Source organism: Gavia stellata, unplaced genomic scaffold (assembly GCF_030936135.1).
Source record: "Gavia stellata isolate bGavSte3 unplaced genomic scaffold, bGavSte3.hap2 HAP2_SCAFFOLD_34, whole genome shotgun sequence".
Lineage (NCBI taxonomy): Eukaryota > Metazoa > Chordata > Aves > Gaviiformes > Gaviidae > Gavia > Gavia stellata.
Window position 1 is genome coordinate 5410260 of NW_026776320.1, and position 70166 is coordinate 5480425.

At 45.2% G+C, this 70166-nt stretch overlaps 3 protein-coding genes across 6 annotated transcripts in view; 2 read left to right on the forward strand and 1 right to left on the reverse strand.

The window, feature by feature from the left end:
- Positions 1 to 531: 531 nt before the first annotated feature.
- On the forward strand, positions 532 to 11655 carry LOC132320884 (E3 ubiquitin-protein ligase TRIM36-like). Its single transcript, XM_059834514.1, has 9 exons — positions 532 to 758; positions 3248 to 3569; positions 5024 to 5170; positions 6253 to 6348; positions 7289 to 7542; positions 8204 to 8328; positions 8883 to 9176; positions 9479 to 9776; positions 11301 to 11655. The coding sequence occupies exons 1-9, from the start codon at positions 733 to 735 to the stop codon at positions 11653 to 11655; spliced, it is 1917 nt and encodes a 638-aa protein (XP_059690497.1). The 5' UTR covers positions 532 to 732.
- An 11938-nt stretch (positions 11656 to 23593) lies between these two features.
- Positions 23594 to 35510, forward strand: LOC132320882 (E3 ubiquitin-protein ligase TRIM36-like). 4 transcript variants are annotated; one of them, XM_059834508.1, is made up of 10 exons: positions 23594 to 23836; positions 25666 to 25675; positions 27075 to 27400; positions 28854 to 29000; positions 30097 to 30192; positions 31133 to 31386; positions 32048 to 32172; positions 32727 to 33020; positions 33324 to 33621; positions 35156 to 35510. In XM_059834508.1, the coding sequence occupies exons 1-10, from the start codon at positions 23795 to 23797 to the stop codon at positions 35508 to 35510; spliced, it is 1947 nt and encodes a 648-aa protein (XP_059690491.1). In that variant the 5' UTR covers positions 23594 to 23794. The 4 variants fall into 4 exon arrangements, with proteins under 4 accessions (XP_059690491.1, XP_059690494.1, XP_059690492.1 ...); XM_059834509.1 differs by lacking the exon at positions 25666 to 25675 and adding an exon at positions 25621 to 25638 and having other exon boundaries at positions 23603 to 23834; XM_059834510.1 differs by lacking the exon at positions 25666 to 25675 and adding an exon at positions 24087 to 24101 and having other exon boundaries at positions 23603 to 23816; positions 27057 to 27400.
- A 32133-nt stretch (positions 35511 to 67643) lies between these two features.
- Positions 67644 to 70166, reverse strand: part of LOC132320890 (E3 ubiquitin-protein ligase TRIM36-like) — a gene marked incomplete at its 5' end in the record, with an annotated part of 11922 nt that continues 9399 nt past the window's right edge. Inside the window, 3 exons of the mRNA XM_059834523.1 lie at positions 67644 to 67998; positions 69533 to 69830; positions 70134 to 70166. The exon at positions 70134 to 70166 is cut by the window's right edge and continues 261 nt beyond it. Coding sequence (XP_059690506.1) covers positions 67644 to 67998; positions 69533 to 69830; positions 70134 to 70166 — 686 coding nt within the window. The remainder of the gene's footprint in view (positions 67999 to 69532; positions 69831 to 70133) is intronic.

Genomic DNA, 70166 nt, shown 5'->3' on the forward strand with positions numbered 1-70166 from the left:
TTAGCCTAACGAAGTCAAGGCAGTTCCAGTGCTTAAATGTGGATTACACGGCGGGAAAGCCTGTTGTTTAACCAGTCTGACACTTAATTTCTTTTTTCTCCCTCCCCCACCCCCCCCTTCTTGAAAAGCGAGCGAGCGAGCTGAGTTAAACATATGGATTCCTATTGTTAAGAAGTATGGTTGCTTTCGTTTCACTAGGTCCTTGAGTGGAATTAAGACTACTCCCCTCCTCTCCTTTCCTCCCCTGCAAGGCAGACATGACCTAAAGATGAACCGAGTTTGCCTAGTGGCGGTGTTCATTTCAGTTGAAAGGAATGTTGTCAGTGCTTTCATAAATGTTAATTGAGATTTGTTTGCAGCGTTAACCAGCGGAATGCCTCAAACCAGCTAGAATGTGCGATTCTAGAATAGAACGATTATTCTAGAGAGCTGGGCTTTTGTGACATACAGACATACAGCTGTGCAGTAAGTCTTGCTGGCTCACGTTTTCTGCACTTACACTTGGTTTTCCCTCTTTCTGTCATGAAGGTTACCATTAAGGGTATCGAAAGAGAGCTCATCTGCCCAGCATGCAAGGAATTATTTACCCATCCACTGATCCTTCCTTGCCAGCACAATGTCTGTCACAAATGTGTGAAAAAAATACTCTCTGCATTTGAAGACTCTTTCGCTGATGGAGGCTCTGAATCCTCTAATCAGAGTAGCCCTCAAATTCAAAGCTCTTCTTCCAGCATGGACAGGATTAGTAGATCAGGTACGTATCGGAATTTTTGCGTGTTTTCCTTATTTTATGTGTTCGACTGACTTGAGCCGAATTGCGTCTGCATTGGTAAAATGTCTTCCCGGTACTCCTGATGCAGTTAAAGAGATGACTTAGGGATAGTGCGAGTCTTGTTCATTCTGTGGCAAGAACAATGGGAATATTTTTAAGGACAGTGCACTCTATTTCATATATAATAGATCAGTCTTTGTGGCGTCCCGTAAATCTTTGTAACCATTGTATTTGTTTATTCCTGTATTTCAGTTACATTGAGATGCAGTAGCATCATGTTCAATAGCGTCGATGTTGAGGTGTAGATTTCAGCAGTTTTATTGCCTGTCAGTGGTACTGTTGAGGTGGTTCTCTCAGGTTTCGGCCAGCCTAAATTGAGTAGTTCGACTTCCTTCTGAGCCTCTGCAGACTTTGCAAATGATGGTTTTGTCCTACCCAATTCATTACGCTTACAATAAATCATTTTCCATAGACGATGGTTATTGCACGGTTGCAGAATTGGGAGACAGATGACTGTAAGAAGACTGCGCTAACCGCCTCTTCCAGTGTGGTCTGCTCTGGAAGCTTTAAGGAGCACTCCTCATGCTCTTTGTGATGTCACACTAGAAAGATTCTTACAGCTGTTGTGTAATCCACAGATGAGTTGTTCTTTTACACAGATACATCGAAAGTACTTCTTGAAAGAAACCTCATCTTGGCTTTTAGGCTTCCTTCTGACGTAACTGTCCACTTTAAAACCGCAGTCCGCAGTGATCTGGAAGAGTCGCCCACAAGACAAACCCTAAAGCTGTGTCTTGTATTTCGTATGTTACTAACGTTCATCATCCCCTTCCCAGTTTTCAAAGCTCAAATATTTTATTTCACCCACTTCTTTTAAACAACTCTTGAGTTGTTAGTACTGGTACTCTTTCAGGATCAGTTTGATAAGCAAATGCTGTGTTTGCTGTAGCTTGGCAGGTTGAGACTTGCATCATTTGAGGGAATCCCCAAACGAAATAACTAGTTGTCTTCATTACAGTCCTGTTTTCTGGATATGGGGTGCACAGCCCCACAATCACTGTTTAGCTCTGCATACATTTCAGCTGCTTTCTCAGCTCTCTCTACCTGCAGCGTTATGTGAAGTTTGAATGAAGAGAGCCCACTGGTGACTGCCATCTCCCAAATCCAAGTCTAGTCCCTTTTTTCTGATGGGAAGATACTCACTAAATACAGATGGGACCAAATTTCACTTTCTGAAGAAGAACCAATTTCAACACTAAGAATTCAGCTTGAAGTCATACCTCTATTTACAAATTAGTTATACCAACATGCAGTCATCTCAAGGGGATCTTAAAACCATGCTCCAGCTCGAGAGAATGGTTTTTTATTTCTTTGTAAGGGGAGGCTGAGAGGATACATGTTAAGCGTAAGCACTGGCTTAACCTGCTTCAGTAATACATAAAGGACTAATTTTGACAGTTGTGCCCTGTGGGTTCATGAGTGAGACATGGGGATGCACTCTCTGTTTGATAGCCTCAAGAATGTTACCCTGGAAATAGTTTTTGGGTCTGTGTGAGCCATCCCCTGGAACAGGCTCCAAAGAATCCCTAGGCTTGCGACTTGACTTGAGCCTTGGATCACTTTATTTTGGAGAAGAGGGGAAATTTGTGCATAGCTGTTTCGTAGGAGTGCAGCTTCTCTACTGTCCCCTTTTGAAATGAAAAGAGATAAGCTGTACCCTTGTGTAACCATGCAGATCTGTGGTTCCCCAGTTCAAGGTAGAGGAATCTCTCAGACATAACCGTCTCAGCATCCCCTTTGGTGTGCGGGGCTTACTTAGCAGCCCTCCTTTATCAAGGCCGTTCAGCAAGGGCCAAGTCAGCCTCTACGTATTTGGACTGAATGATTTGGCTGAGATTTCGTACTGGTGATATCTAGTTCTCTTGTTTTCCTCTTTAGATTTTTATGATGCCTCTTGGGGTAAGCCAGATAAGTTTGACTCGGCCAAAGCAAACTTCAGGGAGCTCCAAGTTGGCTATATTTGTCTGGGAATAACCAGTCTCACTCTGGGAATAGACATCTTACACTTCAGCGTGTTACGAAGCTGTTGCTCTCTATGTGGGCAGCCAGTTAGCCTAAAACCAACTGGTTTCCGGAAGGTTTTGTGTTTAGTCTTTTGAAAGGCTGCGGCTTGAGTGCATGCAAAACTAGACGAAGAAGATAGGATTGGAATAGCTAAATTAACCTTACCGTAGAATTAAGTTTTAGAGTAGTAGTTTGTAATGCCCCCTGAACTCAGACATTACACTACCTTGTCATGGCAAATGTATTCTCTTTGGCTTGGCAGAGTGCATATGAATTGGTATTGTACTGGTTTGGATGATGTGCTACGATAGTTTGAAATTGGTTCATAAATTCCTGTGCTTCTCCCTTTAAAATCTAAACCTCTTCTGTTTACACTCCTCCTAAATCAGGATTTGGTGTCTACACAGGCAGAAAACGTAATTCACTGACTCCTAGATCGAGTCTGTTTCCTTGTCCGGGTTGCCAGCGGGATACTGATCTCGGAGAACGTGGCATCAATGGCTTATTTCGCAACTTTACTTTGGAAACCATTGTGGAAAGATACAGACAGGCAGCCAGGGCAGCCGTTGCTATTATGTGCGATTTCTGCAAACCTCCACCTCAAGAGTCCACAAAGAGCTGCATGGACTGCAGGGCAAGCTATTGCAACGAATGTTTCAAAATACACCATCCTTGGGGAACTGTGAAAGCCCAACATAAACATGTAGGACCAACCACCAACTTCAGACCCAAGGTAAGTATCCCGTATCTTACAGAATTTGGGTTGCAGCATTTGCATATAGCTTCAGACATATCTGTGCAATGGTAGTTGCTTTTTGGGACCGTTGTTCCTTTTTTGACTATTGCTGTTATTCATTGAGTGAACCATAAGCTTTTGTTCTTGCTGACAGCATGACTGCAGTTTTGAACATGTCTGCCTGCACAGATGATTCTCCTGGAAGTTTCCTTCCCTCCTCGCACCTCCCCCCGAATCCAGCAGTCAATGACAATGGGATAGCTTATTGCATATTCTGCTGAATGACAGTCTTATGTACCAAGGTGCTAGCGAGACTGGTGTCTTTGGGCTTTTCACCATAGACTAAGATAACATTTGGGGCTTGAGAGTTGGTTTCAGAGATGGTTTGCAATTTTAGCTTAGTGTGTCCATATTTATGCTACTCACTTCTATTTTTGAGCCCTTTCCTGTCCTTTCTTGTATGTGTGTGCGTGTGTTAAAAGATGATGCTTTTAAAGCTTGACTGTTGGCACTGATGTCGTGTTCTCCTCCTTGACATGACACTGAAAAGCTTTCTCAAGAGCTTCTCTTTGGTAACATGGAGTAGATGGACCCAAATGTCTTTCAGTGCTCTGGAATGAGGCAAAGCATTTCTTTTTTTTTAAAACACACACGCACACATGTGCACAAGCACACCCACCCACACCCACCCACCCCCTTTTAGACGGTTTTATCTGTTGCTTGAGCTTGGAGTTGAGCAGCACTTTTTTTGCCTCTTCGAGCAGTTACTTCAACGTGTTCAATTTTTGAAAGATTACTTTTAGCAAACACCAGCTTTTTCGCAATGCTGTTTAAGCTGCTACTGGAATTAACGCTCAGCATGAACAACTTGTAATTGGAGTCAGACAGAAAAAATGAAACACTGGAGCCTTTTATCTTTAAAATGACTGTGACTGGGGGTGTGGCTGCATTTCATCTGTTGCTCCAAGAGCAATGGCTATGTGGCTGATCAGAGTCTAGCTTAAATTTAAATCATTACAGTATTATGTCAACTCCTGCCTTAAGACAGTTCGTAGTTGTTTCAAGAGATGCTGGCATGGACACAGTTAAATTTGGCAGCGTGGCTGTGTTATATATTGCATTTACAGCTCTGAACAGGAGTGTAGGGAGCTTGAGGCACGCAAACAACTTCAGGGATTAGCAAAATGGTTGATTGCAGTATGGAGGTTACATGATGTGTACACAGACATCGCTACAGGTTTACTCACTGTGAACCTCGTGAAACTGTGTGTGTTCATCTGCTGGCTTTCACTGGCATAGACAAATATAAAAGGTGGAAGATAAACTGAATATAAAGAATCCACTGATGAAATCAGATGCTGCTGTGGGGTGATTTAGTGTTTTGATGGTTTGTTGGCCACCTCAGTTTTTGGAAGTACACCTGCATTCTCTCTGCTCTCTTTTTTTTTCAGATTGTGATGTGTCCAGAACATGAAATGGAGAGGGTAAACATGTACTGTGAAATCTGCAGAAGGCCTGTTTGTCATCTTTGTAAACTGGGTGGATGTCATGCAAACCATAGAGTAACAACCATGAGCACTGCCTACAAAACCCTTAAGGTAAAAGTAAATATTGTTGGACCTGGCCTTAAGAAGGGGAAAAGTACTGAGCTTCTGGTGTAAGGGCAAACTCCCTGTGGCAGGAAGCCAGGATGTGTGTTTAGAGGACACTGAATTAGTCATGAGGCATGCTGTTGTGCAACATCTGTTAATATCTATATTAGTGTGACATAGCGCACTTCTGAGAAACTGTATTTTCTATGAGACTTGAAACATAACCTCTTAAAAGTCCTTCCACCTTGTTTTAGCCAACTAAAGTATAGCAGTACTGACCAATGCAAAAGGTTTAAGCAGTTTATACTTTACAATCTAGCTTTTTTCAGGTAAGTGTCCTTGTGGCTTCAGAAGCACTCCTGAAAAATTTGCATTGGAAGTATCTGTTGGGACCTTGTATGTTTCTGAAGTTGCATAGCTGTTAATTCGCAGTACAACAGGGAAGACTTGCAAACATTGCTTTGTTGTTAAAGAATGATTGCTTCTACCTCCTCTTCTTCCTTTTCTTCCTCTCTTGCTCACAAGAAAAAAAAAAAGGGGGGGCAGGGGTGGGGGAAGACCAGACCAGCCTGCCTTGTGCTCTTTGGCCTCCTTGCCTGTTTGCAAGGCTTTTCCTGTACAGCTGTTAACTCTTGCAAGTCAGGAAATGCAGAGACACTCCTAAGTTCATGCTTTGAACCACTCATTCTTCTAGCAAATCTTACTACAAATGAGTTAATAACTAACGTGGCTTTTCTGTAAGTTTTAGTAACGTCCTGAAGCCTCATGTTCCTAGCCTAAGAGAAGGTGACACTTGTGGCTGGGGAAGACTGAGCCAGCTGAGGCTGTTACCTCTTGTCCTTAGAGGCTGTTACCTCTTGTCCTTAGAGGCTGTGCCCCCAGTCCTGCCCACATCAGTGGCCTGATGTCCCTGTGCAGTCATTGCGGGTCACTGAGCAATTCTCCGCAGGGTTGCTGCTCATAACTGGTGGCAGGCTGTTGTCCTTGTAACTAGATAAAGCGAGTGCTAGCTGGATGACCTGCCTGTGCTGGTTGTCGGTTTGGGTGGGATACCCTTCTTCTGCTAGCTCGCTGTGTTGTTTTAACAGGAGAAGCTTTCAAAAGATATTGAGTACCTCATCAGTAAGGAGAGCCAGGTGAAAGCTCACATCACACAGCTGGATCTGCTGCTGAAAGAAACAGAGGTAAGAGTGTCTTCCGTGTTGTCTGGGGATAGCCCTTGCAGGGACACAGCAGAGACTCAAACTGTTTTCACTGAAGTGTTTCAAATCCTTTGGCTTTTTTCAGTTAGCCAGTAAAACAATTTCTGAACAGTTTGTGTTAGTCCTGAATCACAAATGGTAAGATCTAATCCTGACAGTGTTGGAAATATGGGCAACATACAGAGGGAAGTTAAGTTTTGGGTGCTGCTGTAAATTTAATTGAAAGAAAGCTTGTTTGATACCTTAATCAAAGAGAGGTGGGTTAGACTTACAGCTCTTGTGTATTAACGGTGCTTCACAATTTACACTGGCTGTTTGCCGCCTTGAGGATGTTGCAATAAAGTCAGAATGAAGAGTAAAATCTCCCTGCAGAAGAGTCAGAGCTGGGAGCTCACGTACAAGCTGAAAAACACAATGGCAGAAATTGCAGGAGCTCCTGGCCCTGCCTGTATCTTGATAAAGATTGTCTCTGTGCTTTGTAGTTCCTTTTATCCAGGGCACTAGTTAGAGGTGACCCTACAGTTCTGAGGGCATATGTGAGAAGCTGGGCTGGACCCCCATCTCAGTGTGGTTGGGGAAGGTGGAGGAGCACCTAGCTCTTGGGCATGAAGACTTCAGAAACTGACCTGTTTTTACAGTGCTTTTCCATGAGCTGTTTAGACACGTGCTATGCGTAACTCAAGACATAATCAGAGGAATACTTTCCTGCTCTTCGTTCTCTGTGTTGATCCAGTAAACGCTTACTAGCTTGGGTGCAGTGCTGATCACATTTTCAGTGCTGATGGGCATAACAAAGCTCATTAGTCTTGTCTGTCAAATGGATGACTAGATTGCTGTGATACCTTGAACAACTTGAGGTATGTTTCTGTACGCAGCCACAGTGCTGTGGAATCTGTCTAAAATGTCTTTTGTTCCCTCCTAGTGCAACAGTGAACGAGCTAAAGAAGAAGCATCTCAGAGCTTTGAGAAATTATCTCATGTCCTAGAAGAGAAGAAGTCCGCAGCTCTTAGGGCAATTGAAACTTCTAAGAATTTAAGGCTGGAAAAATTGCAAACGCAAGCAGAGGAATATCAAGGGCTCCTGGAAAATAATGGCCTTGTAGGATATGCTCAAGAGGTGCTTAAAGAAACTGATCCATCTTGTTTTGTTCAAACAGCAAAACAGCTTCATGACAGGTATCTTAATTATCTTCTGTTTGAAGTACAGATACTGTTCCAGGATGTCTGGTCAGTCATATTCTTTTGACACCTGCTAGCAAAGTACTGAATGCAGTACCTTGTATTGCAAAGGCTCAGAGATGGTCCCAGTACCGTTCAGTAGAAATTGCTACATTACAGTGTGCGTTAAGAAACAGCAGTCAGGAGGGGCTCTGTCCTGTGACAACACGTGGCCTTGTTCAGTAGGACTGCACTGGAAGGGTAGCCCATTCAGCTCACTGACACATTCCTTAGCTCAGAGATTGTATCGGGTATTTGCAAGTTAATCTCACAGGTCTCTTCTGGCTTTAAAGTCTTTGATCTTAATAGCTGTTCTCCATTAGCGCTTCACATCTGTTTTGTTCTTTGAACATAATGCCCCAAATTGTTAAAATGCTCTACCAGCTGAACGATTACCTCTTCATTATCTTTACACTGATACCTTTACACTGCTGTACAAAAGCCCTTAAATTTTGCATTTGAATTCTGTCTAGAGAGACAGAAGTTTCTGGGAGACATCAGTATGTACATGAAAACAGCACTTTTTATAAAGCAAAACCTAGCATTTTTAGTTTAAGGAATGCACACATGTGAATTCCCTTTTCTCTGTTCTGCCATCCCTTTGCTTCTGTGCTTTCAGAATCCAAAAAGCTACTGAATCTCTGAAGAGCTTCAGGCCAGCAGCTGAAACTACTTTTGAAGACTTTGTGGTGGACATAGCTAAGCAAGAAGAGATCCTTGGTGACTTGTCCTTCCATTCCAATGGTAAATTGCGAGAGCATCAGGTCTTTCTCAAGTTACGACTTGAAGGGCTTCTCTGGAAAGAGGCAAAACTTATGCAGGGCTGCAGCTGCAGAACTCAGTCTTGTGACTTGCATTGTCCCTTCTGTCTCTGTGATCCACAAGGCATTACCTGGCAGCAATGCTAGCTTCAGCTTTGAAAAAGAAGCTAAGATGCCGTTGCATTCAGTACCAGTTTACATTGGCTTCCAAAACATTGTAGTTAAGGAATACTAGGTCTTCCTAGAAGCTTTTTGTTAACATGACAGAAAAGAATAGGCTTTTAGATGCTTTTTTAGCTGCCAGCAAAAATAAATAATACAACTTTCGAAGTAAAAACAGAAAGTAAGGGATTTATGTAAGTGCATGAATGGAACCATCCTCATCTGTACTCTTTAACGGATTGAGTCAGATTTCTGCCCCCACCCCCACCCCCCCCAAGTGCTATAGCCACTCAACAAAGGGCTTGTATGGTTAATTCTAAAACAACATATATTTAAATTTGAGGGTTATTTTCTCCTGAATCTCTGGCATTCCAGGTCTAGAAATACCAGAAATCAATGAAGAGCAGAGCAGAATGTACAACAAAGCTCTGATCAGCTGGGAATGCCCTGGGAAGACAGACTCAGCTGATATCTATGTTCTTGAGTATCATAAGCTTAATGGAGAAGAGGAGAGTGCGACGTGGCAGGAGATCAAAGTTTGCAGCAAGAGCAAAGTAATATCTGATCTTGATGATGACAGCTCCTATGCCTTTAGAGTTCGAGGATATAAAGGGTCCATCTGTAGCCCTTGGAGCCGAGAAGTTATTTTGCGTACGCCTCCAGCTCCAGGTATTGGGTTTTCTTATGTCCACAAGGTGTTGAATCTGTGTCTGTCGGTGTTAAGAGCTGTAGGTGGTTTCCAGTAGTTCCCAGACTTCTACTCTACTGTTACCGGTTGCGTAAATGTTTAGAAGCACTGTTAACAAACAGGTTAAGTAGGTGGCATGCTGAGACCGTTTTAGCTTGCATGACGTTCCCTTAGCCTTTAAAAGTGAGAAATTCTGATGCCAGCATGACTGAAAATGTAGTTTATAAGCACAGAAGGCCAAATACTTAACTAAGAGGAAATTTTTTTGGATACTGTTTTTCAGTTTTCAGTTTTCTTTTTGATGACAAATGTGGGTACAACAGTGAACATCTCCTGCTAAACCCAGGAAGAACCTCTGTGGAAAGCAGGGCTGGATTTCCTCTACTGCTGGGATCTGAGCGCATGCAGGTCGGATGCTACACAACCCTGGATTACATCATTGGCGACACCGGGATTGCCAAAGGGAAGCACGTCTGGGCTTTTCGTGTGGAAGCCTATTCATACCTGGTGAAAGTGGGAGTTGTTTCTAGCAACCAGATACAGAAATTGTTCCATAATACCCATGATGTGACCAGCCCAAGGTAAATTGCAGACTCTTGCTCAATACATGTTTTATATAAGGAGATGGCTTTTTAAAAAATAAGTTAAGAGTGAGTCTGGTCGCAATTAGTACACAAGGTGAACCTAACTAGTGGAAAGTATCTTGAAGGATATGCTGTAAGCAGGTTGTCCTGTTCATCCCCTGCTATTAGCAGAAAGGTGTTGTAATTATCCAGAGTCCTATTTTCATTCTTTTTGGGAAAGAAATGAGGTTCCTATAGATGTCAAGATGTGCCAGTTAAAGCAAGAAGGTAAAAAAAAAGCATCACTTGCAAGATTGAAGCAATGTTTAATTGTCAATAGTAAGACTCTGCCTTAATTTCCTTAGCATACTAGGTTTGGCAGCCATTCAGAGGTACAATGTTCACTGTGTGTATCTGTGTATCTTTGCTGTAGCTTGCGTCACGGTGGATTCCAAGTCACTGGCTTATCCCAGGCTATACACTTGCATATGGTACTGGAGTGCTACTGTTCCCAAGCCAAAGTACAGTGGACAAACCAATAAAAAGATTTCAGCTCTGAAGTATGGTTGTAGTAAGCCTGGATGTGTCTAGGAACTGCAGGCTGGGAAGCTATCTCCTGAGGACTCTTAACTTTTTCAGGAATGTAAAAAATGTATCAGCTTCCTCCTGTGTAACATACTGAAAGTGTAAGAACGCCTGTGTCTTGAGCTGCTTAAAGCCAGACGGAGGCTTTTTGCAAAGTGAGAAATTAGATCCTGATTTCCTGATTTCTTTTTCCTTATCCACACAAATACCTGGAAAACTTTGGCTGACACAAATCCAATCTCCCCCCAGACATCCCAAAAATGCAAACCTAGCTAGGGATTGTCGGCACAGAAGAATGTGTGCTTCTCCAGTGTGTCTTCATCTGGTGACAGAAGTAGGGGGCAAAAGCATGTAGACTGAACAAATCTGGCCACAAACTTTCCCCAGTAACCAGCTGGGAAACAGGGGTTCATGGAAACCTCCAGGCAGAGCACTTTAAAAAAAACCAAACCACCAAACCAAAAACTTAAACCACTACTTTTTGTGTTGTGAATTTTAAAGACAACGTAATACAGCAGTGGTGAGGAAAACTCATAGGACAACAGTCATGTTAAATGTATTTACTCGTGTCATTTAACATTATGTAAATGAAGTTAAACATACCTTGTCTGTAATCATTAGTCATAGTCGCTAAATTACTTTTCAAGTTAACTAATTTGCTATACCTGTAGGTTCATTAATGATTACCTAGCATGAGTACATTTAGATACATCCGCTCCTTAGTAAAGCCTTGTCCTCGTTAGCGTTTAGCTGTTATTTATTGTCTGAAGTGGCCCAAGTGAGTGTTCTCCACCTACTAAATGCGTCTTCCCTCCTGGCTTAGGTATATTTTTACCCCACAAGGTTTTGCAGGTGACCATGTGGTGTTTCTTGTCTTACAAAAATGTTTTCTCCAGTTCACATCACTGATCCCCCTTCAGAATTTGACAAAAGCAAATGGTTGGTTTTCTGTTCTAGATACGAGCAAGACAGTGGTCATGACAGTGGGAGTGAAGATGCCTTCTTTGACTCACCACAGCCTTTCACACTGGTCACTTTAGGCATGAAGAAGTTCTTTATCCCCACAACACCTGCTGCCCCCAAGGATCCAGCGAGCAGAATCCTTCCCCTGCCATCGTGCTTGGGCATCTGCCTCGACTGTGACAAAGGCAAGGTGGGGTTCTACGACGCAGGCCGTATGAAATGCCTTTATGAGTGCGAGGTGGACTGCTCTGGCATAATGTACCCAGCATTTGCCTTAATGGGTGGTGCAGCAGTTCATCTTGAGGAACCTGTCACAGCAAAGTACGGGGAGTACCACGACGACATCTAGTGCAGTGATCTCTTCCCATTGCTGTTCTGAGGTGGAAGACGAGAGAGAGCAGAAGAATTCTACCTTAGTTTTCACTCCTGATTAATTACATTCTGTCCACATGTTGCTTACAAGCCTCTGGGTCATGCTTTTTTTAAACAAACGGTTCAGACACGTCCCACACTAGTGGGAAATGTTCTTCCAGGAACTCTCCTGCCTTTCTTGTGATCTATGCAATGCTTTTCTCCACAGACTTTCTTCCCAGGGGGAAGCAGCGAAGAAGTTTGACTAGCAACCAAAATTACTCTTCGGGGGTAGAAATCTACCTTTTGTGTAACGTAAATCCTTACATAGTCAGTTTTGCATTTAATGAAATCAAAGCTGACAGCGTGTGATTGCCATTCTCCTTTCAAGAAATCTGCCTGAATGCCTCTGAGGGGTCAAATGCTTTCCAATTAACCCCTGAGCACCAGGGGTTGGGCCCTTCAGCACGAAAGAACATTTGCAAAAATACAGTATAAAGCAGGGAGAAATCAGAACTGCAGCTGAACGTTTAGGTTTTATTTGGAAAGAGGAGGGTAAACTAGAATCTGATTGCATGTCATATACCTTTAATGTGACTGTAAGCTAAAACTCTAATTCTGACACCTGGTGTCGTGTAGTTGGTGGCATAATGGTAAGTTTCTTGACTCTTCCAGGCTTTTACTATAGGCTATATAAAAATATATAAAGTGCAATTCTACCTTAAACATCAGACTCACTTTAGAGTCCAAAATCAGAAGTGTTTGCATGTGTGAGTAATTGTACCTGGTATTTAGGCAAAAGCATATGAGTTACTGACATCAGTAATAATATGTGAACTTTTAAAAAAACATCAGGTATTTCTTTTAATACTTGTTTCTATAAGTTAATTTTTGGATCTAGTAGCAGCTTGGTTTTTTTAGTAAGAATGTTAAAAATGCACTGATTAAGTTTTGAGACCCGATTTCTGCCTTAAAGGATGTCTCACCTCAAATTTCTGTTCCTCTCCTTTTAAAAACTGTATCACATAGTAGTTTTGCGTAGAATCATAGAACCACAGAATGGTTTGGTTTGGAAGGGACCTGTAAAGATCATCTAGTCCAATCCCCCTGCCATGGGCAGGGACATCTTTTGCTAGATCAGGTTGCTCAAAGCCCTGTCCAACATAACCTTGAACATTTCCAGGGATGGGACAGCCACAGCGTCTCTGGGCAACCTGTTCCAGGGTCTCACCACCCTCACCATTAGAAATTTCTTCCTTCTATCTAATCTAAATCTCCCTCTTTCTGTTTAAGCCCTCTTTATATATTGAAAGGCTGCAATGAAGTCTTCCCTGGAGCCTTCTCCAGGCTGAGCAACCCCAACTCTCTCAGCCTTTCTTCACAGGGAAGGTGTTCCAGCACTCTGACCATTTTTGTGGCCCATTTTACATCTCCCAGTCTGTACTGATACTGGGGATTGCCTGGGCCCGAGTGCAGGACCTTGCACTTGGTCTTGGCGTATCTCACAGAATCACAGAATCACTAAGGTTGGAAAAGACCTGTAAGATCATCAAGTCCAACCATCAACCAACACCACCGTGCCCACTCATGAGGTTCACATGGGCCTGCTCCTCAGGCCTGTCAAGGTCCCTCTGAATGGCATCCCTTCCCTCTAGCGAATGAACTGCTCAGCTTGGTGTCATCTGCAAACTTGCTGAGGGTGCACTCAATCCCACTGTCTGTGTTGTTAATGAAGATACTAAATAATATTGGTGCCAGCACAGACCCTTGAGGGACCCCACTCGTTACTGGTTTCCACTTGGACATTGAGCTATTGACTATAACTCTTTGGACGTGGCCATCCAGCCAATTCCTTATCCATTGAACAGTCCATACATCAAGCCCATCTCTCTCAAATTTAGAGATAAGAACGTTGTGGAGGATCGTATCAAAGGCCTTACAGAAGTCCAGGTATATGACATCTGTAGCTCTTCCCTTGTCCACTCGTGCAGTCACTCCATCACAGAAGGTCACTAGATGAGTCAGGCATGATTTGCCCTTGGTGAACCCATGTTGGCTGTTTCTAATCACCTGCCTGTCTTCCATATGTCTTGACGTATCTTCCAGGAGCATCTGTTAGGTGATCTTACTGAGCATGGAGGTGGACTGCATCTGTTTATAGAAATCTACGTAAAAAAACATTTGGGTACTTGCACTGTTAACTTGTGTTGTGGAAAAATAAGGATATAAAGTGAAGGATGTTTCTTATACATACTTGGTGCTTTCTAATTTGGGGATATGCTTTCTAATTTGGGGATAGTGTTGCATCTTGATGAATGTGTGTGAAGTATGCTTACTAAGTACGTGTATACAGCTGTAGAGCTATGAAACGGGACCTGAAAATCACAATACACTTAAATGAATGTAGGTCATAATGCAAAACCTTTGTGTGCTTTGCTGTCTGAACTGTTGTACTGATCTGACCTGGAGTACACCCCTCCAGTGTCCTCTCTCTTAAGCCCCTGTCCAGTGGCCACTGTCAGAAGAAATTGGCAGAAATGGTAATCGGCAGAAGTTCCATCTGCGACAGAGTGCGCCTGACAGCCCTTTTGGGGCTAGAAAGGCCCGGCAAGAGCAACTTCTTGTCTGGGTCTCACCCGCAAATGTTTCTGCCTTAGTAAGGCTGCGTGGAAGTACATTCCACAGCTTCATTATGCACTTGTGTGAGAAACACTTTGATGACCCAGGCAGCAGCTGTGAAGCAGTGGATATCTTCTGGAACTTCCTGTTGCAGGAGAAATGGCAAATTGTCCCTCGCTAGTTACCATTTAGGTAATTTCTTTTTGTAATAGATGGTTGTCATAGCCTTTCTTTCCTATTATGCCCTCCCCTTCATGTTTCCTCTTGCTGGATGGAAGCCATTCTGTACTGGTGAGCATCCTGCTGCCCCTCTCTCTCCTCTTGCCTTCTGAGACTGACTGAAGGAGCCCTCCATACAGACACTCTGTTGTTGTGAAGGATGACAAAATGCTGGGTTTTCCTTCTTTCCATAGTCCTGAAACCGTATTTGCCTTTTTGGTCAATACCGAGTATTAAGCTGACATTTACCAAGTTTCTTCTGCAGTGTTTTCCACACAATCCTGATGGTGAGTTGTAAACAAGCTGTGCACATACAGGGTTTCCCCACCTGGTGTGTTCTTTTGCATTTGTTAATACTGAGTTTCATCTGCTCGTTTACCTGGTCACTTAGTATTGGCTTAAAGCTATAGATGATAGGGTTGAACTTTCTCATTTGTTGTTCCCAGACCAAATCTCTTTCCACAGACAAATATATAATTTTTGATTCCTCAGCTTCAGAAACCGGTCTAAATTAAGGGTTTATGTCATGGTTAGCATGCCACAGTTCCACATTTGGATTCTTTATAAGCATCTGGACCAATACCACCAGGCTTTGGCCTTTCATTCTTTCATGGAAATACTCATAAACTGAACACTATCTTAGCTATGACGACAGTCTCTCAGACTCATTTATTTTAAAAAGATTAAATTTTACTGGTTTGACAATATAGAAGTAAAAAATTAAAGATTGAGGGTTTTTTTTCTGCTATAGCTTTATCTTACATTACTTTAAGATGTGCTCTGCTATGCAATTACTTATTCTCCTGGACAGAGACTGACGCCACTTTAAACATTTACCTACCTTTTGATATGTCTGTTTGTATCTATCTCATTCTGAGTTTAAAAATTGATTTGGCTTTTGGTGTCACCTGAATACTTAGGATGCATTCATTACAGTACTCTATGGTGCTTAGTCCAGCTTATTAAATAAAAACACACACTGTCAGAGGCACTGACAACACACTGTCAGATTTTTTCCGCTACGATGGAAGTGTCACCTTTCAGAAATACAGTTCAACAGTACTTGCCTGTCCAGATACTTATTTTTCCAGAACAAGTTTCTTCCTACGAAACAGCACTTTACAATGTAGACTAAGCTAAGAATGGTGTGGTATTGTGTGGATCTTTGTGCAATATAGCTGTTTGGTGACTACTGTGTGATTTGCAAAGCTTCATGCAGGTGTGAATCATGTAGACACTTTTTAGATGTCTAAAGCTTGAACAAAAAGGCCTTGTTTAAAAACATTCTGACATTAAAAAGGCAAATTAGGAAAATATGTCAGGAGACAAATTGGCTACTCCATCTAGTGAATTGGCTAAATTACAACGGCCTTTGCAATCTTCCCTATTGGCTTTAGAAACTAACCAGTGGCTGTTGTCAAACATATTACCAAAATGGGAAAAGGTCAATGTGGAAGACCATGAATTTCGTTGTAGATGCACTCGGTGTGGCCCAAGATAACCTATCTTTGGTTCTCAGTTGTATCCAGGCTCAACTGTGGGCGCAATCAGTGGCCGCTTCAATCATAAGAGAGGGTGAAGAAGGCAATCTCCCCACCGAGATTCGGAAAATAATTTGAGATAGTGCCACTGATTTAGAGAAAAAACTCCAGTCCTGGTGGAATTTGGTAAACTTTACCCACGATCCCATCACAAGTACAGCCACAACTTTTGTATTAACTAGACATAATGTTTCAATATATTCCATCTACCCTGTTATTGCATTAGGATTGAATCACAATGGAACCATACTCTATCCATTTGAACATAGAGTATGGGCCCAAGAAGTGGGACAGAAATGGCAAACTGTGGATTTGGATTCTTGTATTGTACGAGAACAACAAGGGTTCATCTGTGAAGGTAATGCAATCAGAGGTCAGGATATCTGTTTAGATACTGAACAAAATCATTTTGAGTCATTTTGAAACTCGCCCTGACGAAAACCCTGAAACACTGCTTATATAGATGTATGGGTAAGGGCTGTGTATGTTTGAGAACAGCTTGTGATTTTATATCCGTAGATGATGTAGTTATACATACTAGGAATCACTCCAATTTTTGTGTTTGCAATTTCACTGAAATCACGGGATGTGATTTTTCTTACTTGGCTCCAGTCACATCTCACCAGCTCTTGCAATCGAATTATACATGAACTCAGGAACTGTTGCCTGCACCCATTGGAATGAATCTCACTTTAGTGAAACAATTGCTACAACAACCAGGATTTAATCAAAATTTTGAAAAAGGTCAAGGGAAACAGACACAGAACTTTAATAACTGTTCATCACAATGTGGAAGAAATACACTGTGTTTTAGAGAGGGTGGAAAAGGTGCGGAACATAAATGGTGGGACACTCTTTTCGGATGGTCACCTACTGCTACAGGCATCCTAAATAAGTTATGCCACCCCATCGTTATTCTCCTGATACTGATTTTGATCAGTCTTGTTTTCTCAGTAATACTACATATCATAAATTGGAGGATGATGAATCGATTAACTCGTTTGGCATCTATACTTGATGCACATAATCAGCTTAACTGATTAAAATGAACGTATTGAAATAATTTTCAAAACTTTCACAGGGGGGAACTTTTGTAAATACTCTGATTTTTAAAAAAAATAATCAAGAATTAATCATATAGAAAGGTTAAATTTGATTAATCAATAAAATAATAAAATACAAATGCATATGTTAGGATTGTTCCGTTAGAAACAATAACCATAGGAACCTCACCAGGGAGTCGCTGTTCCATACTAAGGAACTAACAGTAATGAGATGGAACGATGAAGAACTGAATAGAAAAGTCTGGTTTGAGTCCCGTGACAATGTGACCTGATATGCACCAATGATGCTGCTTGGAAAATTCCTTACCTTTCCCATCTTGATTCAAATATCAAGAATGCCAATCAATAGATATTCATAGAAGTAACCATTGATTATTTTAAGGATGGATATTGATAGAATAGTATAATCCAGAGAGCGATTAATAAAAATTAAATTTTATATATTCTGTATGAAGGTAACGAGGTATGACTTATCTGTGATTTCATCATAAACTAACTGCTGAACAATGTAGCACTGTGAATAGGCAGGATTTGCTTGTCAAGAGAATGATAAGTTGTAGACCTGGTCAGGAAACCGAGGAAAACTTAAGAAGATTCCAAGAATGGAATTTTGCAACCAACCTGAGCAAAGATGGCGTTCAACTAAAGGACACCATGAGGAAGACTATGGACGACCACCAGAGGACCTTAGACGACCACCTGTGTACCTGAAGGCCCATGCCTCACGAGCTTTTACATATATTAACGAGTTCTCGGAAATCGTATGAATATGTTAATTGTTTCCTGGAAATATGATGAATATGTATACTTTGATTGTATATAACTTTTGTAGCAGAGAAACTAGGCACGCACACGTGGTGGAGTGATCCCCTGTGCGTCCAGCGCTGCAATAAAGAAGTGCCTGCTCACCCACATGCAGTGTATACATGAGTTTTTATATTACAGATTTGTAACAAACTGGTATTATTTTTCAGCTCACTATGAAAGGGAGGAAAGATTTTTTGCCACAATACTTCCTTGCAGATAAGGATAAGCTGAATGAAAATATTTGTATTTGCTCAACATGACCTTTTGTTTTGAATCAGAACAACAATAAGCTCTGTTGCTCAGAAATGGGGCTTCTGGGGCTAGAAGCCAAATTCTCATACAGATTCCCCTGGGCTGACCCCACCACTGCTGAGTACAACACGTCACCTCTGGAAGGTGGATGCACTTACACATACAGCAACAGCTCTGCAGAAGCTGGGTTTAAGAGCCCTTACTCCCGCCTTCTCTCTACCCCACGCACCTCCCTCCACCACACTGACACAGCCATTGCAACGCCACACAGGGAACCCGAACGGGGAAGCGACCTGGTGGAAACAAGAACCTGAAAGAAGCTGCACGTTCTTCCTCAGCATGTCACGTACTTGAGACTGCTTCTGAACATAGGCTCAATTATAGCAAAAACATTTCAACTGACAGAAATTGGGTCCTACCACACCAGCTCAGGTAGGTTCCCGAGACTGTCATCGTGGTGGCTGCCGCAATACAAGATGAACACTCATACATGTCGTTAGCCATTGGATTTTCAGGTGCTTCTCCCAGGATCAATAGCATAAAACTCAAAAATTGTTCCAGAGCAAAGGTGCACATATTTTTGAGAAGATTACTTTGATCTAAACCATTTACTGAGCTCACTGCAAATGCAATGCTCAGCGCTCCCACTTATTTGAGTCTGTATCCAAACAAATGCTTTTAAAGTACACAGAAAGATAGGGAAAAATATGGGAGAAGCATTTGTTTGAGGTCTACCCTACGTGAAGTCTAATGTGCAAGGAAGGTAAGACTGTTTTTTTTTTTTTTTTTAAAGACCGGAATACCTCTGCTGCTCCTGAGGCAAAGGAGATTGTCAGAAAACAGCTGCCAAAACACAGTGCAATGACCAGAATAGGAACAGGAGGAACTCAAAATGACAGGAAGCAAAATGTGCAAGACAATCTGAAACGGCGGAAGGTGCCCAAGTTAGTAAGTTCCTCAGAAACTTGTTGTCTAGGTGCAGAAAAACTAAAAAAGACCTATCCTGAAAAAGAGAAGAGCCCTGTACCTAGAGCACAATATTCTATTATTCTGTCTTTAGATATGAATCAAAGGGGTATATTTGTAGAAGATCAAAGAGGAGTACTATCTTGTTCTTGTCTGTTTGCCATTTGCATGAAGGGATACTGGGGTTTGGACACGGAATTTTCCCTGCAAACAAGACCTTGACTGAATTTCTCCGTCCTTCTGGCAGATCCAGGTAGCTGTTTCAGGAACACAGCGGCAGAGGGAGGGGGAAGAGGAAAAGGAGAGGAATGCTTTTTAAGGGTAACCACATCGTAGCTGTCAAGTTTTTAAAAGGTAATGTGCATGGTGACTGCATCAGCTGCCATATGACCCATCCAGCTGTGCCAAATGCGAGGTAATAGGTAAAAAACCTCTCACGCACTCCCCAAATTTGCTCCCAACCTCGACTGTATACCTTTTATGACTCATGATGCCCCAAATATGTCTCAATTTCTGATGATTTTTTGGGGGCAGGATCTTAGAGACACGTTGCTGAGCAAAAGAGTTGCTGCTCATAAGGTATTTTATAAACCCAGTAGAATAGCATGGTGTCGCGGTTTAAGCCCAGCTGGCAACTAAGCACCACACAGCCGCTCACTCACTCCCCCCAGGTGGGGTGGGGGAGAGAACCAGAAGAGTAAAAGTGAGAAAACTCGTGGGCTGAGATAAAAACAGTTTAATAGGTAGAGCAAAAGAACACTGCGCGGAGAAGCAAAGCGAAAGAAGGAATTAATTCACCACTTCCCGTCGGCAGGCAGGTGTTCAGCTATCTGCAGGGAAGCAGGGCTCTATCACGCGTAGCGGTTGCTCGGGAAGACAAACGCCATTACTCCGAATGTCCCCACCTTCCTTCTTCCTCCCCCGGCTTTATATACTGAGCATGATGTCATATGGTATGGAATATCCCTTTGGTCAGTTGGGGTCAGCTGTCCCGGCTGTGTTCCCTCCCAACTTCCCGTCCACCCCCAGCCCACTCGCTGGTGGGGTGGGGTGAGGAGCAGAAAAGGCCTTGGTGCTGTGTGAGCCCTGCTCAGCAGTAACTAAAACATTCCTGCTTTATCAACATTGTTTCCAGCCCAAATCCAAAACACAGCCCCATACAATCCAAAACACAGCCCCATACTAGCTGCTATGAAGAAAGTTAACCCCATCCCAGCCAAAACCAGCACACATGGGAAAGACCCCAACAGTAGTAGGTGATATATTATGCTTCTGAAAAAGTAGTTTTTTCCTCTTGATGATGTTTGAAAAATCCACATATCACTTTTCTCACTGAACGTAGCCGAAGCCAATACTGTCAGAGCAGGAGCGGGGAGTGGGGGAAGGACAGAGACAGAGAGAGAAAGTCTGATCAGTGTGGGCTGGTCCACAACAGAAGAAGGAACCAACTACTAAATAGATCTCCTAATTTCCAGAAGGATTAGGTCTTACTGGAAAAGACCTCACAAATGGGTGAAGCATTGCCACCAAACCAGAATTCTCCTCTTTGATTCACAATGAGCACAGGAGGTTGTGAAGAAAGCAGTGAAACACAGAAAGTGCTGTCGATTGACTTTAAAAACCCTCCCACGAATGGGACAACAACAGTACTTTATAAGCTTGGTCATAGTAATAATTTTTGAAGAGGGTACTGAACAGCATGGGGCAAAAGAAGGATGGGAAAGGACAGTCCAGTTAGGAGACATGTTCTCAGCTGTCTCTCAGACCCCCAGATACGAGGCTAGCAAGACATGCGACAAACACTGAAAGTATCCTGAAAAAGGCAGATTTTAAAAAGCGTACAGAGAAATCTAAGCTACTCATCTCAACACAATTTATGAAACATTCTCATAATCAAGCAATACAGGAAATTCCTTCCACGAACGGGGAAGACAGTCTAAGCTCTCAGTAACTATGGTATTGGCAGATTCACGTCACACCAAGCCAACTCATGCCAAAAAAACCAAACAAATCCAAAACAAAAAACACCACATGAAAAACAAACCAAGACATTCCCAAGCACCCCAGTCTTCCATGTTCCCCTCACTGCACTTCTATGAAACATCTCACAAATCAAAGAAAGTTAGCAGAATAATGCTCTTCATCTAGTACAGAATATTTCTTTAACTTTTTTAACAGTATATGAACATGTCCAAGACTTAAAAGCATTACATTTTGAACTACACAGTGCCTAAAGAGCACAGAAATAAGAAAACTCTCTTTCTAGAGTAATTTCTACACTGCAAAGCTAGGAACCAATTTTTTTAGCAGTGCAGTAAATGTCGAGAATGTATCAGACTGTAAACGATGCCAAATGCCACTGAAAACACTTAGGACACCACTTTCTGTTATTGCTATTCAGTGTATATTCATTCTGTCACATAATTACCATCTGGAGAAGCTGCACGTTCTTCCTCAGCATGTGACGTACTTGAGACTGCTTCTGAACATAGGCTTAATTATAGCAAAAACCTTTCAACTGACAGAAATTGGGTCCTACCACACCAGCTCAGGTAGGTTCCCGAGACTGTCATCGTGATGGCTGCCGCAATACAAGATGAACACTCATACATGTCGTTAGCCATTGGATTTTCAGGTGCTTCTCCCAGGATCAACAGCATAAAACTCAAAAATTGTTCCAGAGCAAAGGTGCACATATTTTTGCAGAAGATTACTTTGATCTAAACCATTTACTGAGCTCACTGCAAATGCAATGCTCAGCGCTCCCACTTATTTGAGTCTGTATCCAAACAAATGCTTTTAAAGTACACAGAAAGATAGGGAAAAATATGGGAGAAGCATTTGTTTGAGGTCTACCCTACGTGAAGTCTAATGTGCAGGGAAGATTTTTTTTTTTTTTTTTTAAAGACCGGAATACCTCTGCTGCTCCTGAGGCAAAGGAGATTGTCAGAAAACAGCTGCCAAAACACAGTGCAATGACCGGAATAGGAACAGGAGGAACTCAAAATGACAGGAAGCAAAATGTGCAAGACAATCTCAAACGGTGGAAGGTACCCAAGTAAGTTCCTCAGAAACTTGTTGTCTAGGTGCAGAAAAACTAAAAAAGACCTATCCTGAAAAAGAGAAGAGCCCTGTACCTAGAGCACAATATTCTGTTATTCTGTCTTTAGATACGAATCAAAGGGGTACATTTGTAGAAGATCAAAGAGGAGTACTATCTTGTTCTTGTCTGTTTGCCATTTGCATGAAGGGATACTGGGGTTTGGACACGGAATTTTCCCTGCAAACAAGACCTTTACTGAATTTCTCCGTCCTTCTGGCAGATCCAGGTAGCTGTTTCAGGAGCACAGATGCAGAGGGAGGGGGAAGAGGAAAAGGAGAGGAATGCTTTTTAAGGGTAACCACATCGTAGCTGTCAAGTTTTTAAAAGGTAATGTGCATGGTGACTGCATAAGCTGCCATATGATCCATCCAGCTGTGCCAAATGCGAGGTAATAAGTAAAAATAGTCTCACTCACTCCCCAGATTTGCTCCCAACCTCGACTGTATACATTTTATGACTCATGATGCCCCAAATATGTCTCAATTTCTGATGATTTTTTGGGGCAGGATCTTACAGACACGTTGCTGCGCAAAAGAGTTGCTGCTCGTAAGGTATTTTATAAACCCAGTAGAACAGCATGGGAAAGACCCCAACAGTAGTAGGTGATATATTATGCTTCTGAAAAAGTAGTCTTTTCCTCTTGATGATGTTTGAAAAATCCATATAACACTTCCCTCAGTGAACATAGCCGAAACCAATACTGTCAGAGCAGGAGCGGAGCGCAGTGCCAGATGGCTGTGGGGTCATTAAATTACTGAAGAGCTGCACAGATCCACGGGCGGCTCTGTGTGCAGGAAATAAATAAACAAACAGATAATGTTCCGGACTGGAACTATTAGCCTAACGAAGTCAAGGCAGTTCCAGTGCTTAAATGTGGATTACACGGCGGGAAAGCCTGTTGTTTAACCAGTCTGACACTTAATTTCTTTTTTCTCCCTCCCCCACCCCCCCTTCTTGAAAAGCGAGCGAGCGAGCTGAGTTAAACATATGGATTCCTATTGTTAAGAAGTATGGTTGCTTTCGTTTCACTAGGTCCTTGAGTGGAATTAAGACTACTCCCCTCCTCTCCTTTCCTCCCCTGCAAGGCAGACATGACCTAAAGATGAACCGAGTTTGCCTAGTGGCGGTGTTCATTTCAGTTGAAAGGAATGTTGTCAGTGCTTTCATAAATGTTAATTGAGATTTGTTTGCAGCGTTAACCAGCGGAATGCCTCAAACCAGCTAGAATGTGCGATTCTAGAATAGAACGATTATTCTAGAGAGCTGGGCTTTTGTGACATACAGACATACAGCTGTGCACTAAGTCTTGCTGGCTCACGTTTTCTGCACTTACACTTGGTTTTCCCTCTTTCTGTCATGAAGGTTACCATTAAGGGTATCGAAAGAGAGCTCATCTGCCCAGCATGCAAGGAATTATTTACCCATCCACTGATCCTTCCTTGCCAGCACAATGTCTGTCACAAATGTGTGAAAGAAATACTCTCTGCATTTGAAGACTCTTTCGCTGATGGAGGCTCTGAATCCTCTAATCAGAGTAGCCCTCAAATTCAAAGCTCTTCTTCCAGCATGGACAGGATTAGTAGATCAGGTACGTATCGGAATTTTTGCGTGTTTTCCTTATTTTATGTGTTCGACTGACTTGAGCCGAATTGCGTCTGCATTGGTAAAATGTCTTCCCGGTACTCCTGATGCAGTTAAAAAGATGACTTAGGGATAGTGCGAGTCTTGTTCATTCTGTGGCAAGAACAATGGGAATATTTTTAAGGACAGTGCACTCTATTTCATATATAATAGATCAGTCTTTGTGGCGTCCTGTAAATCTTTGTAACCATTGTATTTGTTTATTCCTGTATTTCAGTTACATTGAGACGCAGTAGCATCATGTTCAATAGCGTCGATGTTGAGGTGTAGATTTCAGCAGTTTTATTGCCTGTCAGTGGTACTGTTGAGGTGGTTCTCTCAGGTTTCGGCCAGCCTAAATTGAGTAGTTCGACTTCCTTCTGAGCCTCTGCAGACTTTGCAAATGATGGTTTTGTCCTACCCAATTCATTACGCTTACAATAAATCATTTTCCATAGATGATGGTTATTGCACGGTTGCAGAATTGGGAGACAGATGACTGTAAGAAGACTGCGCTAACCGCCTCTTCCAGTGTGGTCTGCTCTGGAAGCTTTAAGGAGCACTCCTCATGCTCTTTGTGATGTCACACTAGAAAGATTCTTACAGCTGTTGTGTAATCCACAGATGAGTTGTTCTTTTACACAGATACATCGAAAGTACTTCTTGAAAGAAACCTCATCTTGGCTTTTAGGCTTCCTTCTGACGTAACTGTCCACTTTAAAACCGCAGTCCGCAGTGATCTGGAAGAGTCGCCCACAAGACAAACCCTAAAGCTGTGTCTTGTATTTTGTATGTTACTAACGTTCATCATCCCCTTCCCAGTTTTCAAAGCTCAAATATTTTATTTCACCCCCTTCTTTTAAACAACTCTTGAGTTGTTAGTACTGGTACTCTTTCAGGATCAGTTTGATAAGCAAATGCTGTGTTTGCTGTAGCTTGGCAGGTTGAGGCCTGCATCATTTGAGGGAATCCCCAAACGAAATAACTAGTTGTCTTCATTACAGTCCTGTTTTCTGGATATGGGGTGCACAGCCCCACAATCACTGTTTAGCTCTGCATACATTTCAGCTGCTTTCTCAGCTCTCTCTACCTGCAGCGTTATGTGAAGTTTGAATGAAGAGAGCCCACTGGTGACTGCCATCTCCCAAATCCAAGTCTAGTCCCTTTTTTCCTCAGTAAGCATGATGTTCTGTCGCGGCATTGTATGCATGGACTGAAGCGGTCACCGGTTTCCGCTGCAGCTGTCCACTACATGGTTTTACAACGTGGACATCAGGGCACCAGGTTGGGTGCCTAAGGAGTGGTGGGCGCACCGTGGGTGACCTGACCTCCTTGTGAGAACTGTGGCTTGCCAAGTGTGGCAGTATCAGACAGGCTGTGCGTGGGGACCAGGCCCCCCATGCTGCTTTCAGCAGTGTAAGTAAGGAGGTAATCCTTAATCTTCCATGGAAAGCTGCCCTCCAGCTTGCTCTCTGTCGGGCAGTAGAAATAGTGATCTAGCATGATGGGGTGCGCAGGCAGTGCTGTGGCACCGTCCACGCTGTGCACAGAGGAGGCAGAGCTCCCTTGGGAACCTGACATTTAGATGCTACTAGATGTCACCCATACTGTTCTGTTAATGCAGTCTAGCTGTTCTGCTCAGAACCTACAGAAAAGCATAAGACCAGCCGAGTTTGAGACTGACATTTATTCATGCTCTGGTTGTGGCTTCTTAGCTGATAGTGATGCATAACTACCATGGGGTACATTTTGAAGATTTTTAAAGGAACTAGTTTCTTACAGGAGTGTTGGTTTGTTTTTTTAAAGAGACTGGAAAGGGCGTGAGAGGTAGGGAGGTTTTGGATTGTTGGGTGAAGCACCCACGGAAGAGTGACACAAGGCAAGTGTCTTTTGGATAGCATCAAAGGACACTTCAAAAAGAAATGAAGCATCAACATTTCTGATGGGAAGATCCTCACTAAATACAGATGGGACCAAATTTCACTTTCTGAAGAAGAACCAGTTTCAACACTAAGAATTCAGCTTGAAGTCATACCTCTATTTACAAATTAGTTATACCAACATGCAGTCATCTCAAGGGGATCTTAAAACCATGCTCCAGCTCGAGAGAATGGTTTTTTATTTCTTTGTAAGGGGAGGCTGAGAGGATACATGTTAAGCCTAAACACTGGCTTAACCTGCTTCAGTAATACATAAAGGACTAATTTTGATAGTTGTGCCCTGTGGGTTCATGAGTGAGACATGGGGATGCACTCTCTGTTTGATAGCCTCAAGAATGTTACCCTGGAAATAGTTTTTGGGTCTGTGTGAGCCATCCCCTGGAACAGGCTCCAAAGAATCCCTAGGCTTGCGACTTGACTTGAGCCTTGGATCACTTTATTTTGGAGAAGAGGGGAAATTTGTGCATAGCTGTTTCGTAGGAGTGCAGCTTCTCTACTGTCCCCTTTTGAAATGAAAAGAGATAAGCTGTACCCTTGTGTAACCATGCAGATCTGTGGTTCCCCAGTTCAAGGTAGAGGAATCTCTCAGACATAACCGTCTCAGCATCCCCTTTGGTGTGCGGGGCTTACTTAGCAGCCCTCCTTTATCAAGGCCGTTCAGCAAGGGCCAAGTCAGCCTCTACGTATTTTGACTGAATGATTTGGCTGAGATTTCGTACTGGTGATATCTAGTTCTCTTGTTTTCCTCTTTAGATTTTTATGATGCCTCTTGGGGTAAGCCAGATAAGTTTGACTCGGCCAAAGCAAACTTCAGGGAGCTCCAAGTTGGCTATATTTGTCTGGGAATAACCAGTCTCACTCTGGGAATAGACATCTTACACTTCAGCGTGTTACGAAGCTGTTGCTCTCTATGTGCGCAGCCAGTTAGCCTAAAACCAACTGGTTTCCGGAAGGTTTTGTGTTTAGTCTTTTGAAAGGCTGCGGCTTGAGTGCATGCAAAACTAGACGAAGAAGATAGGATTGGAATAGCTAAATTAACCTTACCATAGAATTAAGTTTTAGAGTAGTAGTTTGTAATGCCCCCTGAACTCAGACATTACACTACCTTGTCATGGCAAATGTATTCTCTTTGGCTTGGCAGAGTGCATATGAATTGGTATTGTACTGGTTTGGATGATGTGCTACGATAGTTTGAAATTGGTTCATAAATTCCTGTGCTTCTCCCTTTAAAATCTAAACCTCTTCTGTTTACACTCCTCCTAAATCAGGATTTGGTGTCTACACAGGCAGAAAACGTAATTCACTGACTCCTAGATCGAGTCTGTTTCCTTGTCCGGGTTGCCAGCGGGATACTGATCTCGGAGAACGTGGCATCAATGGCTTATTTCGCAACTTTACTTTGGAAACCATTGTGGAAAGATACAGACAGGCAGCCAGGGCAGCCGTTGCTATTATGTGCGATTTCTGCAAACCTCCACCTCAAGAGTCCACAAAGAGCTGCATGGACTGCAGGGCAAGCTATTGCAACGAATGTTTCAAAATACACCATCCTTGGGGAACTGTGAAAGCCCAACATAAACATGTAGGACCAACCACCAACTTCAGACCCAAGGTAAGTATCCCGTATCTTACAGAATTTGGGTTGCAGCATTTGCATATAGCTTCAGACATATCTGTGCAATGGTAGTTGCTTTTTGGGACCGTTGTTCCTTTTTTGACTATTGCTGTTATTCATTGAGTGAACCATAAGCTTTTGTTCTTGCTGACAGCATGACTGCAGTTTTGAACATGTCTGCCTGCACAGACGATTCTCCTGAAAGTTTCCTTCCCTCCTCGCACCTCCCCCCGAATCCAGCAGTCAATGACAATGGGATAGCTTATTGCATATTCTGCTGAATGACAGTCTTATGTACCAAGGTGCTAGCGAGACTGGTGTCTTTGGGCTTTTCACCATAGACTAAGATAACATTTGGGGCTTGAGAGTTGGTTTCAGAGATGGTTTGCAATTTTAGCTTAGTGTGTCCATATTTATGCTACTCACTTCTATTTTTGAGCCCTTTCCTGTCCTTTCTTGTATGTGTGTGCGTGTGTTAAAAGATGATGCTTTTAAAGCTTGACTGTTGGCACTGATGTCGTGTTCTCCTCCTTGACATGACACTGAAAAGCTTTCTCAAGAGCTTCTCTTTGATAACATGGAGTAGATGCCCCAAATGTCTTTCAGTGCTCTGGAACGAGGCAAAGCATTTCTTTTTTTTTAAAACACACGCGCACACATGTGCACAAGCACACCCACCCACACCCACCCACCCCCTTTTAGACGGTTTTATCTGTTGCTTGAGCTTGGAGTTGAGCAGCGCTTTTTTTGCCTCTTCGAGCAGTTACTTCAACGTGTTCAATTTTTGAAAGATTACTTTTAGCAAACACCAGCTTTTTCGCAATGCTGTTTAAGCTGCTACTGGAATTAACGCTCAGCATGAACAACTTGTAATTGGAGTCAGACAGAAAAAATGAAACACTGGAGCCTTTTATCTTTAAAATGACTGTGACTGGGGGTGTGGCTGCATTTCATCTGTTGCTCCAAGAGCAATGGCTATGTGGCTGATCAGAGTCTAGCTTAAATTTAAATCATTACAGTATTATGTCAACTCCTGCCTTAAGACAGTTCGTAGTTGTTTCAAGAGATGCTGGCATGGACACAGTTAAATTTGGCAGCGTGGCTGTGTTATATATTGCATTTACAGCTCTGAACAGGAGTGTAGGGAGCTTGAGGCACGCAAACAACTTCAGGGATTAGCAAAATGGTTGATTGCAGTATGGAGGCTACATGATGTGTACACAGACATCGCTACAGGTTTACTCACTGTGAACCTCGTGAAACTGTGTGTGTTCATCTGCTGGCTTTCACTGGCATAGACAAATATAAAAGGTGGAAGATAAACTGAATATAAAGAATCCACTGATGAAATCAGATGCTGCTGTGGGGTGATTTAGTGTTTTGATGGTTTGTTGGCCACCTCAGTTTTTGGAAGTACACCTGCATTCTCTCTGCTCTCTTTTTTTTTCAGATTGTGATGTGTCCAGAACATGAAATGGAGAGGGTAAACATGTACTGTGAAATCTGCAGAAGGCCTGTTTGTCATCTTTGTAAACTGGGTGGATGTCATGCAAACCATAGAGTAACAACCATGAGAACTGCCTACAAAACCCTTAAGGTAAAAGTAAATATTGTTGGACCTGGCCTTAAGAAGGGGAAAAGTACTGAGCTTCTGGTGTAAGGGCAAACTCCCTGTGGCAGGAAGCCAGGATGTGTGTTTAGAGGACACTGAACCAGTCATGAGGCATGCTGTTGTGCAACATCTGTTAATATCTATATTAGTGTGACATAGCGCACTTCTGAGAAACTGTATTTTCTATGAGGCGTGAAACATAACCTCTTAAAAGTCCTTCCACCTTGTTTTAGCCAACTAAAGTATAGCAGTACTGACCAATGCAAAAGGTTTAAGCAGTTTATACTTTACAATCTAGCTTTTTTCAGGTAAGTGTCCTTGTGGCTTGGATTAGCTGATACTTCAGAAGCACTCCTGAAAAATTTGCATTGGAAGTATCTGTTGGGACCTTGTATGTTTCTGAAGTTGCATAGCTGTTAATTCGCAGTACAACAGGGAAGACTTGCAAACATTGCTTTGTTGTTAAAGAATGATTGCTTCTACCTCCTCTTCTTCCTTTTCTTCCTCTCTTGCTCACAAGAAAAAAAAAAAGGGGGGGCGGGGGGGGGAAGACCAGACCAGCCTGCCTTGTGCTCTTTGGCCTCCTTGCCTGTTTGCAAGGCTTTTCCTGTACAGCTGTTAACTCTTGCAAGTCAGGAAATGCAGAGACACTCCTAAGTTCATGCTTTGAACCACTCATTCTTCTAGCAAATCTTACTACAAATGAGTTAATAACTAACGTGGCTTTTCTGTAAGTTTTAGTAACGTCCTGAAGCCTCATGTTCCTAGCCTAAGAGAAGGTGACACTTGTGGCTGGGGAAGACTGAGCCAGCTGAGGCTGTTACCTCTTGTCCTTAGAGGCTGTTACCTCTTGTCCTTAGAGGCTGTGCCCCCAGTCCTGCCCACATCAGTGGCCTGATGTCCCTGTGCAGTCATTGCGGGTCACTGAGCAATTCTCCGCAGGGTTGCTGCTCATAACTGGTGGCAGGCTGTTGTCCTTGTAACTAGATAAAGCGAGTGCTAGCTGGATGACCTGCCTGTGCTGGTTGTCGGTTTGGGTGGGATACCCTTCTTCTGCTAGCTCGCTGTGTTGTTTTAACAGGAGAAGCTTTCAAAAGATATTGAGTACCTCATCAGTAAGGAGAGCCAGGTGAAAGCTCACATCACACAGCTGGATCTGCTGCTGAAAGAAACAGAGGTAAGAGTGTCTTCCGTGTTGTCTGGGGATAGCCCTTGCAGGGACACAGCAGAGACTCAAACTGTTTTCACTGAAGTGTTTCAAATCCTTTGGCTTTTTTCAGTTAGCCAGTAAAACAATTTCTGAACAGTTTGTGTTAGTCCTGAATCACAAATGGTAAGACCTAATCCTGACAGTGTTGGAAATATGGGCAACATACAGAGGGAAGTTAAGTTTTGGGTGCTGCTGTAAATTTAATTGAAAGAAAGCTTGTTTGATACCTTAATCAAAGAGAGGTGGGTTAGACTTACAGCTCTTGTGTATTAACGGTGCTTCACAATTTACACTGGCTGTTTGCCGCCTTGAGGATGTTGCAATAAAGTCAGAATGAAGAGTAAAATCTCCCTGCAGAAGAGTCAGAGCTGGGAGCTCACGTACAAGCTGAAAAACACAATGGCAGAAATTGCAGGAGCTCCTGGCCCTGCCTGTATCTTGATAAAGATTGTCTCTGTGCTTTGTAGTTCCTTTTATCCAGGGCACTAGTTAGAGGTGACCCTGCAGTTCTGAGGGCATATGTGAGAAGCTGGGCTGGACCCCCATCTCAGTGTGGTTGGGGAAGGTGGAGGAGCACCTAGCTCTTGGGCATGAAGACTTCAGAAACTGACCTGTTTTTACAGTGCTTTTCCATGAGCTGTTTAGACACATGCTATGCGTAACTCAAGACATAATCAGAGGAATACTTTCCTGCTCTTCGTTCTCTGTGTTGATCCAGTAAACGCTTACTAGCTTGGGTGCAGTGCTGATCACATTTTCAGTGCTGATGGGCATAACAAAGCTCATTAGTCTTGTCTGTCAAATGGATGACTAGATTGCTGTGATACCTTGAACAACTTGAGGTATGTTTCTGTACACAGCCACAGTGCTGTGGAATCTGTCTAAAATGTCTTTTGTTCCCTCCTAGTGCAACAGTGAACGAGCTAAAGAAGAAGCATCTCAGAGCTTTGAGAAATTATCTCATGTCCTAGAAGAGAAGAAGTCCGCAGCTCTTAGGGCAATTGAAACTTCTAAGAATTTAAGGCTGGAAAAATTGCAAACGCAAGCAGAGGAATATCAAGGGCTCCTGGAAAATAATGGCCTTGTAGGATATGCTCAAGAGGTGCTTAAAGAAACTGATCCATCTTGTTTTGTTCAAACAGCAAAACAGCTTCATGACAGGTATCTTAATTATCTTCTGTTTGAAGTACAGATACTGTTCCAGGATGTCTGGTCAGTCATATTCTTTTGACACCTGCTAGCAAAGTACTGAATGCAGTACCTTGTATTGCAAAGGCTCAGAGATGGTCCCAGTACCGTTCAGTAGAAATTGCTACATTACAGTGTGCGTTAAGAAACAGCAGTCAGGAGGGGCTCTGTCCTGTGACAACACGTGGCCTTGTTCAGTAGGACTGCACTGGAAGGGTAGCCCATTCAGCTCACTGACACATTCCTTTGCTCAGAGATTGTATCGGGTATTTGCAAGTTAATCTAACAGGTCTCTTCTGGCTTTAAAGTCTTTGATCTTAATAGCTGTTCTCCATTAGCGCTTCACATCTATTTTGTTCTTTGAACATAATGCCCCAAATTGTTAAAATGCTCTACCAGCTGAACGATTACCTCTTCATTATCTTTACACTGATACCTTTACACTGCTGTACAAAAGACCTTAAATTTTGCATTTGAATTCTGTCTAGAGAGACAGAAATTTCTGGGAGACATCAGTAAGTACACGAAAACAGCACTTTTTATAAAGCAAAACCTAGCATTTTTAGTTTAAGGAATGCACACATGTGAATTCCCTTTTCTCTGTTCTGCCATCCCTTTGCTTCTGTGCTTTCAGAATCCAAAAAGCTACTGAATCTCTGAAGAGCTTCAGGCCAGCAGCTGAAACTACTTTTGAAGACTTTGTGGTGGACATAGCTAAGCAAGAAGAGATCCTTGGTGACTTGTCCTTCCATTCCAATGGTAAATTGCGAGAGCATCAGGTCTTTCTCAAGTTACGACTTGAAGGGCTTCTCTGGAAAGAGGCAAAACTTATGCAGGGCTGCAGCTGCAGAACTCAGTCTTGTGACTTGCATTGTCCCTTCTGTCTCTGTGATCCACAAGGCATTACCTGGCAGCAATGCTAGCTTCAGCTTTGAAAAAGAAGCTAAGATGCCATTGCATTCAGTACCAGTTTACATTGGCTTCCAAAACATTGTAGTTAAGGAATACTAGGTCTTCCTAGAAGCTTTTTGTTAACATGACAGAAAAGAATAGGCTTTTAGATGCTTTTTTAGCTGCCAGCAAAAATAAATGATACAACTTTCGAAGTAAAAACAGAAAGTAAGGGATTTATGTAAGTGCATGAATGGAACCATCCTCATCTGTACTCTTTAACTGATTGAGTCAGATTTCTGCCCCCACCCCCACCCCCCCCAAGTGCTATAGCCACTCAACAAAGGGCTTGTATGGTTAATTCTAAAACAACATATATCTGAATTTGAGGGTTTTTTTCTCCTGAATCTCTGGCATTCCAGGTCTAGAAATACCAGAAATCAATGAAGAGCAGAGCAGAATGTACAACAAAGCTCTGATCAGCTGGGAATGCCCTGGGAAGACAGACTCAGCTGATATCTATGTTCTTGAGTATCGTAAGCTTAATAGAGAAGAGGAGAGTGCGACGTGGCAGGAGATCAAAGTTTGCAGCAAGAGCAAAGTAATATCTGATCTTGATGATGACAGCTCCTATGCCTTTAGAGTTCGAGGATATAAAGGGTCCATCTGTAGCCCTTGGAGCCGAGAAGTTATTTTGCGTACGCCTCCAGCTCCAGGTATTGGGTTTTCTTATGTCCACAAGGTGTTGAATCTGTGTCTGTCGGTGTTAAGAGCTGTAGGTGGTTTCCAGTAGTTCCCAGACTTCTACTCTACTGTTACCGGTTGCGTAAATGTTTAGAAGCACTGTTAACAAACAGGTTAAGTAGGTGGCATGCTGAGACCGTTTTAGCTTGCATGACGTTCCCGGTAGCCTTTAAAAGTGAGAAATTCTGATGCCAGCATGACTTAAAATGTAGTTTATAAGCACAGAAGGCCAAATACTTAACTAAGAGGAAATTTTTTTGGATACTGTTTTTCAGTTTTCAGTTTTCTTTTTGATGACAAATGTGGGTACAACAGCGAACATCTCCTGCTGAACCCAGGAAGAACCTCTGTGGAAAGCAGGGCTGGATTTCCTCTACTGCTGGGATCTGAGCGCATGCAGGTCGGATGCTACACAACCCTGGATTACATCATTGGCGACACCGGGATTGCCAAAGGGAAGCACGTCTGGGCTTTTCGTGTGGAAGCCTATTCATACCTGGTGAAAGTGGGAGTTGTTTCTAGCAACCAGATACAGAAATTGTTCCATAATACCCATGATGTGACCAGCCCAAGGTAAATTGCAGACTCTTGCTCAATACATGTTTTATATAAGGAGATGGCTTTTTAAAAAATAAGTTAAGAGTGAGTCTGGTCGCAATTAGTACACAAGGTGAACCTAACTAGTGGAAAGTAGCTTGAAGGATATGCTGTAAGCAGGTTGTCCTGTTCATCCCCTGCTATTAGCAGAAAGGTGTTGTAATTATCCAGAGTCCTATTTTCATTCTTTTTGGGAAAGAAATGAGGTTCCTATAGATGTCAAGATGTGCCAGTTAAAGCAAGAAGGTAAAAAAAAAGCATCACTTGCAAGATTGAAGCAATGTTTAATTGTCACTAGTAAGACTCTGCCTTAATTTCCTTAGCATACTAGGTTTGGCAGCCATTCAGAGGTACAATGTTCACTGTGTGTATCTGTGTATCTTTGCTGTAGCTTGCGTCACGGTGGATTCCAAGTCACTGGCTTATCCCAGGCTATACACTTGCATATGGTACTGGAGTGCTACTGATCCCAAGCCAAAGTACAGTGGACAAACCAATAAAAAGATTTCAGCTCTGAAGTATGGTTGTAGTAAGCCTGGATGTGTCTAGGAACTGCAGGCTGGGAAGCTGTCTCCTGAGGACTCTTAACTTTTTCAGGAATGTAAAAAATGTATCAGCTTCCTCCTGTGTAACATACTGAAAGTGTAAGAACGCCTGTGTCTTGAGCTGCTTAAAGCCAGACGGAGGCTTTTTGCAAAGTGAGAAATTAGATCCTGATTTCCTGATTTCTTTTTCCTTATCCACACAAATACCTGGAAAACTTTGGCTGACACAAATCCAATCTCCCCCCAGACATCCCAAAAATGCAAACCTAGCTAGGGATTGTCGGCACAGAAGAATGTGTGCTTCTCCAGTGTGTCTTCATCTGGTGACAGAAGTAGGGGGCAAAAGCATGTAGACTGAACAAATCTGGCCACAAACTTTCCCCAGTAACCAGCTGGGAAACAGGGGCTCATGGAAACCTCCAGGCAGAGCACTTTAAAAAAAACCAAACGACCAAACCAAAAACTTAAACCACTACTTTTTGTGCTGTGAATTTTAAAGACAATGTAATACAGCAGTGGTGAGGAAAACTCATAGGACAACAGTCATGTTAAATGTATTTACTCGTGTCATTTAACATTATGTAAATGAAGTTAAACATACCTTGTCTGTAATCATTAGTCATAGTCGCTAAATTACTTTTCAAGTTAACTAATTTGCTATACCTGTAGGTTCATTAATGATTACCTAGCATGAGTACATTTAGATACATCCGCTCCTTAGTAAAGCCTTCTGTGGTCTTGTCCTCGTTAGCGTTTAGCTGTTATTTATTGTCTGAAGTGGCCCAAGTGAGTGTTCTCCACCTACTAAATGCGTCTTCCCTCCTGGCTTAGGTATATTTTTACCCCACAAGGTTTTGCAGGTGACCATGTGGTGTTTCTTGTCTTACAAAAATGTTTTCTCCAGTTCACATCACTGATCCCCCTTCAGAATTTGACAAAAGCAAATGGTTGGTTTTCTGTTCTAGATACGAGCAAGACAGTGGTCATGACAGTGGGAGTGAAGATGCCTTCTTTGACTCACCACAGCCTTTCACACTGGTCACTTTAGGCATGAAGAAGTTCTTTATCCCCACAACACCTGCTGCCCCCAAGGATCCAGCGAGCAGAATCCTTCCCCTGCCATCGTGCTTGGGCATCTGCCTCGACTGTGACAAAGGCAAGGTGGGGTTCTACGACGCAGGCCGTATGAAGTGCCTTTATGAGTGCGAGGTGGACTGCTCTGGCATAATGTACCCAGCATTTGCCTTAATGGGTGGTGCAGCAGTTCATCTTGAGGAACCTGTCACAGCAAAGTACGGGGAGTACCACGACGACATCTAGTGCAGTGATCTCTTCCCATTGCTGTTCTGAGGTGGAAGACGAGAGAGAGCAGAAGAATTCTACCTTAGTTTTCACTCCTGATTAATTACATTCTGTCCACATGTTGCTTACAAGCCTCTGGGTCATGCTTTTTTTAAACAAACGGTTCAGACACGTCCCACACTAGTGGGAAATGTTCTTCCAGGAACTCTCCTGCCTTTCTTGTGATCTGTGCAATGCTTTTCTCCACAGACTTTCTTCCCAGGGAGAAGCAGGGAAGAAGTTTGACTAGCAACCAAAATTACTCTTCGGGGGTAGAAATCTACCTTTTGTGTAACGTAAATCCTTACATAGTCAGTTTTGCATTTAATGAAATCAAAGCTGACAGCGTGTGATTGCCATTCTCCTTTCAAGAAATCTGCCTGAATGCCTCTGAGGGGTCAAATGCTTTCCAATTAACCCCTGAGCACCAGGGGTTGGGCCCTTCAGCACGAAATAACATTTGCAAAAATACAGTATAAAGCAGGGAGAAATCAGAACTGCAGCTGAACGTTTAGGTTTTATTTGGAAAGAGGAGGGTGAACTAGAATCTGGTTGCATGTCATATACCTTTAATGTGACTGTAAGCTAAAACTCTAATTCTGACACCTGGTGTCGTGTAGTTGGTGGCATAATGGTAAGTTTCTTGACTCTTCCAGGACCTTGCACTTGGTCTTGGCGAATCTCACAGAATCACAAAATCACAGAATCACTAAGGTTGGAAAAGACCTGTAAGATCATCAAGTCCAACCATCAACCAACACCACCGTGCCCACTCATGAGGTTCACATGGGCCTGCTCCTCAGGCCTGTCAAGGTCCCTCTGAATGGCATCCCTTCCCTCTAGCGAATGAACTGCTCAGCTTGGTGTCATCTGCAAACTTGCTGAGGGTGCACTCAATCCCACTGTCTGTGTTGTTAATGAAGATACTAAATAATATTGGTGCCAGCACAGACCCTTGAGGGACCCCACTCGTTACTGGTTTCCACTTGGACATTGAGCTATTGACTATAACTCTTTGGACGTGGCCATCCAGCCAATTCCTTATCCATTGAACAGTCCATACATCAAGCCCATCTCTCTCAAATTTAGAGATAAGAATGTTGTGGAGGATCGTATCAAAGGCCTTACACAAGTCCAGGTATATGACATCTGTAGCTCTTCCCTTGTCCACTCATGCAGTCACTCCATCACAGAAGGTCACTAGATGAGTCAGGCATGATTTGCCCTTGGTGAACCCATGTTGGCTGTTTCTAATCACCTGCCTGTCTTCCATATGTCTTGACGTATCTTCCAGGAGCATCTGTTAGGTGATCTTACTGAGCATGGAGGTGGACTGCATCTGTTTATAGAAATCTACGTAAAAAAACATTTGGGTACTTGCACTGTTAACTTGTGTTGTGGAAAAATAAGGCTATAAAGTGAAGGATGTTTCTTATACATACTTGGTGCTTTCTAATTTGGGGATATGCTTTCTAATTTGGGGATAGTGTTGCATCTTGAGGAATGTGTGTGAAGTATGCTTACTAAGTACGTGTATACAGCTGTAGAGCTATGAAATGGGACCTGAAAATCACAATACACTTAAATGAATGTAGGTCATAATGCAAAACCTTTGTGTGCTTTGCTGTCTGAACTGTTGTACTGATCTGACCTGGAGTACTCCCCTCCAGTGTCCTCTCTCTTAAGCCCCTGTCCAGTGGCCACTGTCAGAAGAAATTGGCAGAAATGGTAATTGGCAGAAGTTCCATCTGCGACAGAGTGCGCCTGACAGCCCTTTTGGGGCTAGAAAGGCCCGGCAAGAGCAACTTCTTGTCTGGGTCTCACCCGCAAATGTTTCTGCCTTAGTAAGGCTGCGTGGAAGTACATTCCACAGCTTCATTATGCACTTGTGTGAGAAACACTTTGATGACCCAGGCAGCAGCTGTGAAGCAGTGGATATCTTCTGGAACTTCCTGTTGCAGGAGAAATGGCAAATTGTCCCTCGCTAGTTACCATTTAGGTAATTTCTTTTTGTAATAGATGGTTGTCATAGCCTTTCTTTCCTATTATGCCCTCCCCTTCATGTTTCCTCTTGCTGGATGGAAGCCATTCTCTACTGGTGAGCATCCTGCTGCCCCTCTCTCTCCTCTTGCCTTCTGAGACTGACTGAAGGAGCCCTCCATACAGACACTCTGTTGTTGTGAAGGATGACAAAATGCTGGGTTTTCCTTCTTTCCATAGTCCTGAAACCGTATTTGCCTTTTTGGTCAATACCGAGTATTAAGCTGACATTTACCAAGTTTCTTCTGCAGTGTTTTCCACACAATCCTGATGGTGAGTTGTAAACAAGCTGTGCACATACAGGGTTTCCCCACCTGGTGTGTTCTTTTGCATTTGTTAATACTGAGTTTCATCTGCTCGTTTACCTGGTCACTTAGTCCTGAGGGCCTCCTGCAGCTCTTCAGTCACTTCTAGACTTGAATGTTCCTGAGTAGCTTCATAGGTAACACAAACGTGATCATTCTTTTGTTGGCTTGCTTTTCCAGATCTTGGAGCAACTTCAGTTGTAGTCAGATGCAGCAAATCTCTTTCTGCTGTTAAAATTTATCGTTTCTTCCACTTTTTTTCCCCTCAGTCATTTATTAAACCATGACTAGCAAGTCAAGCACTGAGAACTTCTACATGTTAGTACACTCTGTTGAGTAGATGAGTCATGTTCTTGTGTGTGTGAGCCCAGTAGTCAAATAGACCCAGGAGGCAGGATTCTCTCTGCAGTAGCTGTGACTTCTCCCATTGTATAATCACCATTTGTCTGTTCATCTACCAAACTTAGTATTGGCTTAAAGCTATAGATGATAGGGTTGAACTTTCTCATTTGTTGTTCCCAGACCAAATCTGCGCTACATCCGGGAAGCCCGGGGAAGGGGGAGTGTACCGGTACCGAGCCCCGAAGCACAGTCGGCCTCGGGACTTCTATGCTTTAATGAATAAACACTCGCCGTGTCCTTTGCAGTCCCGGCTGTGGCTGTAGGGCTGTGTACTTGGTGAGCGGCTGTCACAGAGTCCGGGGGAGCAGGTGATAGAGTGGCTGTAAGGGGCTGCGGCTGCGGGCTGGGGGAGCCCCAGGTGGGGCCAGTGGGGCTGCTGGTGATGGCCCCTCCCTGTAAAGGGGCTGCTGGGGAGGGGCTGCCGCCGGTGCTGCGCTGCCCCGGGTGGCCGCGGAGCGGTCGCCGAGCGTGGCCAGGCTGCAGCTGCGGCTGCAGCGCGGGAGAAAAGGTGAGCGGGGCAGGGCGTCCCTTTTGGACCCCGAACGTCCCGGGCGGTGGTGGCCCCGGGGGTGGGGGGGGCGCCTCTGCCGAGTGCCGGGGCGGGTGCGGGGGGTTCGCTGGGGGCCAGGGAGCCCCTGCGGAGGGAGGGGCACTGGGTCTGGTGGCGGGGCTGCGCAGTGGACCGGCGGTTCCCGTGGAAAGCCCCGAGGAAGGTGGCGGGGCCGGCGGGGGCCATGTCGGATGCAAGGGGAAGCGGCGGGGCTGCGGCGGCTGAAGGGGGGGCCGCGCCGTGCCGGAGCCGGGGCCGGGGCCGGGGCCGGGGCGGCTGGGGGGGCTGCGCCGCGCCGTGTCGGAGCCGGGGGGGCGGCCCGGGGCGGCCGCGCCGTGTCGGAGCCGGGGCCGGAGCCGGAGCCGGGGGGGCGGCCCGGGGCGGCCGCGCCGTGTCGGAGCCGGAGCCGGTGGGGCGGCCCGGGGCGGCCGCGCCGTGTCGGAGCTGGGGCGGGCCGGAGCCGGGGCGGGGCGGCCCGGGACGGGGGGGCAGCCCGGAGCAGCGCTGGCGAGCGCGGGGCTGCGCTCGCGTCTCGGCGGGTCTTCCGCGTGCGGCGGAGGGCGGGTACGGTGTCCCTGCAGGGTCAGACAGCACGGCGGGCTGCCTCTGGCGGCATGCCGGAAGCAGCGCATCGGCGGGGGTGCTTCGCGGAGCACGCCGGGAGGCGTAGTCTTCCGGCAGGGGGCTGCCGGGCGGCCATGCTGTGTTTGCCAGTGCATGCCGGGAGGTGTAGTTTTTGCGGACTCGGCTGCCGGGCAGCCGCGCTGCTCTCGGGCGCGTGCCGGGAGACGCAGTCCTTGCTACCGGCGGGGCCCCCGCTGCGTGGCGCGAGGTGTCGTTTTTGTTGCCGCTTTTGTGTGGTTTTCTGCCGGCTTCCAGCGGTGCCCGCTTCTCGGCAAGCGGCACCGCGGCTTGGGCGCCGCGCATGCGCGGAGGGTGCTGCTGTGCTCCACGTTGCCGTCCGCCGCTACGGGCGACGCGGTGCCGCGGTGCCTGCGGGGTGATGCCCCCGCGCCCGTTGCTGCCCCCCGGTAGGGAAACGCCGCCGCCCGACGTGCTCGGGGCGCCAAGCAGGGTCCTGCAGCGGTGGCACTGCAGCCCGGCGTTGGCGCATCAGCAGTGGCCCCTCCGGCGCATGCGTGGTGCCCGAGAGCAGCATGGTGGCGCGGCGGGTAAGGGCCGCGGCCGCCGGTGAGGCGCGAGGCCTTGGGCGCCTGCGGGGGTGTCTCCTGCCCGCCGGGCGGGGGGCTGCGAACCGGCCGCTGTGGCAGGCTCCCGCTCCGCTGGCGGCGGGCCGGGTCCGGGCAGCCCCCGGGAGCCAGGCGAGGGCTGGTAGAAGGGCAGAGGGGAAGGAGGCGGACAGCCGCCCAGGCACAGCCCCCGGCTGCCCCCCCAGCTCACCAGGCCTGCCCCTGAGCCTCCCCCAGCCCCGCAGCTGCCCCCCATGCAGCTGCCTCCAGCGCCGGCACCTCCCCTGAGGCCTGTCCCGTTGCTCCAGGCCACCCCCAAGCCCTGTCCCGGCAGCGGCAAGCTGGCCCTCGAATGCGCTTGGTTCTCCCTAAAGGAGGCAGGTGCCGTTAGCAGCCGTGCAGGGAAGGAGCGGGGTCTCCAGAAGTCATGGAATCGCAGGCTCTTTCAGCTTGGAAAAGTCATCGAGTCCAACCGTTAAACTAATCCTGCTAAGTCCACCGCTAAACCGTGTCCCAAAGCGCCTCATCCACACGTCTTTTAAAAACCTCCAGGGATGGGGACTCAACCAGCTCCCTGGGCAGCCTGTTCCAGGGTCCGACAACCCTTTCGATGAAGAAATTTTTCCTACTGTCCAGCCTAAACTCCCCCTGACGCAACTTGTGGCCGTTTCCTCTTGTCCTGTCACTTGTCACGTGGGAGAAGTCCCTGTGGAAGGAGGGGCTCTGGCCGGGCGGGGAAGGAGCTACGGTAATAACGGTCGCTGCTGCTTCTTTCCCTCTCCCAGAGGCTGTGCCGAGGGCAGGGTTGTCCGTTCCTCCCCCGGGGATGCCGTTGACTGTGCCCGCCTCCGGCTTGCGTGGGTTGTCGCTGCCCAGCCTCGCTCTCCTCGCGGCTGGGAAAAGGGACGGGCGGAGCGCTTACTGGCTGTGGGCAGGGGCTGCCGTGGCTGAAGCCGGGGAGGCCGGAGAAAGGTAAACCGGAAGAAATCAAAGGCCGTCCGGCTGGCAGCTGCCTCTCCCGCTGCAGGCATGGTGCTGGATGCAGGTGCTGGTGCTGGATGCACAGGGGATAATTCCACCTAGCATGCATACCTGAACAGTGTTAGTTTGTAGCTTATACTGCCTGTTACATACAAACGCGTTTGGTTTCCCGGTATTTTTATACATATACATATTCATCTTATTTCTGAGAACTTGCTCGTACTCCTCTTTACTGTGTTCGCCAACTGGTCTCTATTTCTGCGCGAGCTTAGTCCTGGAATCACGTATACCATGTCTTTCAAAGCTGATTTCATACTCATCTTGCAGCTTTCTTATTTTTATGGCTCTGTACATCTGTTCTTCCAAGGCTAAGCTGTCTAAAGTGAGATTACTCTCGAGCTCCCTATCTTACAACTATTCTTACTATTTCTAAGTTACAAAGATTTCCCTTTTGTTTTGGTTACGTCTATTGAGCAATAGCTCTAACTGCTGGACTGCCTGAATTGGTACCGGTATCACACCCGGCACCAGCACTTCCCCTGAAGCCTGTCCCATAGCCCCAGGCCACCCCCAAGCCCTGTTATAATGGTGGCAAGGTGATCCTCGAATGTGCTTGATTCTCCTTTAACGCAGGTGCTGTTAGCAGCCGTGCTGGGAAGGATTAGCATCTCTAGCAGTCACAGAATCACAGAAGAAAATCACAGAATCATTAAGGTTGCCATGTCTACATTTTTTTTTTAATATATCCAGGGATGGTGACTCAACCACCTCCCTGGGCAGACTTTTCCAATGTTTGACCACTGTCTCAGTAGAGAAATTTCTCCTAATATCCAGTCTAAATCTCCCCTGGTGCAACTTGATGCCATTTCTTCTCATTCTATCACTAGTTACATGGGAGAAGAGACCAACACCCACCTCACCACAACCCCCTTTCAGGTCATCCGGCTGGAGGGGAGCTACAGTAATAACGGTTGCTGCTTGTTCTTTCCCTCTTTCAGAGGCTGCGCTGAGGACATGGTTGTCAGTTCCTCCCCCGGGGATGCCATTGACTGTGCCCGCCTCAGGCTTGTGTGGGTTGTCTCTGCCTAGCCTCACTCTCCTCATGGTGTCGGGGTGAAAAGGGACAGGCAGAGCGCTTACTGGCTGTGGACAGGAGCTGCCGCGGCTGAAGCTGGAGAGGCCAGAGAAAGGTAAAGAAGAAGAAATCGAAGGCCATCCAGCTGGCAGCTGCCTCCCACTGCAGCAAGAGAGAGCCTGCCTCTCCACGTGTGGAAGGATCCCTCTTTGTAGTCCACAGCAGGCCAGACCGCCAGTGTGTGCCGCAGGGTCTGTATGCGTCATCAAAAGCACCGTACAGCCGCGTAGTGTGCGAGCGAGGCTATGTGTCTAGGAAGCCTCGTCTCGTAAGAGCTGTGAGAAGCCCACGTATTCTCTTAGGTGGAGCACAGCAGAGAGACTGGACTTACGGAAGAACAAGGGGATATTAAAGAAAATCATAACCAAGAAATCTCTCCAAACCAAGTGATTGTTTAGATAGCCAACATTGGTTTATTGCAGTGCTGGGTGCATGGGGGGTTCCTCTTCCTAGTATGCACACTGGGTTGAAGTAATGACAAGTATTTAAAACACTTAACAAAGTTAGTTATGCCCACTGGTCCCACCCCTTAACTATTGGTTAGTACCTTTCTACTTCAGCTTAAAGATACAGTTCTCTTTAATTCACTACACATGCCCAGAGAGTAGGGGGCTTATTTGTGTTGGGGGCATTTTCTAGCTAGGAGGCGTGGTTTTCACATGATAATGAGGCAGGTCAGCCTTAGGATACTATTTTGGCACTGTTTCTTTAGAATTCGTCCTTGTGTTAACCCTTGTTAGTTAGTGGAAACAGCTTTTATCTTTAATATGTCTAAACACCAGGTGCATTTCTTACAAGGTATCTTCTTTCCATTCTTTTCACATATTTTTGACCTTGTGTTTCAAGATGTTCTATAACATTTTGCCCCTTTGAGACTTACAGATATATTTTATAATTCCCATAAGTCTCAATCTTCCTTTACTGAGGTTTCACCAGCTAAACAGATGGTGGTGGTATTTATCATTTTTCTGGCTAGGCCTTGCCACACATTCTCCAACCTAGAAAAGAAAGAAAAATAAATTATACTTCATTTCTCAACCTGATTACGCAATAGTGCAGTTTAAGAGTCCTGCCGATATGGCTCTCCACTTGTCCTCAAGCTCTAGCGGAGGAGTTGGTTTAACTCATGTGTAGTGGACCTGGGAGTTAGTTCCTTCTACCTTTACAGTGGTTTGGTCATGAGCTCAGTCTGTGTTCTGGCATTATCATTATGTCAACTCAGCAATGTGGTTAGGCTCATTATTTGCTCATACACAATCACAACTTATGGTTTAGCAACTTCTGTGTTTGTACCAAGTTTACTTAAAGAGGTCTGTCCTTTGTATACTAATTAAATTGTTTAAGTCTTTAGTATCAATCCCCCCCTTTTTTGAGGTAGTTAGATTTTCTTACTACTTCCATATATTGTTCTCTTAGTGTCACCGAAATCGGGAATGAAACTCCTTAACACTGGGTGTATTAAAGAGCAAGCATTACTGTATTCAGTGCCGGGTGCATGGGGAATTTCTCTGCCTAGCATGCACACCAGTTTGAAATCGTGACCAGTATTTGAAACAGTTACCAAAGTTAGATAAGCCTACTGGTCGCACCCCTTAACTAACTAGTGTTAGTACCTTTCTCACTTCATCTTAAAGATATAGTTCTCTTTTTTAATTCACTACACATGCCCAACGAGTAGGGGGCTTATTTGGGTTGGGGGCATTTTCTAGCTAGGAGGTGTGGTTTTCACATTATAATGAAGCAGGTCAGCCTCGGGACACTATTTTGGCACTGTATTCTATTTTCCTAGCGTTTGTCCTTGTGTTAATCCTTGTTGTAAGTTAGTGGAGAGAGTTTTTATCTTTAATATGTCTAAATACCAGGTGTGTTCATTACAAAGTATGTTCTTTACATTCTTTCCATTCTTTTCACCCATTTTTGACCTTGTGTTTCAAGATGTTCTATAACAGGAGGAGAGAAGGAGAAAGAAGCATCTGAACTGTCAAAGTCTAGAGTGAGAGCTGCGGTGAGTCCCAGGCCCTCGGAGCCCTGTCACCCCTCTTCGGTGTCCTGGTCCCTCTCCTTCCCGTGCTGCTGTGATGATTTTTTGTTTTCACGTTATAATGAAACAAGTCAGCCTTAAAAAACTATTTTGGCACTCTGTTCAATTTTCCTAGAATTTGTCCTTGTGTTAGTCCTTGTTGTTAGTTAGTGGAGAGTTTTTATCTTTAATACAACTAAATACCAGGTGTATTCGTTACAAAATATCTTCTTTACAGTCTTTCCATTCTTTTTCACTTATTTTGACCCTGTGTTTCAATATGTTCTGTAACATTAGTACAACTTATGCAGATTCCTATAATAACTACAGTCCTGACTACCTAAATTACTCCTTTGAACAACATGGCTAACCATCCTTTTAGAGATTATCTACCTAATTCTTGGAGGATTTTGTTGAGCCAATTATTTTCTGCTGCCTCCCCAATTGCTCTGCTGTCTTTTGCTACTTCTCTCATTTTATCTAATTGTTCTTGCAGGTTATCAGTGATATTTGGGATGTGGATACAGCAGTGTTTGTCTAATTTAAGATATCTACACACCCCTTGTTCTTTAACTAATAGCAAGTCTAAGGCTAGCCTATTTTGTAAAGCCATTTTAGTATTAGCTTGGACCTGTTTATTGATAATCTGGAGTCTTTTTTGACTGGCTCTTGACAAGGCTTCTAGTTGCCAAGTCAGATTTTCTATTAATATTCGATTTTCTAAAGCCCGTTAGTCCTGGTAATAGGAAACTTTGGAATCCCCAATCAAGTTGTACTGCTGTGGAAGGCCCAATCCAAACATTAGGGTCTTTTTCTGTCTCTGCATCTCTTTTAATTCCTTCCCAATATCGGGCTTTGATTGGACTCTTTTTCCATGTAAAACATAGGGTCAATAATCCTAAAGTTACTTGTCTAATTACCGTCCTAAGCTGTGGTTGGGTAGTCCAATACCCATCTGACGTGACCCATGTCATGTAACCTGGGGACGGAATGACTTGTCCACAATTTTCAGTTGAGACATTTTGTTTCTTACACTGTTCCATTGTCATCAAAGTAGAATTTAGGATTGATATTTCATAATAATTTAAGACATTGGTTTGGCTAATATTATAAATAGGCTTTGTGCCCCAATTAAAGCACCAATCCACATTTCGTATATATTTCCAATACCCTTCCAAAGGTCAGGTCCAAGTCTTGAGGTTTTTCCCTAAGGTTAGTACATTCCAGAGCAGTGGTTGCATTACGTACTGTGTTATTAGTGACACAGTCTCGGTAATCCTGCATTCTGTCTGCCAGATGCTGCTAATGCTATTTGCAAAAACTGGGCGTTTAAGGGTTGCGATCCCCCGGGACAACATTGTTCCTCTGAGCCCCTCCCAAATACTGTCCTATTATCTCCTGATCTCCAAGGAGTAGCATCTTGTAAAACATCGCTACCTCTTTGTCTACACTTGTTGTCTTTATCTAAATAATAGGAAACGTTAGCCCGTTTAAAGGCTCCTGTGATGTCATCGTATTAGTCTAGTAAAGATGAATTTACCGGTATAGTACCCCATGGGATGGGCTGACTAGCCAAATGAGGAACTGGGATACATGCTGTAACACTGGTAAGATGGCACATTCTGCCAAACCTTTGTATCAAAGTTAGAATTAAGTTTTCATCTAAGTCTGCATTGGCCTCTCCGTCTGTATTGGCTTCTGCACTTCCTGACATCACTGCAAGAGATATAATCCAGAACTTCAGGATTCCTGAGTTAATTTTAAGTGTAAAGGTCCTTCTTGTTTGACAGTCCATTCTGATGATGTGGCTGGCTTGATCCTGCTGTGATGTATCCATGGAGTGACTCCTTCAAGTCCGACAGCTGTTGTAGGTGGTGAGTAAAATCTGGAGAGGTCCTTTCCACTTCTCCTTCAACGGTTTGTCTGACCATCTCCTCAGATACACCCAGTCTCTGGGTTGGTATCGATCCACAGGCATGTCCAGGGATAGTGGTGAACTCACAGTGACGTGCCTGTGGAGAGAGGACAGAACCTTTCCTAGAGAGATAATACACTCTTTCAGGTAATGTTTTCCCATGATTTCAGGATTAACTCCTGTTTCTGTCATCTGATAAGGTTTATCGTATATGATCTCAAAAGGACTAACTTCTTCTTTAACTCTAGGCTGGATGCATATTCGGAGCAAAGCTAAGGCTAAAGCATCCAGCCACTTTATCTGAGCCTCTTCGCAAATTTTACTTATCTGTCTTTTTAGGCTTTGATTCGTTCTTTCTACTTTCCCACTTGACTGAGGTCTCCATGGAGATCCCATTTTACCCTTAATGCTTTAGCTAAACTTTGAACGGCTTCTGCTATGAAGTGTGGACCCCATCCGAAAATAGTCCTATGGGTACCCCAAATCTCAGTATTATTTCCTTAACTAACACATTTGCTACTTCTTTTGCCTTGTTGGTGTGACAAGGGAAAGCTTCTGGCCAGCCTGAAAAGGTATCTGTCATTACTAAAAGATACCGTTATCCATTTTGCTGTGGTAATTTGGAAAAGTCTATTTGCCAATAGTCTCCTGGACTGTTTCCTTTCTTTGTCACCCCTGGTAAGGTCTTTGGGGTATGTGAGGATTGTTCTTCAGGTATAATTTGCATTTCTTCACTATGCTTTTGACTATTCCAGTCATTCATACTCTTAGCACTTGTGTTTTCAATGCTTCCGCCATTGTCTCAATTCCCCAGTGAGTTTCTTGGTGTTGCCTAACAGTCAATTCATGCATAATTTCCTGTGTAACTATTGCTTGATGTGAAGGAGTCACTCACCACCCTTCTTGGTTTTTATTCACTTTCAGTAGATTAGCCAATTGGTTGTCTTCTGGTGTATACTGTAGACTCAGGTCCCAACCTCTGGACCTTTTCCAGCAAAACTAGCAATATTTGACCTTCAGCTGCTTCTCTTGTAGCTTTATCTGCCATACGGTTTCCTATATGCTTTGGGCTATTTGCAAACTGATGCGCCTTGCAATGCATAATTGCCACTAATCGAGGTGGATTAATTGCTTGCAATAATTGTTGGATCGTTGGCCCATATTTGATTGGGGATCCTTGAGATGTTAGGTGTCCCCTTTCTTTCCAAATAGCTCCATGAGCACAGACCACTCCAAAGGCAAATTTTGAATCTGTCCATATATTAACAGTTTTGCCTTTTGAAAGTTCTAGTGCTCTCAGCAAGGCTATGAGCTCTGCTTTCTGGGCCAAAGTGTTGGATGACAAAGCTTTTGCCTCAATTACTTCCTTAATGGTTACCACTGTGTAACCTGCTTTCTGTGTTCCATTCCACATAAAGCTGCTACCATCTATGAACAGGTCCCAGTCTGCATTTTCCATTGGCATATCTTTCACATCTACTCTGCTGGAATACGTCTGTTCCATTGTTTCCAAACAGTTGTGAGTTAATTCTTCTCTACCAGGATCAATAGTTAGAAAGGTTGCTGGATTCAGGATTGTGATTACTTTCAGCTCTATATCGTCTCGTTCCAAAAGAACAGCTTGATATTTCAGCAACCAGTGTCCTCCTTTTTGTTTTAGCACTGCTGTAACTGCATGGGTTACAAATTCAGTTAGCTTTTGTCTGAGCGTCAATTTTTGGGCTTCTTGGATCAGTAGTACTGTAGCCGCCACTGCTCGGAGACATGCTGGCCATCCTTTGCTAACATTGTCTAATTGTTTTGGAAAATGCCCCACAGGTCTTTTCCATGATCCCAGACTCTGGGTAAATACCCCTAAGGCAATATGCAGTCTTTCATGTACAAGTAATTCAAATGGCTTTTCCAAATTCAGAAGGCCTAGAGCTGGAGCGCTCATTAAGGCCTGTTTCACTTTTGTAAATGCATCTCTGCATTCCTGAGTCCAGTCAGGGAGGTTTCCTTTCCCTTGTACAGCTTTACACAGGGATATGGCAGTGAGTCCAAAATTCATTATCCACAGGCGACACCATCCGGCCATTCTGAGAAATGCTCTGAGCTCTTGTTTCGATTTGGGTTCAGGGATTTGACAAATGGCCTCTTTCCTTTCAGTTCCAAGACTACGCTAACCCTGGGAAATTGTGAACCCCAAATATGTTACTTCCTGCTGGGTGATCCGTGCCTTTTTCCAGGACACTTTGTACCCTGCCAGCCCCAAAAAGTTTAGAGGTCTATTGTCATTTGTATGGAATCCTCCTTGTTACTTGGTATGTCACCTACGTACTGCAGCAAGGTGATATTTTTCATGCGTCTTTTGCCAGTCTTCTAATTCTTTGGCTAATAGATTTCCAAAGATTGTAGGGCTATTCTTAAATCCTTGTGGTAATACTGTCCAGCACAGTTGAGTTTTTCTACCAGTCTTAGGGCTTTCCCATTTGAAGGCAGTTTCTGACTCTCAGTTGCCAGCGGAAGGCAAAAGAATGCATCTTTTGGATCCAATACAGTAAACCATTTGTCTGTTTCCTTCAGGGTGGTCAAGAGAGTATACAAGTTTGCCAGTACTGGGTGGATGTCCTATATGATTTGATTTATAGCCCTTAAGCCCTGAACCAATCTATACTCTTCTGAATGTGGCTTTTTAATTGGTAGGATCAGGGTGTTGTATTCTGATTGGCATTCTTTTAATAACCCCAAATTTACAAATTGTTTTATTAATGGTTCTAATCCTTTTCTTGCTTCTAATTTAATTGGATATTGTTTCCATCTTACAGGTCTGGCATCTGGTTTCAACTGGATGATTACTGGTTCTGCTGCTTGGATTGTCCTGGTGTTCCTGAAGCCCATAGTGGAGGTGTTACAGCCTTTTCAGCTTCTTCTGGTATCTCCTATAACTCAGCTTCCTTCTGTAACATAAAACTTGGGCATCCAAATCTTTATTTTCAGGAATATGGATTTGGATTTTTCCTTTTGAAAAAGTAATTTGTGCATTCAATTTACTTAATATATCTTGTCCTAATAGTGACATAGGGCAATCTGGAATATAGAGGAATTGATGGATTAAGACCCTTTTCCCAATTCCAAACTTCAAAGGCTGGAAAAACGGCCGATTTTCTTTCTGCCCTGTGGCACCAACAGTTGACATGCTTTGACTACTCAAATTACCCTTGCATGTGTTCAATACTGAATAAGTAGCCCCCGTATCTACTAAAAATTTTACTTTCTCATTCCCCAGACTTACTATAACCAGGGGTTCTGTTGAGGAGGGTTCCGATTCTTCTCCCGTTGAATCTGAATCTAACATCATCATGTTATCAGCCTGCCTCGGCATTTCCTCACAGCCCTGTCCACTTAAATGTGGACACTCCCTTTTCCAGTGTCCTTTGTGCTTGCAGAAAGCACACTGATCTTTCTCCAATGGTTTTCTGGCCCTTTGTGCTCCACCAAGGGAAACCTTCTTCCTCATCGGAACTATCTGATTCACTATTTCTTTGTTCCGTTTTCCTTCGGCTCACCCCCCTTTCAACCTGCGCTGCCATATCCTGCTCATTTCTCCTTGGTCCGTTACCCCTTCTTGGTCCAAACAACATCTCAACGTCCTCCTCTTCTTCCCATTTCTCTTTTTATTTGTTGCATCGCCTGCCGATGCTACATGCTGAACAACACCACTTAGGTGCTTTCTTATTTTCTGCCTCTAATGCTAATACACCACTTGCATTCACTTGTAATCAAACCACACTCCTTACGTATATCAATTATCCCGTAATGCAAAGAACAAATTCACATACGGCATCTCATCCCATTTTCCTTCGTGTCTACAGAATAATGTTAATTGCAACACAGTATTGTAGTTTATACTTCTGTTCTTAGGCCATTTTTCCTGATCATCCAGAGTATACAAGGACCACCAATAATTGCAATAGTCTACAAACTTTTTCTGAGTGAGGGGGTCACCCCCAAACTTGCTCCAATGTTTTAATATACAACCCAAGGGCACTTAAGAATTCCACTAAATATATCCTATTCTGATATTTAAAATCCACTAAACCACATTTCTCTCTGATTTCCCAATCATTCCTTAAAGCAAAAAAACCCAAGTCTACATATGGAATCTCATCCCATTTATCAGTTCTTCTACAAAACAACATCAACTGCAGAATAGTATTATAGGTTAAAGATCCATTTTCAGGACATTCTTTGCCATCTTCTAATCAAAATTGTGGCCACCATTGATTACAATATCTTCTCAATTTATCTTTAGTCATGGGGGTCCCCCCCAAATTTATTCCAAAGTTTCAGGATGCATCCTAGAGGGGAACAAGTGGGTGTTTCCTGAGAAGCAGTTAAACCCATTTCGGTACCGAAAATCAAACCAGTGTTTCCACACTAAATTTTAATATTGCCTACGCTCAATAAACCAGAAACCAGACCAGAGTGTGGAAACAAAATTATCCCTAATGCGCTACCCCTTAGTGCCGTATATAGGGTGGAAATTTTCTTTGTTGCGCAACTTTCCCAATGTGATCTAACACAAGGTAAATATTTCCCAGGATTATACGAAGTTACCACATATGTGTACCCAAACAAAAATCCGGACTCCGAGTGTCCCCGTGGTAGTGTACAGATTACACAATAGTGCACTTCGAATACCAATAGCTCAACAACGCGCACTTAATTCAGATACGACTTACTTGTAAGCAGCCACTACCAGTACTTATAACCAATGTCATTACTCTCCCAGGTAGCTGTCGCAGAAACTCACGCGACCAGGGAATTGGAGGGCCTCCCCGAAAATACTCCTGTGCGCATTGGAGTCCTTACGATTCGTCTGGTCTGTTGAGACTCCGGAGAGCTTGTCCCATCTGGGTTGCCACATTCTGCTACCGAAAATCGTAACCAAGAAAACTCTCCAAACCAAATGATAGTTTAGAAAGCTGACATTGGTTTATTGCAGTGCTGGGCACATGGGGGATTTCTCCTCCTAGCATGCACACCGGGTTGAAGTCATGACAAGTATTTGAAACAGTTAACAAAGTTAGTTACACCTACTGGTCGCACCCCTTAACTATTGGTTAGTACCTTTCTCACTTCATCTTAAAGATATAGTTCTCTTTTAATTCACTACGCATGCCCAGAGAGTAGGGGGCTTATTTGGGTTGGGGGCATTTTCTAGCTAGGAGGTGTGGTTTTCACATTATAATGAAGCAGGTCAGCCTCGGGACACTATTTTGGCACTGTATTCTATTTTCCTAGCGTTTGTCCTTGTGTTAATCCTTGTTGTAAGTTAGTGGAGAGAGTTTTTATCTTTAATATGTCTAAATACCAGGTGTGTTCATTACAAAGTATGTTCTTTACATTCTTTCCATTCTTTTCACCCATTTTTGACCTTGTGTTTCAAGATGTTCTATAACAGGAGGAGAGAAGGAGAAAGAAGCATCTGAACTGTCAAAGTCTAGAGTGAGAGCTGCGGTGAGTCCCAGGCCCTCGGAGCCCTGTCACCCCTCTTCGGTGTCCTGGTCCCTCTCCTTCCCGTGCTGCTGTGATGATTCCCGCGCCCCCCCCCGCCCCGCCCCGCTTCCCTGTACCTCTTCTCTCTATTTTTCTTTCCTGCTCCTTCTTCCTCTGTCTTCTTCTGCCGCTCCCTTTTCTTCTTCTCTCTGCACTTTTGTCCTGCTCCCTTTCCCTTTTTTTTTTTCATCCTCTGTCTCTGTCCTGCAGCCCAGTGCTGTTGTTTGCTTTTCCATCTCTGTGTCCTGATCTCTGTCTGTCTCTCTTTTTCCCCAGAATTTCTCTGGCTTGTTTCCTGGTGTTCTTTTCCTCTCTGTGCCTGTATGTGCCATTCCGTGTCCCTGCCCTCCTATCTTTCACCCTCTCTCCTTTTCTTTCTGTCTCTCTCCCTGCCTTTGTCTTGCTCATTGTTGCTGGTTTTTCTCATTCTGCATCTCATTGTCCCTGTCCTTCTTCCTGTTAATCTCTTACTCTCTCTGAGCCTTTGGGCTGCTCCCTGGTGCTCTTATTTATTGCTTCACCTCTCTGTCTTGCTCGCTGTCCCTGTTTTTTCTCTCGTTCCATTTCTCTCTCATTCTCTCTGTTGCTCTCGTCGGCTCTTTATCCCAGTGTCCTGCTCCCTGTCGCTCTCTCTTTTGCGGTATCCCACTTCCTGTCCCTCACCTGTTTTCTCTGTCCTTCCTCCTGTCTCTCCTTGTTCCTCTGGCCTACTACCCATTGGTGTCTCTTTTTTTTTTTTTTTTTTTTCCTTTCTCCATCTCTCTCTGCCTTGGTCCTGTCACTCTCTTCCTCTCTCTAATGTTTCTTTCTCCGTCTCTGCCCCGCTCCCTGTCTCTCTTCTGTTATTCTCTCTGTCCTCCGTCCTCCCCCTAACTTTTTGCCCATATATCTCCATACCACTGCCTATCCCATTGTTCCTCACTGCATCTCCCTGTCCAGCTCTCTGTCCTGTTATTCCCCTCTGTCCTGCTCCCGGGCCTTTGTTCTTATGCTGCAGTCTTTCAGACCACCTTCAATAATGGCACGGTCTACACGGCAGCAGGGCTGCTGGCGCCGAGTGGGATTCACCTTTCTCAACGGGGAAAGAGGGTCTTTGCTCAGGGGCTAGTGGGGCTCGTTGACAGAGCTTTAAACTAGGCTTGAAGGGGGAAGGGAGTAATGTCAGGCTTGCTCGGGACAAGCTGTGGGATGTCACGCCAAGGCTAGAGGGATGGGGTGCTAGCGAGGGCCCTCAGTCTCTTGTTCTGAGACATGCTAGGCATGCCACGGTCACTGAAGAAGGAAGGGGAGGAGGTGCTCCAGGTGCCGGAGCAGAACTTCCCCTGCAGCCTGTGGTGAAGACCATGGTGATGCAGGTTGTCCCCCTGCAGCCCACAGAGGTCCACGGTGGAGCAGCCGTGGACCTGCAGTACCTGGAGGACGCCATACTGGAGCAGGTGCATGTGCCTGAATGAACCTGTGACCCAGTGGAGAGGAACCCGTGCTGGAGCAGGTTTTCTGGCAGGACCTGTGGCCCCATGGCCCTGTGGGAGGGACCTCATACTGGAGCAGAAGAGGAGCATGAGCAGGAAGGAGCAACAGAGACAAGATCTGATGAATTGACTGCTAGCCTCGCTTCCTGTTCCCCACTGTTTCTTGGGGGGAGGAGGTAGAGAAGTCTGCAGTGAAGATGAGCCCAGGAAAAGAGAGAGGCACAGGGGGAAGGTGTTTTTCAGATTTGTTCTTATTTCTCATTACCCTGTTATGATTTTGATTGACAGTAGATTAATTTCCCAAAGTTGAGTTTGTTTTGCTTGTGACAATGATTCGTGAGTGATCTCTTTGTCCTTATCTGGACCCACAAGCTTTTTTGTTATATTTTGTCTCCCTGTCTTGTTGAGGAGAGAGAGGATTGGTGGGCATCCAGTGGCCAGCCAAGGTCAGCCCACCACAGTTTCCTTTTATCAGCCTCCCTGTCCCTATTTTTTTAATTCTTGCCTATGTTTCTTCAACCCCATCACTTTTGAAACTTTCTTTCTACCTCTCCATCCCTATTTTTTAGTTCTTGTATATGTTTCTTGAACCCAGTAGGCTTTTAAATTTTCTTGATACCTTTCCCTCTTTATGTCACCCTGACCTAATTTTAATTTATTGCCTATGTTTCTTGTACCCTATTGCTTTTCAAATTTTCTTTTTATGTCTCCCTCTATGCAGCTCTGTGTACCTATTTTTTAATTGTCTGCAATTCTTGTATCATGTCGCTTTCAAAATTTTCTTTCTATGTCTCTGTCTATCCATCTCCCTGTCTCTAATTCTGAATTATTCCCTCTCTGTCCTGTACTCCGTCACTTCTTACATTTTCTTTCTACATCTCCCTCTTTCTATCCCCCTGTCCCTATTTTTTAGTTCTTGACTATGTTTCTTGTACCCTGTCGCTTTTTGAAATTTTCTTTCTACATCTATCTCTGTCTTGCTCCCTGTTTCTATTTTTTATTTCTTGCCTATGTTTCTTTCCCCCCATCACTTTAGAATTTTCCCCCATCCCTTGTCTTGTCTCTATCTTGTCCTGCTGGTCCCTTCTGCCTCTGTCTCGTGCTCCCTGTCTCTCTTTCTTATTCCTCCATCTCTCTGTCCCTGTTGTTTTATTTTTGTTTTGCGCAGTCTCTCCTCTCTCTACAGCATTGTTCTGCTCCCCGTCCCTCTCTTGTTCCCAGCATCCCATTTTCTGGCTCCCTGTCCCACACTTCTTCTCTATGTCTCTCTGTCCTTCTTCCTGCTTTTCTCTTGCCTTTTTTTCTCTCTGTCCTGCTGAGTTTGGGCACTGAGCCTTGTAGCCAACTCACTGCTGGGATTTCTTATATGCATCGATGATTAAACTTTTCCTGCCTCCTCGGTGCCCCTGGATGTGTTTGCAGCCCCTGGGTGCAGAGCTCGTGGCTGTGGCCAGGTGCTGGGGAGGGGGGGATGTGCTGGGGGGCTTTGTTAATGGCCCCTATTCCTGATGGGCTCCAGCTGGGGCAGCCCCAGGTGTGGCCAGTGAGGCTGAGGATGGGGCTGGCCCTGCTGTGTGAAGGGACTTCAGCTGTAAATGGGGCTGCCTGAGCATGCCTGCCTGAGGGAGCTGACAAAGGGCAACTGGCTGAGGAGGGAATCTAAGGGGGTCCTGTGGGCAGCTGCCTCCAGCAAGGAAGGGCCAGTCCCTGTGGCAAGGTGGGATCCCTCCGAGCTGTCCCTGACGAAGCAGACCACCAGCATGTGGTGCTGGCAGCTCAGTGCCTCCATCAGCTATGTGTGTGAGCTGCCATGTGGTGAGGACCATCAGGGCATCCGCTGCGAGCTGCTGAGTGCGTGAAGGTTGGGCAGGTGGCACTGTGGAGGAGGAAGGGGCAGAGGCAGAGAGAGAAGCTTCAGGGTGGTGAAGGTCTCCTGCTGGCACAAGCAAATGCTGTGAGTCACGCATTCTATCCTCTGTGTGCTGGCCCTTCTCTGCCACCCTTCTCCAGATGTCTGCCTGCCTCCCTTCCTCTGTCTCCATCTCTGCTCACCCACTTACCTGTATGGCTCCCAAAACCTGCTAACTCTGCCCAGTACCCCATTGCCTTTTAAATTTTTTCTGTGACTCTCTCTAACTCTCTCCCTCTTCCTATTTTTTAGTTTTTCTGCACTGCCTTGTACCCCATTACTTTTTAAATTTCATTTCTATGTCTCTCCCTAAATGTCTCCCTGACCCTATTTTTTAATACCTCCCTCTGCTCTGTACCCCATCACTTTTCAAACTTCCTTTCTATGCCTCCCTCTACTGGGCTCCCTTTTCCTTATTGCTTTCCTTTTTCCATTGGTTTTACAATTTTCTTTATAAGTATGTCTCTCTCCAGCTCCCTGGCCTTATTTTTTTAATTCTCACCTGTGTGAATTATACCCTGACACCTTTTGAATATTCTTTCTATTTCTATCTTCTTCCCTGTCCCTATTTTAAAATTCTTCCCTGTGTTTCCTGTACCTCACTGCTTTCTAGTTTCTCTTTCTATGTATTCCCGTACCTGTCTCCCTATCTTTATTTCCTAATGTTTTCCTACCTGTCCTGTACCCTGTCACTTTTTAACTTTTAATTCTGTGTTTCCCTCTGTCTGGCTCACTGTCCCCATTTTTCAGTTCTTCCCTTTAGCTGGGGAAGGGTCTGCCCAGGCATGCATACCTGAGGGAGTTGATGTAGGAGAACTGGCTGAGGAGGGAATCTGGGGGGGTCCTGCAGGCAGGTGCCTCCAGCAAGGAATGTCCAGTCCCTCCAGCAATGAAGGATCCCATCGAGCAATAAAACTGGGGGTGGGGGGGGGCGCTGCTTGGGACTGGCTGGGCATCGGTCGGTTGGTGGTGAGCAATTGTTTTAATTTGCATCACTTGTTTTTCTTGGCTTTTATTTTCCTCTCTGTTGTTTGGTTCCCCCCCCCCTTTTTTTTTAATTTCTTTTTAATTATTACACTGTTTTTGTATCAACCCAGGAGTGTCTGTCTCATGTTTACCCTTCCAGTTCTCCCCCCATCCCAGCTGTGTGGTGCTTAGTTGCCAGCCAGGGTGAAACCACGACGCTGTGTCTACTTTTATGAAGCTGCCTATTGTTATTTTAAAAATAACTACATATTTTTTTATATTTTAAAATATTTTAAATATTTAAAAAGTCTCCCATGTACCCGGTCACTTTTTAAATTTTCTTTCTATGTTTATTTTCATCCAGTCCATTGTCTTTATTTTTTTAATTTGTTCCTTTATGTCCTGTGCCCCATTGCTTCTAAGTTTCCTTTCTATTTCTCAGTTCACTGTCACTATTTTCTTAATTTTTCCTGTCTGTCCTGTACCCAATCACTTTTAAAATTATCCTTCTATGTCTGCTTTTATCAAGCTGCGTATCACTGTTTATTAATTCTTTCCTGGCTATCGTGTAGCCTGACGCTTTTTACATTTTCTTTCTAAGTCTACTTTAACCTATTCACTGTCTTTAGTATTTCTTTATTTCCTTGATCACCATTGCTTTTAAAAATTTCTGTCTACTCTTATCCCATTCGCGGTCTTTATTTCACTGTCTTCCATTTTTTTAATTATTTTCTGTCTTTCCTTAATGCCGTCGCTTTTACACTTTTTTTCTACGTCTCTGCTTTAGTCCGCTGTTCCTCTTTTTTTAATACTTCATTTATTTCCCTAATCCCCCTCACTTTTAAAATGTTCTTTCTGTGCCTACTTTTATTCCCTTTGCTGTCTTCTTTTTCCATTATTTCTTCTGTCTTCTGTACCGTTGCTTTTTAGATCTTCTTTCTGTGTCTTCTTCTACTTTTAAATTTTTACCTCATTTCTTTAATTCCCGCTGCTTTTAAAATTTTCTGTCTACCTTTATCCCATTCATTGTCTTTATTTTTTAATTGTTTCTTGTCTTTCCTTAGTGCAGTGGCTTTTTACAATTTCTGTCTCTCTTTGTTTAGTTTGCTGTTGCTACTTTTTTAATGCTTTCCTCTCTTAGTCCCTTGGCTTTGAAAGTTTTGCTTCTATGTATACTTTTATCTAGTTTGCTGTCTTTTTTTTTTTTCCCCAATTGTTTCCTGCTAGTCCTCTACCTACTTGCTTTTGAATTAATTGTCTTTCTGTGTCAAGCTTCCTATCTGTAGGAAGCAGTTTTCGGTATGTTGTGTACCCCGTTGCTTTTTCAGTTTACTTTGTATGTGTCTCTCCCTCTTTGTCATCCTTTCTTTATTTTTTAGTTTTTTATTGTCTTTCTTAATAGAGGTGGCTTTTTAGTTTTTTCTGTATCTAGTTTTATCGCATCCAGCGTGTTGGTTTGTTAAATCTTTCCTGTCTGTCCTGCAGCCTGCGCTTCAGTTTATAAATTTTCTTCGTATGCCTCTGTTTATTTTGATCACTGTCTCTTTTCTAATTTTTTCCTCTCTTAAGCCCTTGGCTTCTAAAATTTTGTCTCTACATGTACTGGTAATCTAGTTTGCTGTCCCTGTCTTTAGTTCTCTGCTGACTGTCCTTAACCTCTTCGCATTTTCAATTTTCCTTCTACGTCTGCTTTTCTCAAGCTCCCTATCCTTATTTTTAGTTCTTTCCTGTCTGTGGTGTACCCCATTGCTTTTGAATGTTTCTTTTTTATGCATCTTTTAGCTGGTTTTCTCTCCCAGTTTTTAATTTTATTTTTTTTTCTGTTTTCCTTACCCTGTCGCTTTTTAAATTTTCTTTTTATGTCTCCATTTACCTGGTTCCCTTTCCCTTGTTTTTAATTCTTTCCTGTTGTGTACCACGTTGCTTTTAAAATTATATTTCTATGGCTCCATCTCTCTGGTTCACTGGCCCATTTTTTTCTTTCCTGTGTTTCCTGTAGCCCATTGCTTTTTATTTTCTCTTTCGAATCTCCCTCTACAGAGCTCCCTTTGACAATTTTTAAAATTCCCTGCCTCTCTGTCCTGTTCTTTTCTATTTCTCCCTCGATCCGTCTTACTTTCTCTAATTTTTAATTCTTTCCACTGTCTGTCGCTTTTTAATTTCTCTTTCTATGACTGCCTCTGTCCGGCTTCCTGTCCATATTTTTTTTTTTTAATTCCTTCTGCTTTGTTCCCCTGTTGCAGTTTTCTCTCTGTCTCCCTCTATGCAGTTCCCTACCGTGGAAAAATCCCCCCTCTCTGCATCTCTCTCTCTCTCCTGCCTGCAGGTGTCTCCTTCTCTCTGCCCCCCTCTGCTGTTCCTGTTGTCCTGCTTGGTCCCTTCCATCTCTCACCCCTGATCCCTCCCCCTCTTATTTATGGCTCCATCTCCCTGTTCCTGTGGTTCTCGTGCTCCATCTCTCCATCCTCCTCCTTGTTGCCCTCCATTTCTCTCTCTCTCCACCCTTGTGCGGCTCCCCATCCCTCTTTTTTTGTTCCCAGCATCCCATTTTCTGGCTCCCTGTCCCACACCTCTTCTCTACCACCCTCTGTCCTTCCTCCTGCTTTCCTCTTCCCTCTTTTCCTTCTGTTCTGCTGCCTTTGGGCACCGAGCCGTGGAGCCAGCTCATTGCCGGGATTCCTAATGTGCATTAAGGAATAAACTTTTCCTGCCTCCTCTGTGCCCCTGGATGTGTTTGCAGACCCTGGGTGCAGAGCTTGTGGCTGTGGCCAGGTGCTGGGGAGGGGGGAATGTGTTGGGGGGCTTTGGTAGGGGCCCCTATTCCCAATGGCTTCCAGGTGGGCCTGGAGCTGGGGCAGCCCCAGGTGTGGCCAGTGAGGCTGAGGATGGGGCTGGCCCTGCTGTGTGAAGGGGCTCTAGTCTAAGCTTAACCCCCTAAGCCTAAGCTTAACCCCCTAAGCCTAAGCCTAAGGCTAAGCATAAGCCTAAGCCTAAGGCTAAGCATAAGCCTAAGCCTAAGGCTAAGCATAAGCCTAAGCCTAAACTCTAAGGCTAAGCGTAAACTTAAGCCTAACCCCTAAGGCTAAAACTTAAGCCTAACCCCACCCCTAAGCCTAACCCCAACTTTTAAGCCTAAGCCTAAACTCTAAGGCTAACCCCTAAGCTTAAGCTTAATCCCTAATCCTAAACCTAAGCCTAAACCCTAAGCCTAAACCTAAGCCTAAGGCTAAGTATCAGCCTAGCTCTAAGTGTAACCTCTAAGCTGGAGCCTAAGCCTAAGCCTGGCCCTGACCCTAGCTGTAAGTCCTAAGCCCCAAGGCGTGTGTTGAGGTCGTTTGTGGTCGGACTCTGTCCGGTTATGGTGTTGGGAGGTCGCTTCCGGTCAAGGGGTGGGCAAAGCCGGTCTTAGGACAGCACTTGCGGGAAAATGGCGGTCACTTCCGCTCTAGGAGTGGTCCCTTCTGGTCTTGGCACAGCACTTCCGGGAACATGGTGGGCACTTCCGGTCCCACGGTGCTGCTGGGAGATCCGCTTTTGCTAAAAGGCGCTCACTTCCGGTGTTGGGAAGTCGCTTCCGGTGTTCTGCGAGTTAGTTCCGGTGGTTAGGGTGTTACTTCCGGTCAGAAGATGTGGATTTCCAGCGCTTAAAGTTGATTTCCGGCGTTCAGGGGCGTTTCCGGGGTGTCTTTTGTTCCTTTCCGGTCAATTTCTGGGCATTTCCGGTTTTGTTGGAGGACCTTTCTGGGTCCTAGAGCGTCCGTCTCGATGGTCTTGGAGGACCTTTCTGGGTCCTAGAGCGTCCATCTCTATGGTATTGGAGTACTTCCGGGAGCTAGACTGTCCGTCTCCATGGTATTGGAGGACTTCCGGGAGCTAGACTGTCCATCTCTATGGTATTGGAGGACTGCTGGATCCTAGCGTTTTCGTCTCTTTGGGATTGGAGGACTTCCGGATCCTAGCGTTTTCATCTCTGTAGCCCTGGAGGACTTCTGGATCATGGAGTTTTCGTCTCTCTGGCACTGGAGGGCTTCCGGATCCTAGCGTTTTTGCCTCTATGGCATTGAAGGACTTCCGGATCATAGAGTTTTCGTCTCTGTAGCCCGGGAGGATTTCCCAATCATAGACTTTTTCGGGATTGTTTTGGGTTTCGGCAGTTGTTATGGCAGTTTTTAAATTTTTGGGGGTTTGTTTGTTTCTGTGTTGTGATTCCTTTTCCTGTTTTTTAGTGTTTTAGTTTGTTAGGTGTAGTTCTTTGTTTAGGAATGTTTGGTGATTTGTTTAGGGAGCATGTTTGTGTAATTTTTGATTCTGATTGGATATTGTTTCGTTTTCATTTTGGGTTAGGAGTGGGTTGAGTAAGGTGTGGTTTAGGTTTTCATGAAATGGTAGAATAGGTGGAGTTGTGTAGTGGGAGGGGTGGGTTTCTAGGAGAAATTAAAAAAATGACAAATAAAAACTCTGGTGCAGCTGTAGAAAATGGTTTGCTCCCTGGGAGAATTTTATTTTTTCAACTTTTGTTTCTTTTATTTTAGTTGCTCCCAGGGAGAATGCTATTTTCTACTGCTGGTTTAAGACCCCTAAGCCTAAGGCTAACCCCTAAGCCTAAGGCTAAACCTAAGCCTAAGCTTAACCCCCTAAGCCTAACCCCTAAGCCTAAGCCTAACCCCTAAGCCTAAGCCTAACCCCTAAACCTAAGCCTAACCCCTAAACCTAAGCCTAACCCCTAAACCTAAGCCTAACCCCTAAACCTAAGCCTAACCCCTAAGCCTAAGCCTAAACTCTAAGGCTAACCCTTAAGCCTAAGCCTAAACCTAAGCATAACCCCTAAGCTTAAGGTTAATCCCTAATCCTAAACCTAAGACTAAACCCGAAGCCTAAACCTAAGCCTAAGGCTAAGTATCAGCCTAGCTCTAAGTGTAACCTCTAAGCTGGAGCCTAAGCCTAAGCCTAAGCCTGGCCCTGACCCTAGCTGTAAGTCCTAAGCCCCAAGGCGTGTGTTGAGGTCGTTTGTGGTCGGACTCTGTCCGGTTATGGTGTTGGGAGGTCACTTCCGGTCAAGGGGTGGGCAAAGCCGGTCTTAGGACAGCACTTGCGGGAAAATGGCGGTCACTTCCGCTCTAGGAGTGGTCCCTTCTGGTCTTGGCACAGCACTTCTGGGAACATGGTGGGCACTTCCGGCAAGGGGGTGGTTAATGCCAGTCTTGGGACAGCACTTCTGGTAACATGGTGGGCACTTCCGGTCCCGCGGTGCTGCTGGGAGATCTGCTTTTGCTAAAAGGCGCTCACTTCCGGTGTTGGGAAGTCGCTTCCGGTGTTCTGCGAGTTAGTTCTGGTAGTTAGGGTGTTACTTCCGGTCAGAAGATGTGGATTTCCAGCGCTTAAAGTTGATTTCCGGCGTTCAGGGGCGTTTCCGGGGTGTCTTTTGTTCCTTTCCGGTCAATTTCTGGGCATTTCCGGTTTCGTTGGAGGACCTTTCTGGGTCCTAGAGCGTCCGTCTCGATGGTCTCGGAGGACTTTTCCGGGTCCTAGAGCGTCCGTCTCTATGGTATTGGAGGATTTCCGGTTGCTAGACCGTCCATCTCTATGGTATTGGAGGACTTCCGGGAGCTAGACCGTCCGTCTCTATGGTATTGGACGACTTCCAGGTGGAAGGGTTCGGGTTAGGGGTTAGGGTTAGGGTTCGGGTTCGGGTGCTCATTTAATATATATATATATAATTTTATATATATATATGCTCATTTACTATATATATAAAAGGATTTAAAAATAAAACCCTCTATCTACTATATTATAAAAGGGAATTTGGAATATAGAAAATTCTAAATAGAGAGAGGGTTTTAAAATACAAAAATAACTCGTGTATGTAGAAATTAAATAAAGGACTTTAAAATGCTAAAAAAAAAGAAAAAGACATGCTTGACAACACAGAGGTGTTTAAAATAGAAAAAGCTCTGAGCGGAGCTGGCTGCACTTTCTATGCGTTACCTGGTAAGTCTAAAGAGGTACAAGCGTAAACGGAGATCTGAGTGTACAGCTGTGTAACCAGATACAAGTGTAAATAGCGAGGTCTGTAAAGATACTCAGGTGTCAAAATACGTAAGTCTAAACTTGCGTGGTCTAAACAGGTAAGTGTTAGCAGGTGTCTGAATAGGTACTCCCATGTAGTGTCAAGAGGCAGGGTCTAAACGGAGCTCTGTTATCTCTACTTACCCTTTTGTCACTCTAAACGTATTGTAGAGAAGTGTAAATAGTTATCTGTGTCGAGACCTGTATCTCTAAAGGGATACCCCAGTGGCAATAGATGCTGTATACAACATAAACACATTCCATAGGTGGGGGCTGCGTGTCAACAGCTCCGTGAGTGTCACAGAATCACAGAATCACTGCGGTTGGAAAAGACCTGTAGGATCATCAAGTCCAACCTGGAAAAAAAAAGAAAAAAAAAAAGAAAAGAGAAAAAAAAAAAAAAGCCAACCACCACACAACAACAACAAGCCACAACACACCAAAAACCAACCCACCCAACACCACACAGCACCATGTCCATCAAGCTACATGCCACAATGCCACATCCACACGCTCCTTGAATACCTCCAGGGAGGGTGACTCTACCACCTCCCTGGGCAGCCTATTCCAATGTTTCACTACTCTCTCAGTAAAGAACTTTTTCCTAATATCTAGCCTGAACCTCCCCTGGCGCAGCTTGAGGCCATTTCCTCTAGTCCTGTCACTAGTCACTTGGGAGAAGAGACCAGCACCCACCTCTCTGCAATCCCCCTTCAGGTAGTTGTAGAGAGCGATAAGGTCTCCCCTCAGCCTCCTCTTCTCCAGGCTAAACAACCCCAGCTCCCTCAGCCGCTCCTCATAAGACTTGTGTTCCAGACCCCTCACCAGCTTTGTCGCCCTTCTCTGGACACGATCCAGCACCTCAATGTCTTTCTTGTAGTGAGGGGCCCAAAACTGAACACAGTATTCGAGGTGCGGCCTCACCAGCGCCGAGTACAGAGGCATGATCACCTCCCTGCTCCTGCTGGCCACACCATTTCTGATACAAGCCAGGATGCCGTTGGCCTTCTTGGCCACCTGGGCACACTGCTGGCTCATATTCAGCCGGGTGTCGATCAACACCCCCAGGTCCTTTTCTGCGGGGGAGCTTTCCAGCCACTCGTCCCCAAGCCTGTAGAGCTGCCTGGGGTTGTAGTGGCCAAAGTGTAGAACCCGGCACTTGGCCTTATTGAACTTCATCCGGTTGGCCTCAGCCCATCGATCCAGCCTGTCCAGATCCCTCTGCAGAGCCTTCCTACCCTCAAGCAGATCAACACTCCCTCCCAACCTGGTGTCGTCTGCAAACTTGCTGAAGGAGCACTCTATCCCCTCATCCAGATCATCAATGAAGACATTAAACAAGACCGGTCCCAAAACTGAGCCCTGGGGGACTCCGCTTGTGACCGGCCGCCAGCTGGATTTCACCCCATTCACTACAACTCTCTGGGCTCGGCCATCCAGCCAGTTTTTTACCCAGCGAAGAGTGTACCTGTCTAAACCACGGGCCGCCAGCTTCTCTAGGAGAATACTGTGGGGAACAGTGTCAAAGGCTTTGCTGAAGTCCAGGTAGACAACATCAACAGCCTTCCCCTCATCCACTAGGCGGGTCACCTGGTCATAGAAGGAGATCAGGTTGGTCAAGCAGGACCTGCCTTTCATGAACCCGTGCTGGCTGGGCCTGATCCCGTGGTTATCCTGCACGTGTCCCGTGAGCGCCCTCAAGATGAGCCTCTCCATAACCTTCCCCGGCACCGAGGTCAGGCTGACAGGCCTGTACTTCCCCGGATCCTCCTTCCGACCCTTCTTGTAGATGGGCGTCACGTTGGCAAGCCTCCAGTCATCCGGGACCTCCCCCGTTGACCAGGACTGTTGATAAATGATGGAGAGCGGCTTGGCAAGCTCCTCCGCCAGCTCCCTCAGCACCCTTGGGTGGATGCCATCAGGCCCCATAGACTTATGAGTGTCCAGGTGGCATAGCAGGTCGTTAACTGCTTCCTCCTGGATCATGGGGAGCCTATTTTGCTCTCCATCCCTGTCATCCAGCTCAGGGAGACGGATACCCTGAGGATACCTGGTGTGGCTGTTAAAGACTGAGGCAAAGAAGGCATTAAGTACCTCAGCCTTTTCCTCATCCTTCGTGACAATGTTCCCCGCCGCATCCAGTAGAGGATGGAGATCCTCCTCGGCTCTCTTTTTGTTGTTAATGTATTTATAGAAGCTTTTTTTGTTGTCCCTCACGACCGTGGCCAGGTTGAGCTCTAGCTGGGCTTTCGCCTTCCTAATTCCCTCCCTGCATGACCTAACGAGGTCCTTGTATTCTTCTTCACTTGCCTGCCCCTTTTTCCAGAGGTGGTAAGTTCTCTTTTCTTCCCCGAGCCTCAGCATAAGCTCCTTGTTCAGCCAGGCCAGCCGTCTTCCCCGCTGGCTCTTCTTACAGCACATGGGCACTGCCTGCTCCTGCGCCTTCAAGATTTCCTTCTTGAAGAAGGTCCAGCCTTCCTGGGCCCCTTTGCCCTTCAGGACCGTCTCCCAAGGGACCCTCCCGACCAGTGTCCTGAACAGGGCAAAGTCTGCCCTCCAGAAGTCCATGGTAGCGGTATTGCTCACCCGCCTCCTTACTTGGCTAAAAATTGAAAACTCTATCATTTCATGGTCGCTAAGCCCAAGACGGCCTCCGACCTTCACTTCTCCCACCAGACCCTCTCTGTTCGTAAACAGCAGGTCAAGCAGGGCACCTTCCCTTGTAGGCTCGTTTACCAGCTGCGTCAGGAAGTTATCTTCCACACACTCGAGGAACCTCCGGGACTGTTTCCTCTTAGCTGTGTTGTACTTCCAGCAGACATCCGGTAAGTTGAAGTCCCCCACAAGAGCAAGGGCTTGCGACTGTGAGACTTCTGCCAGTCGCTTGAAGAACGCTTCATCAGCTTCTATGCCCTGGTCGGGTGGTCTATAACAGACCCCCAGCAGGATATCCGGCTTGTTGGCCTTCCCCCTCATCCTTGCCCATAAGCATTCAACCCCGTCGTGACAATCATCCAGCTCTATACAATCAAAGCACTCCTTGACGTACAGAGCCACGCCACCGCCTCTCCGTCCTTGCCTATCCCTCCTGAAGAGCTTATAGCCCTCCATCGCAGCACTCCAGCCATGCGAGTCATCCCACCATGTTTCTGTGATGGCGACCACGTCATAGCTGCCCCGCCGCACGATGGCTTCCAGCTCCTCCTGTTTGCCGCCCATGCTGCGTGCATTGGAGTAGATGCACTTGAGCTGGGCTATCGGTCTTGCCCCCGACAATGGCATGCCACCCCTAGGCTCACCTCTGGGTAGCCTGGCTTCATCCCCTTCCCCCTTCGAGTCTAGTTTAAAGCCCTCCTGATGAGGTTTGCCAACTTACGGGCAAGGATTCTTTTCCCCCTTGGGGACAGCTGAACACCATCTGCACTCAGCAGGCCCGGTGCCATGGAGACCACCCCATGGTCAAAGAATCCAAAATTCCTCTGGTGGCACCAGTCTCTGAGCCACGCGTTGACCATGTTTGCTTTCTTATTCCTTTCAGTGTTCCTCCCCGCCACTGAAGGGATTGCAGAAAACACCACCTGCGCACCCGATCCGTCAATCAGTCTCCCCAGCGCCTTAAAGTCCTTCTTCATCCCTTTCACGCTTCTTTGCTCTATCTCCTCGCTGCCAACCTGCAAAACTACCAGTGGGTAGTAATCGGTGGGCCGTACCAGACTGGGGAGTTTCCTCGTGACCTCTCTCACCCGGGCCCCAGGGAGGCAGCAGACTTCCCTGTGGGTCGGGTCAGGCCGGCATATTGGGCCCTCCGTTCCCCTCAGGAGGGAATCACCTACAACAACCACCCTCCTTTTTGCCTTGGTAGAGGTGGTTGTGATGCGTGGGGCAGGCTGTCTCGCCCTAGGCAGCCCCGCAGATGGACTTTCGTCCATGTCCTCGTTAGCCTGGCCCTCACGTTCCAGAGCCCCATATCTGTTATGTAGGGGCAGCTGAGAAGGTGAGGGTGAGGGAGGCCGGGAGGGGATTCGCCTGCGGCCCCGAGCAGGGACCTTTTTCCATTCCCCTTTGCCTCCTAGGTCCCCTCCTTCTGCCTGGTGGCAAGAGGGTAAGGGGGCCTCTGCTTCTCGTGGAGCCTCCATCTGCTGCCTTTGCCTCAGGGACGGTAGGGCATGGCTCCACCAGTCTATCTCCCTCTCGCACTCCCTGATACTCCTCAGCCTCTCCACCTCCTCCTTCAGCTCTGCCACCAGGCTGAGCAGATCGTTCACCTGGTCGCACCGCACGCAGGCGTTGTCTCTCTGGTCCTCCGGCGCCAGCAACAGGCTCAGGCACTCCTGGCAGCCGGAGACCTGGACAGCCACGTGCTTGGGCGGGAGCTCCGTCTGGGTCGCCACATTCCTTCTGGCAATGGCTTTCGGCCGAGTGGAGACCATGGCTGGGCCTCTTCTGGGGGGGCAGTGACCACTCGTCCGGAGAGCCTTCAGAGCCAGGAGGGCAGGACTGCGCCCTGCCCGCTCGCCTACCCTGCTCGCCCTGACTGCGCAAACTGACGCGCAAACTGACGCACCACGCCCTTCTGACGCGCCACGTCCTGTTTGCCCGCCCTGTTCGCCGCGCTCCGGGTCGCTCGCGCTCCCTGGGGGCTGCTCTTGTACCCGAGGGCGTTGGAACGCCGCCCCTCTAGTCCCCGCCCACGCTGAGTCAGAGCTGCCGCTCCTCAGGAGCTCGTCAGGAGCTCGCGCTGCCGGCTCGGGGTGGGGGGGGCGGTGTGGGGGTGGGCTGGGGCACCCTCTCTCTCCCTGAGCTTTCGCCTTCGCCGTTAGCCGCCCTAGGAAGGGTCCCCCGTCGCGATCCTCTGCTCCGGAGCCCTTCGCCTCGGTGGCTTCGCCGAAATGTTTAAGGTAGAATTGCACTTTATATATTTTTATATAGCCTATAGTAAAAGCCTGGAAGAGTCAAGAAACTTACCATTATGCCACCAACTACACGACACCAGGTGTCAGAATTAGAGTTTTAGCTTACCGTCACATTAAAGGTATATGACATGCAATCAGATTCTAGTTTACCCTCCTCTTTCCAAATAAAACCTAAACGTTCAGCTGCAGTTCTGATTTCTCCCTGCTTTATACTGTATTTTTGCAAATGTTCTTTCGTGCTGAAGGGCCCAACCCCTGGTGCTCAGGGGTTAATTGGAAAGCCTTTGACCCCTCAGAGGCATTCAGGCAGATTTCTTGAAAGGAGAATGGCAATCACACGCTGTCAGCTTTGATTTCATTAAATGCAAAACTGACTATGTAAGGATTTACGTTACACAAAAGGTAGATTTCTACCCCCGAAGAGTAATTTTGGTTGCTAGTCAAACTTCTTCCCTGCTTCCCCCTGGGAAGAAAGTCTGTGGAGAAAAGCATTGCACAGATCACAAGAAAGGCAGGAGAGTTCCTGGAAGAACATTTCCCACTAGTGTGGGACGTGTCTGAACCGTTTGTTTAAAAAAAGCATGACCCAGAGGCTTGTAAGCAACATGTGGACAGAATGTAATTAATCAGGAGTGAAAACTAAGGTAGAATTCTTCTGCTCTCTCTCGTCTTCCACCTCAGAACAGCAATGGGAAGAGATCACTGCACTAGATGTCGTCGTGGTACTCCCCGTACTTTGCTGTGACAGGTTCCTCAAGATGAACTGCTGCACCACCCATTAAGGCAAATGCTGGGTACATTATGCCAGAGCAGTCCACCTCGCACTCATAAAGGCATTTCATACGGCCTGCGTCGTAGAACCCCACCTTGCCTTTGTCACAGTCGAGGCAGATGCCCAAGCACGATGGCAGGGGAAGGATTCTGCTCGCTGGATCCTTGGGGGCAGCAGGTGTTGTGGGGATAAAGAACTTCTTCATGCCTAAAGTGACCAGTGTGAAAGGCTGTGGTGAGTCAAAGAAGGCATCTTCACTCCCACTGTCATGACCACTGTCTTGCTCGTATCTAGAACAGAAAAACAACCATTTGCTTTTGTCAAATTCTGAAGGGGGATCAGTGATGTGAACTGGAGAAAACATTTTTGTAAGACAAGAAACACCACATGGTCACCTGCAACACCTTGTGGGGTAAAAATATACCTAAGCCAGGAGGGAAGACGCATTTAGTAGGTGGAGAACACTCACTTGGGCCACTTCAGACAATAAATAACAGCTAAACACTAACGAGGACAAGACCACAGAAGGCTTTACTAAGGAGCGGATGTATCTAAATGTACTCATGCTAGGTAATCATTAATGAACCTACAGGTATAGCAAATTAGTTAACTTGAAAAGTAATTTAGCGACTATGACTAATGATTACAGACAAGCTATGTTTAACTTCATTTACATAATGTTAAATGACACGAGTAAATACATTTAACATGACTGTTGTCCTATGAGTTTTCCTCACCACTGCTGTATTACGTTGTCTTTAAAATTCACAACACAAAAAGTAGTGGTTTAAGTTTTTGGTTTGGTGGTTTGGTTTTTTTTAAAGTGCTCTGCCTGGAGGTTTCCATGAACCCCTGTTTCCCAGCTGGTTACTGGGGAAAGTTTGTGGCCAGATTTGTTCAGTCTACATGCTTTTGCCCCCTACTTCTGTCACCAGATGAAGACACACTGGAGAAGCACACATTCTTCTGTGCCGACAATCCCTAGCTAGGTTTGCATTTTTGGGATGTCTGGGGGGAGATTGGATTTGTGTCAGCCAAAGTTTTCCAGGTATTTGTGTGGATAAGGAAAAAGAAATCAGGAAATCAGGATCTAATTTCTCACTTTGCAAAAAGCCTCCGTCTGGCTTTAAGCAGCTCAAGACACAGGCGTTCTTACACTTTCAGTATGTTACACAGGAGGAAGCTGATACATTTTTTACATTCCTGAAAAAGTTAAGAGTCCTCAGGAGATAGCTTCCCAGCCTGCAGTTCCTAGACACATCCAGGCTTACTACAACCATACTTCAGAGCTGAAATCTTTTTATTGGTTTGTCCACTGTACTTTGGCTTGGGATCAGTAGCACTCCAGTACCATATGCAAGTGTATAGCCTGGGATAAGCCAGTGACTTGGAATCCACCGTGACGCAAGCTACAGCAAAGATACACAGATACACACAGTGAACATTGTACCTCTGAATGGCTGCCAAACCTAGTATGCTAAGGAAATTAAGGCAGAGTCTTACTAGTGACAATTAAACATTGCTTCAATCTTGCAAGTGATGCTTTTTTTTTACCTTCTTGCTTTAACTGGCACATCTTGACATCTGTAGGAACCTCATTTCTTTCCCAAAAAGAATGAAAATAGGACTCTGGATAATTACAACACCTTTCTGCTAATAGCAGGGGATGAACAGGACAACCTGCTTACAGCATATCCTTCAAGCTACTTTCCACTAGTTAGGTTCACCTTGTGTACTAATTGCGACCAGACTCACTCTTAACTTATTTTTTAAAAAGCCATCTCCTTATATAAAACATGTATTGAGCAAGAGTCTGCAATTTACCTTGGGCTGGTCACATCATGGGTATTATGGAACAATTTCTGTATCTGGTTGCTAGAAACAACTCCCACTTTCACCAGGTATGAATAGGCTTCCACACGAAAAGCCCAGACGTGCTTCCCTTTGGCAATCCCGGTGTCGCCAATGATGTAATCCAGGGTTGTGTAGCATCCGACCTGCATGCGCTCAGATCCCAGCAGTAGAGGAAATCCAGCCCTGCTTTCCACAGAGGTTCTTCCTGGGTTCAGCAGGAGATGTTCACTGTTGTACCCACATTTGTCATCAAAAAGAAAACTGAAAACTGAAAAACAGTATCCAAAAAAATTTCCTCTTAGTTAAGTATTTGGCCTTCTGTGCTTATAAACTACATTTTAAGTCATGCTGGCATCAGAATTTCTCACTTTTAAAGGCTACCGGGAACGTCATGCAAGCTAAAACGGTCTCAGCACGCCACCTACTTAACCTGTTTGTTAACAGTGCTTCTAAACATTTACGCAACCGGTAACAGTAGAGTAGAAGTCTGGGAACTACTGGAAACCACCTACAGCTCTTAACACCGACAGACACAGATTCAACACCTTGTGGACAGAAGAAAACCCAATACCTGGAGCTGGAGGCGTACGCAAAATAACTTCTC

Bases quoted from the DNA above. Each gene is read 5' to 3' on its own strand.
- LOC132320882 (XM_059834509.1), top strand. From the start codon at position 23,795: ATGGACAGGATTAGTAGATCAGGTACGTATCGGAATTTTT. The intron at 29,001-30,096 runs GTAAAAGTAAAT...TTGTTTTAACAG, and splicing joins CTGCCTACAAAACCCTTAAG to GAGAAGCTTTCAAAAGATAT. The intron at 32,173-32,726 runs GTAAATTGCGAG...CTGGCATTCCAG, and splicing joins CTTGTCCTTCCATTCCAATG to GTCTAGAAATACCAGAAATC.
- LOC132320884 (XM_059834514.1), top strand. From the start codon at position 733: ATGGACAGGATTAGTAGATCAGGTAC. The intron at 5,171-6,252 runs GTAAAAGTAAAT...TTGTTTTAACAG, and splicing joins CTGCCTACAAAACCCTTAAG to GAGAAGCTTTCAAAAGATAT. The intron at 9,777-11,300 runs GTAAATTGCAGA...TTTCTGTTCTAG, and splicing joins CATGATGTGACCAGCCCAAG to ATACGAGCAAGACAGTGGTC.